The 68,346-nt window shown below is 36.9% G+C and overlaps 2 protein-coding genes across 3 annotated transcripts; one reads left to right on the top strand and one right to left on the bottom strand.

Annotated features, from left to right (window-relative positions):
* The first annotated feature begins 2,853 nt into the window (after positions 1–2,853).
* On the top strand, positions 2,854–3,336 carry LOC123550602 (complement C1q-like protein 4). Its single transcript, XM_045339033.2, has one exon. It carries the CDS (start codon positions 2,854–2,856, stop codon positions 3,334–3,336), a length of 483 nt encoding a protein of 160 aa, XP_045194968.2.
* Positions 3,337–12,389: 9,053 nt separating this feature from the next.
* LOC123549334 (protein SSXT-like) lies at positions 12,390–54,582 on the bottom strand. 2 transcript variants are annotated; one of them, XM_045337345.2, is made up of 8 exons: positions 54,424–54,582; positions 36,445–36,521; positions 32,756–32,837; positions 31,556–31,649; positions 29,385–29,543; positions 27,565–28,137; positions 24,948–25,169; positions 12,390–15,860 (listed from the first exon to the last, which is right to left on the bottom strand). In XM_045337345.2, the coding sequence occupies exons 1-8, from the start codon at positions 54,496–54,498 to the stop codon at positions 15,538–15,540; spliced, it is 1,605 nt and encodes a 534-aa protein (XP_045193280.2). In that variant the 5' UTR covers positions 54,499–54,582; the 3' UTR covers positions 12,390–15,537. The 2 variants fall into 2 exon arrangements, with proteins under 2 accessions (XP_045193280.2, XP_045193281.2); XM_045337346.2 differs by lacking the exon at positions 29,385–29,543.
* Positions 54,583–68,346: the final 13,764 nt, after the last annotated feature.

Genomic DNA, 68,346 nt, shown 5'->3' with positions numbered 1-68,346 from the left:
GGGAAAATCATAACTTTCATAACATTTTCGCAAATAGAAATGTTTCTACAATGTAGAATTTAATGAAACTTCCCACAGTTATAAATAGGCATATGGCCTATAATGTGGTGAAATAAAATGTATAGGTCCGTGTGCTTAATTTTGAGATATTTGATCATGACTAAAGTAAACCGCACTTTTCACGCTAATTTTAAGGCATTATTTTGAAGTTTTAACGTGTCAGATGTTTTAATGTCATATTTTAACTTTAGAAAAACAGTACCAGTGCCATAGTAATAAATTTACACATAGGTTGCTATTAGTTCATAAAATGATTTTCATTTCCGTACGCCGAATCCAGGCTTTATTCCACGTTTTCCGGATAAATGACGTTACGTCATCACTTCCGGTTTATTAAACGTGCAGAACTACCTTAACGTGACGTCACTCTAGCGTAAGAGTGTTTTAACACAGACAAGCATATTAGAATTAAGAAATAATAAATATGTTCCTATATTTTATCAATTAATAAAATATGGGCAGGAGTTTGGATGCGTAATAATTAAATCACGAGTGCGTAGTACGAGTGATTTAATTATTCGCATCCAAACGACTGCCCATGTTTTATTAATTGATAAAATTATTGGAACATATTTATTATTTCGATTCTAACCACGCAAATAATTCGCATTTTACAGTACTACATTTTCAGCGTAATACGTCAGTCGGGTCATACGCTGTTACAATTTACCCCCTATGGTCAGAAAGTGCTGCATAGCCAATGGAACGTATAGATATTTGTTTCTTTTTTATCAGAATTTTGAGAAGTATTTATGAATTAGTAATCTAACAGCTCGCAAACTAATTATGAAGAAAATCATCAAATTAGGCGAGTTGACCCTGTGTTACAAGTTACGAGCTTAACTTTATATGACGTCACATCATTATGACGTCATACTTTATGTCATACATTTATGACGCCACCGCTGAATCATAATTAAATAAGCTAATTGAATTCGCTCGTAGAGATCAAAACGTGCTTTACGGTCTTACACATAGGTCAATATGACTTTTTATCATATTTATGTTTTTGAAATGCTGTTTTCAACCGTTTGGCGCTGAAATAATTCGTATGTAATGGAACTGAAAAAGAATCTCTTATGCCACAATCGTAGGGGGGTGAAATGTAACAGCCAACCAGAACTGGGTTCAATTACATTTATAATTTAATTAAATATAATTAATTACAGTTTTTCAATTGATTGAAAATAATTAATAACTGAGACAAAAATCAGTTATTTTAATTGTAATTAATTAATTAAAATCCAAACAAATGCAAAATAATTGTCAATTAAATTCAATTACTCTTCAATTACATGTAGCAAATTGTCAGAAACATATGGCAATCTATAAATATTGGCAAAAAAATACAGGTTATTGTGCAGTAGCTGTTATCACCTGGGGGTATAAATTTCACACTTGCTGGTCATCTAAAGAGGTATTAATGTAATCAGGATATGTACCTGAAACTGTTGCTAGACCATTGATGAATAATCGGAACTTGACATTTATTTGTCTGATGACTGTGAAAGTTCTGAGTCAAACCCTCTTTAATATTGGTCTGCACATGCAGAGAGCCTACCCAAGATTGTCAAAGATGGCCGCAAATCACCTGGCTCTACCAGCATCATCTGCGCCAGTTGAACGGCTCTTCTCAATAGCTGGGAAAGTGTTCAGGCCTGAACGGTGTTCACTGACAGACAGTAACTTTGAAGCATTAATGTTTTTGAAATGCAGTAAGGACGTATAAACAAGCTACTGCATCATAAATCTGTGGATGGTGTTCACTGACAGACAGTTAATTTCGAAGTGTTCATGTTTTCGAAATTCAATAAGGACTTATAAATCTGCATCATTAATGTCTTTGATAGTAACATCATGATTCTATTTATGAATATATTGCCAAATAATAAAAAAAAATAATTAATTATTTTCCTTAAAATAATTGTAATTAATTAATTACTTCTGTAAAAAGCAAGTAATTATAATTGTAATTTAATTGAAGCATTTCTATTTTAATTGTAATTAATTAATTACTTTTGAAAATAATTGAACCCTGGTGTGCAGCCAACCATATTTTATCGTAGATTCATGTATAGGCGATTTCGCTATATGTTTATATAGCAATTGCTGCGGATCGTGTTAGAATTAATAGTGTAAACTACGCTATAATGCAAACATGATTAAGGGCGGTTTGGTACTTTAAGATTCTACAGTTTTAATCGAAAATCTACAGAAAACGGTAGTCCCACATCAAACTGCGCAGATATTTTTTACATTAATGGCAAAGAATTGCACTAAACAAGTGTTTGAAGCTTGAAGAGTGCATATGTTAGTTTCTGTCTCACTGAAGGTCTTGTTGTTTCCAGCCAAATGTGAAAAATAAGATAAACTCATTAGCAAACTTATCGGTGACAACGGAAATACATTCACCCGGTCATATTTATCTGCCGTTTCTGCGATGAATCCTCAATCCCGCGGCGTTGGAACCACCGCATATGCGAAAGCTGTGGCAAGTGTGGATAAAAACAATCGAAATACTGGCTAGCGATTGGTGGACGAAATACTGGCTAGCGGTTGGTGGAAAACGGTAGTAGGTGGTCTAAAAACAAGACGTTTGTCATCATAAAAGGCAGGTGATGTAGTGAGATATTTTATAAAAAATAACGATTTTTCATGTTGTTCAGTTCAAATTTTTCAAACATGAATATATTTTTACACTTTACTTTGGTCTTTTTTTCGCTGTTTGCACAAGGACTTCAGCAAACGAACCCGGAAACAGAACGTTCAAGACTCTCAAATGAATTTTTAATAATGGAGAAATTGTTAAATCTTCAAAATGAAAATGCAAGACTCTCGGAAAGGATAATGACTCTTGAAAAACGTTGGGAAAGGCAATCGAGCGTTTCAGCCCATGTAAGACTATCTAAGACAACACCCCTCAGTGGCACTGAAAGAGTCATGTACGATTTGGAAATATCAAACATTGGCGGAGCATACGATTTCCAAAATGGACAGTTTATCGCACCTGTTGCCGGTGTCTATATGTTTCGTGTGACCTTATGCCTATTCGCAAACAATCAATGGATGGATCTTAACATTGTTAAGAACGATTACGTGATTGGCAGGGTGTTTTCTGTGGACAACAAGTACCATACCTGTGGTTCGGAAGGTTTGAGCATTCATTTGGACGCAGATGATAAGGTGTGGGTACAACGAGCATTTGGGACGTCTACTAGTTTGAACCAAGACCACGGATGGAATTCGTTTACAGCTATTCTCATACATGCTGATTAAATCAACAAACAATCGATGTTTATAAGCTCCATATATAATATTGTGAAAATACTTACTCAACTGTTTTGGATTGAACTGATCAATGTGACAGACATGGTACCTATTGCCATTATGATAAAATTGTATATATATCTTTAAATTTCGTTTAAACAGAGGCGAACTTTGGGGTACATATGACATTTTAAACAAGACTACACAACGGATTATACAACAGTTTTTATAACTTTAAAATTTAATCTGTAAAGTTGAAGAATTGTATGTTCACTGCTGGAATTTTCCTTTCATATTCTCTTATCCTACAAGAAAATTAGTAAATAGTAAGTTAGTAGTAAAAAATATTAGCAGGGCTTCTGTGGCATTATATGCAACATCCGTAATTCGGAGGCATTTAGCACTAATCAGAAAAAAGAGAGAAATAATATGCACACGAAATCATTGTTTACTGTAATATTCAGCCACAGAGTACTTTGTTTGAGTTTTCGTTGACAAAGTATATTTGACTGAGATTAAATACATATGTAAATCCATATTACTAAGTAGTTTTTATATCACTTAATTTTGAAAGGCCAAACTATTGTAATTGTCCACGCAGTGACGTGTTTTTAGTAAAGCTAACTAAAACTTAACTAACTATTGCCATGCAACTGGAAGACACCTAATTTTCTCTACTGCAGTATAACATAATGAACTGATATCTTGTCATAGATGTATAAACAATTTTGTACTATATACTAGTATACAATTATATGTTATAACAAAACACTTGGTTTAAAATTTGCATATACAAAAGCCTACAGTTGTTGACAGTTATAAACAAGAGAGCCAGAATGTCACAATATACGCCCGTCATGCAAATTTCTTTACACTAGCATCTGTACTTTCGTATGGATTTTCTTGGCCAATTTTAAAAAAAGTTATAATGTAAGTTCTTTATAGAAGTTAATCCTAAAAAATCTATATAACATAAGTCAACACAAGACTCTTTACCAGGTAGAGATAGGTCAAAATACGCCTCACAATTGGATATAACATGCCTGTTGTACTACACGAAAGTGGTCTTGATTTTTCCCAATGACCAGTAATAAATAAGCTACAATATAAGCTATTTATAGTAACAACAAAGGAAAGTAGTGCTAGGTTCTTGCACACGACACTCCGTCTCATGATAGTGTACAATTGTGCCAAGTTACATCAAAATCCCTCAATGCATGAAAAAGAAATGCTCCGGACAAAGCCATTCTTGTATCTAACCTTTGACCTCTAAGTGTGACCTTGACCTAGACACTCCCTCTGATGGTGGTAAACATTAATGCCAAGTTAAATCAAAGTCCCTCCACGCATGAAGAAGAAATGCTCTCGACAAAGATGTCATTCTTGTATCCGTGGACCTCTCAGTGTGACCATGACCTTAGACCCAAGTTACAATATAAGCTATTTATAGTAAAACAAAGGGGTGTGATTCTAAAAACAAGAGTTCCCCACAATGGTGCATTTGTGCCAAGTTGCATCAAAATCCCGCCAAACATGAAGAAATGCTCCGGACAAAGTCATCCTTGAATCTGACTTTTGACTTCTAAGTGTGACATTGACCTTAGACCTGGTTCTTGCGCATGACAATCCGTCGCATGGTGGTGGACATGTGTGCTAAGTTACATCAAAATCCCTCTATGCATGAAGAAGAAATGCTCCTAACATAGTCATTGTTGTATCTGACCTTCGGTATTTATGTCTGACCTTGACCTTAGACCTAGGGATCTAGTTCTTGCGCCTGACACTCCGTCTCATGGTGGTGAACGTTTGTGCCAAGTAATATTAAATTCCCTTTAAGGATTGTTGAGTTACCGACTGGACAGGAATAAAGCCCTTTTGTCCTTTGACTTGAAGTGTGACCTTGACCTTTCAGCTAAGGACCCTGGTTTTGCGCATGGACACAATGTCTCATTTAGGGGAATATTTGTGCCAACTGATATTTAAATCCTGTTTGGCATGACAAAGTTATAGACCGGACAGGAAAAATATCCTATTGATCTTTGATCTCCAAGTGTGACGTTGACCTTTAAGATAGGGGTCTGAGTGTTGCGCACGATACGTTGTCTTATCATGGGTAACGTTTATACCAAGTAATATTGTAATCCCTTGATGGATGACAGAGTTCTGGACCGGACACGAAACAGACCCTGTTCATGCCATGTTAACATTTGACTGCCAACACGTTGTCTTATCATGGGGAACATTTGTGCCAAGTTGTATTAAAATCTCTTAATGAATGACATAGGTATGGACCGGACACGAAACAAACCCTGTTCATGCCAAGTTAACATTTGACTGCCAAGTGTGACCTTGACCTTTGAGCTAGGCGTCTGAAAAATGTGCATGACACATCGTCTTATTATGAGGTATATTTGTGCCAAGTAATATTAAAATCCCTCCATTCATGGCAGAGTTATGGACCGGACAAGAAAAAAAGTCCTGATGACCTTTGATTTCCAATTGTGACCTTGGCCTTTCAGCCAGCGGTCCTGGTTTTGCGCATACGTTGTCTCATCATGGGGAACATTTATACCAAGTGATATTAAAATTCTTTAATGAATGACAGAGTTGTGGACCGGACACGAAATTGCGGGTGGGTGGACGGACGGAATGACATAATGAGTCTCCGAAACTGGTTTTCAACCAGTAGGGGACTACTAAAATCTGTAAAAAGATCCATTGGAAGCATAGAATGCAACAAAAAAAACCCCAAAAAACATAATAGCAGGCTCGGTTTGATTGAGTCTGTTCACGACAGGTAATAAAATGTGCAACACCTCTCACGCCCCCTAGCAAGCGAAACTCTATTACACATCTATGGTACTCAATGATCCAGAAGGACCAGAAAACTGAAAACTTACTTGTGTAACTTATATCATATGTATAACCCTGTAATGATCTTATGATGATTTCAAACATGGCGGTTTTTTTTTGTCGGAAACAACGGAAATTATTTCCTTGATATATTATACAAAAATATACATTGCGCCAATGACCATCAAAGAGAGAATTCCGTCTATTTTGCATGGTAAATGCACATTTAAAATTATGTCAAGATTAAATCTCTTTGAACAACACATACAATTAGAAATATTTTAGATTTCATTTGGATTAACGTCACATGGACACAGTTGTAGGTCATATGGCGACTTGTTTTCTTCTTTTGACGGAGGAGGAATACCCCAGATACCCATGCGTGTATTATTTCAGGCACGGGCGGGCACCTTGATAAGAACCACTGACATTCTGTAGGCCAAATGAATTACTTTCTCACATGAAAGAATTGTATATGTACACCAAAAACGAACCCATAGCAGTGAATGACAATTTATTTAAAGTCAGTTTGATCACGGAGGCAATTTTCAATGGAATAATATGTTTGTTTGTTTTGGTTTTGGGTTTAACGCCGTTTTACAACAGTATTTCAGTCATGTAACGGCGGGCAGTTAACTTAACAAGTGTTCCTGGATTCTGAACCAGTACAAACCTGTTCTCCGCAAGTAACTGCCAACTTCCCCACATGAATTATTAGAGGTGGAGGACGAATGATTTCAGACACAATGTCTTTACCAAATCGTCACGGAGAACATACGCCCCGCCCGGAGATCGAACTCGCGACCCGTGATCCGTAGACCAACGCTCTCCCTGCTGAGCTAAGCGGGCTGGCTCGGAATAGTATATGTAACTCTGAAAACAGGCCTCAGGTAAGCAGGAAGACAGAGTACTTTCTGGTACTAGATACGTTTACAGGTATCTGATTATCATTTTTCAACATTCATAAAGCAAAATGTTGCTTTTAAATGACTTTAAAGTCAACAATTTAAAACTATACCAATATTCTAAAGGAGTGTATGGATTTCTATGGGCTACATATATTTTAAACAGACAAAAAAGTACAAGGGTAATGAAAGATGAACCTAAAGATACCTAAAACAATTGTTCAAAGTTTTGCGGATAACAAAACATTGACGAAACCAGAATCAAGGAAATTTATTTGTAAAGATGACACTTTGCGATAAAACTAACGAACGTTAAAAATAGATATAACATATTCACTGAAAACAATTATAATGACCGTTTGTATGTATATTACTATACCATAACAGCAGCTATATATTACGGAAGAGCATTAGTGCCAGGTGTATGTTATTTATTTACTCGAAATTTCGATTTACTAGTTAAGGTTTGTCGAAATTTCGAGTTACTAAGTCGAAAATTTCGAGTTAGGTATCTCGAAAATTCGAGTTACTTACTACAATAGTTGCCGTTGATGTATAGGTCCTGGCCAAGATTTGGTACCTGGTGTATCCATCGGGTAACCCTACAGGGTCATATGATTAAGATGACCGGACAGCGTTTGCTCATAAAATATCACTGTTTGAGTCGGGAAGGTTTGAGCCTATATGGCAAGGAAATATAGACAAACCATAATTGAACGTGTAGTAATGAGCCCGACCAAGATTGGGTACCTTGATAGAGCTAGATTTTGAGGAAAGGTCATAGAAGGTTATCGGGAAGTATTCAAACTTAGAATATTTTACTATTTTGACCATATCTGGAATGTTTTCGACCTAGTTCAAGCCCCTACCACATGAACATACTATACATGTAAATGAAGGTATATATCCTGGATACAGCTTGAATTCTGGAGTAGCTCCAGAGGCTATTTGGTAGCTCATACATTGACATATTGTAGTATATATTCAAGTCCCTACATGTTCGGTACAATATATGGATGTGTAGATAGACGAGTCAAAAGTCGTCAATTACATTTTTGGCATTTGACAGACGGACGGACTGACGTTCAAATTTTGCAGATAAAAGGGGCAAGATACGAAGTCGAAATTTCGTGTAAATCGAAATTTCGAGGTAATAAATAGCACACACCTTGCACATACGCTCTTCCGTACATATGAGTTTAGGCGATATAAAATTCAAACTTAAGAGGGCGTGGACGGTAGCATCCATTTTAACTACCGTCCATAACAGGCTCAATCAAACCGAGCCCGCAACATTTTCGTTTTTGTTGTGTTGAGCGACCTGTGGAGTTTCCACTTTTTCTATTTTAAATGATGGGGTAAATGGCCAACTCACCCTGAAAACTTGTCTGTTGCTCTGCACAGAATAATATTTTAATTTTTGACATTATAAATCCATTAAGCATTTCTTGAAAAATGGACCTGTCATATAGCACTAATGCTTTATAAAAAGGAGTCATGTAGTAACGTATGCTGTTTCTAAACGTCGAGTTACTTCGGTTTTCTGGCGTCAGAGGAATGTAATAGTCGTACCAAAGCCAATTCCCGGAAAATAGTGTAGTTTATTTAAGTTTAAAGATCAAAACGGACATTAAAGAAATCGGACATACTGTTGCAGTTGTATCCATCACCGACTGCATTGAAATCATTTTTGGCCGATTACTTTATATACCTGCTTTGACAATTCGATTTCGAGGAAATGGTTGTCGTGTTGTTTGATAGTGTCTTACTTACGCCGTAACGCAATGTGATCAGGGGTGGTTTGTTACTCCATCATCAAACTGTGCAGAAATGCTTACATAACGGCAAGGAACTGCACTGAATAAGTATTTATGGCTGGAATAGTACATATGTGGGCTCCTGTCTCACTTGTTGTTTTCCAGTCGAATGTGAAAAAAATATGATAAACTCATTAGAAAACTTACCGATCACAACGGAAAATACATTCACCCGGTCTTATTTATACATCGTTCCTGTGACGAATCCTTTGGAAGCACCGTTTCTGCGAAAGCTATCAGTATGAACTCGTGTCGTAACCATTCATTGGACACACTGTCGGGGAAGTTAACACGAGTCACATATTAGGGCTGGATTTGACTATAAAACTTTATATCCAGTTTTGGTGTTTATGATGGACATTCGAAGCTCCCCAGTCCGATATATCGTTCCACTATAATTTTCTTTAGCGGGTTACCCGATTTTCGGTGTTTGGCTGTAGATACGTTTGCTGTGCTAGATGTTTTCAGAGATTTTTCTCTTACTTTTTATGCCATCGCTCAACAAAAAAAAATGCTTATTTCGTCAAGGGTTTTCTTTCATTAAGACCACTAGAATTTTTCAGAACATTTTCATATATCAGACTTACTAAACTTTAACAAGGGCTACGTTTAATAATACAGACTTGCGCATTTCGTTTTAAGGCCATGTTTTGAATAATTCTGAAATGCACTGTATTTATTCACTGTAACCAGCTGGTTCAAGTGCTCCCATAAAATCGGTCAATAAAGTATTTTTACTCTTTTTTTCTTACATGAATAATACTACAAAAGCTAAATGCATGAACAATTTTTTGATGGCTTCGCTTGCACAGCATTTTTATCATTAAGACCACGAGGCGACACTTCTATATGCATACTGGAAATATGCATGCGTCTTACAAGTATTATGCGCTCTGCGTAGCTCTTATGGTTTTTGAGAAAATGTGGACCTAAACAAAACTTTTCACCAACGCCGAAGATCAAGTGACAATACCTCGTAGTTATTTTTTTTCAAAAATCAGACGAGCTAAAAATGGAGAAAATAAACATATTTTTTTTATGCTTTTCTACCAATATCTTACACTTATTTTTACTCACAATATCATTTTTCTAAGTTGCATAAACTTGTCACATACACTTTCTATGCCAAACTTGACGGCAACAAGAAATGTGTCCATGGGACACAGATGCCCCCACTACATGACAAAGGACACAAATTTTTTCCTAGGTCAGGGGCCGTAACTCCTACAATACTGAATGAATCCGGACGCGAAACCCCAGGTGCACAACTGCACATGCTGACCAACATTCCTGTAAACTTTGGTGACTCTAGGTCAAATACTTTTGGAGCTACGCGCAACACAACATTAAAATGACCAATTTTTAACTAAGTCAGGGGCCATAACTCCTACACGACTGAACGAATCCAGACGCGAAACCCCAGGTGCGCAACTGCACATGCTGACCAACATTCCTGTTAACTTTGGTGACTCTAGGTCAAATTTGGAGCTACGCGCCACACAACATTAAAATGACCAATTTTTAACTAAGTCAGGAGCCATAACTCCTAAATGACTGAATGAATCTGGACGCGAAACCCCAGGTGCACAACTGCACATGCTGACCAACATTCCTGTAAACTTTGGTGACTCTAGGTCAAATACTTTTGGAGCTACGCGTGACACAACATTAAAATGACCAATTTTTAACTAAGTCAGTGGCCATAACTCCTACACGACTGAAGGAATCCAGACGCGAAACCCCAGGTGCACAACTACATATGCTGACCAACAATTCTGTAAAGTTTTGTGACTCTACATCAAATACTTTTGGAGCTAGGTGCGACACAACACTAAAATGACCAATTTTTACAAAGTCAGTGGCCATAACTCCTACAGGACTGAATGAATCCGGAAGCGAAACCCTAGGTGCACAACTACACGTGCTGACCAACATTCTTGTAAAGTTTTGTGACTCTACGTCAAATACTTTTGGAGCTAGGCACGACACAACATTCTCAGACGGACGGACGGACAAGGGCAAATCTATATGCCCTCCCACAGAATGGGGGCATAATGAACATGTTGAAAATATTCAACCAAACGGAGCGATTAGCTCTAAGGCATAGGACAGAAAGCTGGCTTACAGTTGTACCTACTTCCTCTTTGCAATTTTTGGTTGAAACATGCATTATTTTTTGTACATGGAGAAGAGCTCACGTAGTGATCATGGTAAACTACTGTAGCCTGGCGCTGTCAGTTCACCCATTTGTTCAGATTTCCTTAAAATGACATCTACATCACTTGATAGAAGCTAATAAAGCCAAGCTCGAATGTTCTTTAACAGTTATTCCTGTTGCAAGTACGGGGCACTTGAGTATGGATCCTGATCAGTGGGAAACAATTTTGTGGTAGTGTCAGTCCACAGCATAAAATCCCAAATAAACAAGTAAAATTCCCATTAACTCAATGTTTTAAGTTTTGTTCTGGGTGTAGCACTTTTTTCAACAGTATTTTCAGCTATGTAACAGCGGGCAGTTAAACTAAACAGTGTTACAGAAAACTGTACTAGGACTAGCCTGTTCCCCCACAAGTAACTACCAACTTCTCTACATGAATCAGCAGTGAAGAATGAAATCACAACAATGCAAATCAAACTGTCATGGAGAACTTATGTCTCACCTGAGGAACTCATGACCCTGCAACACATAGATCTGTGCTCTCCCTAATGAGCAAAGCTGGCCTGCTACCTTTAAGGTAGTTCTGCACGTTTGGATTGGAATTTTTTCTACAATGTAGAATTTGATTAAACTAAGATTTTTTAAAACTTCAGAATATACCTAGAAAATTCAGCAAATAAAAAAGATAGGGTCGTGTGCTAAATTTTTTTGCTAAACTGATTTGAAAAATTTAGACCTCATGCAATTTTTCATAATGAGAGTCTATGGGAAAATCATAATATTTTAGTCAATAGAAATTTTTCTACAATGTTGATTTTGATGAACTTCTCACAGTTGTAAATAAACATATGACCTATAATGTGGTGAAATAAAATGTATAGGTCTGTGTGTTTATTTTTGAGATACTTGACCATGTTTGAAGACAACGGAATATTTCACGCTAATTTTGGGACATTATTTTGAATTATTTAACATGTCATATTTTGACTTTAGGAAATATAGTAACCGTGGCATTTTGATAAATTTACTTACTGGTTGTCATTAATTCATAAAATGATTTTCAGTTCCGTATGCCGAATGCATGCTTTATTCTAAGTTTTTCGGATAAATGACGTTACGCCATGACTTCCAGTTTATCAAACATGCAGAGCTACCTTAAAAGTTAAAATCAGCAAATTCATACTCCAACTAAATAGTTGTTCCGACCAAACCATGACATTTCATGCCCAGTAAATTAAATGTTTTTGCAATAATGTACAATCTGACAAGTCCAATATTTCAAGCAATTTTTTTTTACCATGCCTAAAGTATAATACAGAACTAAACCAGTTTTACTTTTCAAGTTTTTACTCTGATATTTTATACAACTTGATAGCCATTTTATAATGATCTCTAAGTAATCTCTATCTACGATACAAACACTAAACAAGACGGTTCCATAATTTTGTACTTTTCTTGCCTTTCTCATAAAACTGCTCGAAGAAGTCATTATTTGGTAATGACAAATTTTGGCAAAAATATATTTTTTCTTAAGACAAATGCAGCTACTGGAAATAGATTAATTTTGCTTTTCTTCAAAACCCTACAAAATACCAAAACCATTTTTGGAGAATAATTAATACAGCTGAAAATAATTAAATCACATGTTTGACATCGCCAAAATGAAATAAATAAAATCTGGAAAGTAGATCCCTAGGAAGCACCCAGAACAAGGCAAATAGTGAAAATTGCAGGCTCGGTTTGATGGAGTCTGTCCATGAGCAGTAATGGAAAATGCAACACTGCCAACACCCCCTAACACCGGCTTAAGCAGTATTCAATCTTCAAATCTAAATGAGTTGAAATCAATGATCCTGAAGGACCATACATACCAAGCCATTACATAAATTTGGTAATACACTTTAGTGTAATAATGCTTAGACGTTGATGCCGTTTTAAGAAGAGGAGACAATGGGCGAATTTACTTGGTCTATAACAGGTAAAGAAAGAAGAAATTTTCATGTTTCAACACGAAAAGCTAACATGTGATCAAAGAATTTTACATTTGTGTCTTTCCATGTTGAATAAAATTGATGAAATGCTCGGCAGAACCATGCATTATTATTTTATTCAACTCATTTGATAAATTTAATATGAAAAAGACACTCAAGTAATATCCCCTAAATAGAATTAATCCCTTGACAGCATTTGAAATTAAGCAACAGTAACTGAGAGGTATTAGGTAATTTGGAACCATTTATACAACAATGTCTACAATAAAATACAACAAAAATATGATACGAAAATATAGGTATAACAATGCTAACATGATTTTCAGAAAGTTTTCATTTTCATTGAGCATGGAACTGCTAAATATACCTGTCCTGTATTAAAGGTTTTCAGGTCATGATGGGTCAAAATCAATACAAATAGATTTACTGAAAAATTACAGAGCTCTGACTTTGGAGTCTTCAATTAAAACAGTGTGAGCTGCAAACAGAATAATTAAGAAAAAAATCTTCCAAAGTACTCCATTCAATGCAGAATCACAATATATTAAAAAAAATTTGTGAACAATTAAATTTCATTACAGAAAAAGTTGTTCTACTTATACATGGTCAAATAATCTTGTATTCAATACTGAAGCAGTGACCTGCAAACTTTCAAAGATTTCCATGGGAAATACCACGAAACCACATACTATTGTCCACGACACTTAAGCAAATATAAACAAGGAGCTGCGTTCAATAAACGCTTGATGCCCCTGGTGGCATCCTTGTCGAAAGATTTTCCAAAACAAGGTCAAGGTCAAGGTCAAACTGAATTCAGGTGATGTTTGAAGATGAGGAATGGTCACAGGTTACACCTGTATTAGTATCAATTCATTCTTGTAAGCGGTATTGATGCTAGACGAAACGGTCACATTTGGTTAACCAAGAGATAGCCCATACAAAGCAACCAAAGTCCAAAACAAGGTCAAGGTCAAACTGTGGTCAGGTGATGTCTGAAGATGAGGAATGGTCACAGGTTACATCTGCATTAGTATCAAGTCATTCTAGTAAGGGGTATTGATGCTAGACGAAACAGTCCCATTTGGTTAACCTCGTATGGACGGATGGACAGGACAGGACAATCACTATATGCCTCCTGCATCAGTAGATGCCGGGGGCATAAAAAAGCACAGTTAACTTCAACAGATGCGCAGACATCTATTTCCGGTTGTAAACGATGTCAAATGTTGGGCCATAAGAAACCTAGGCAGAAACAATTAAAGATTATGCGGAAAAATAAATAACACTTTGTAAACCAAAACATACATGTTACAGTCAAATAAGCTTACAGAAATATCAGAACTACTACTTGGGGTCACCTTTATTGATTGTTTACATCTGCAGATTTTTTAACATATGGGAAAAACGAAAATACTATACTTTCAATTTCACATTCTAAAAAATGATGGGTTTCGGTATTCCACGAAAAATCAGTGATTACAAAGTTGCAAAATGGAATTTAAATATAGCAATTGCTATTTGCATAGTCTGAAATCGTAAATTAAAGATATGAAGGCTTGCAATTCTATGGAAGGTAACTTCAAAAGTAAACACCTGATTTCTTAACTTTTAGCCTGCTAAATTTCTAAAATGGACTGGTCCATCATTCAATTTGGGTAGTACAACTTATAATTCAAAGGGGTGTTCACTGAAAATTTACTGACTGAATAGCAAACCGTGCAGACAATGATCAGCCTGCACGCAAAGGCAGAATAACTTGCCACCAGCAGGCTATAGGTTAATATTTAAATATCAAGAACTTCCGTCTCTCGTCATTCTGCAGGGTTTAAATTCTTCCAATAAACTGAAGACATAAAGTACATTTAATAAGAGCAGAAATATGTTTGATATAAAAATGACCAATTTAGTAGCATGTAAGGCTAATGGGTGAATGATAATCTACTGCTTTTAAGCATGATTCTTGTTCACTAAGTCTATGTCCTATATACATGACAAATACATAATTTATATACAAGGTGCTCATAGCATAACAAATATTACATTTATGTTAAACTAGTATCTATATATGAGCCGCACCATGAGAAAACCAACATAGTGGGTTTGCGACCAGCATGGATCCAGACCAGCCTGCGCATCCGCGCAGTCTGGTCAGGATCCATGCTGTTCGCTAATGGTTTCTCTAATAACAACAGTCTTTGAAAGCGAACAGCATGGATCCTGACCAGACTGCGCGGATGCGCAGGCTGGTCTGGATCCATGCTGGTCGCAAACCCACTATGTTGGTTTTCTCATGGCACGGCTCATATGAATATAACATATGGCTTTTAAACTAAAAGCACTGAAATGGTTGTCTCAAAAGATTACTTTCACTTGATAACTTTAAGCAACAAAAGCTAGATTTCAGAATTAAACATGTCGACTCATAAATCATGATCTCTAACCAACATAAAAGATTTTTTGTAGCTTCTTTTCCATGTTGCTTTCTACTAATTGCCTGATGTCGGCTGACTGGACATCTGACCTCCAGACGGCTGACCTTGCATCTGTCCTCCCATTGGCTGACCCTGCATGTGACCTCCCATAGACTGATTTGGCATCTGACCTCCCATTGACCCCTGGTTTGGCATAGGTCCGCCCATGGTTCCCATCTGACCTTGCATCTGGTTTCCCATCATACCAGATCCCTGCATCTGTGGCATCATCTGACCTTGACCTGACATCTGACCTCCCATCTGTCCCTGACCTTGTGACCCTTGCATTGGACCACCCATCTGACCCATTTGACCACCACCACCTTGCATTGGACCAGCTGAAAATACACCAGCACGTTACTGTAATATGTCTAGTTATATTTTTTTGTGGAGGTGTGAGAGCTGCAGTTGGGGATCAGTATCTTATTTAGTTAACAAGAGCTGTCACAGGAGACAGTGCGCTCGACTATTTCGATGCTGCATGGCGAAACTGGGCACATCTGAGGAAGCTGGAGCTGTCACTGGAGTGTTTAATTACTCCAATGAAGATATTGGACAATAGTTTATGTCTGTGTCAAATGTATTTAGTAATAACAGAGGTAGAGAAGTGTATCAAAACATTAAATAAGTATAAAAGGGACACAATTCATGGAAAATTTCTGCAAAAGATATGCACCATGACATTGTTTCATATCATGTGGCTAATATTGTGGAGCAACTATTTGAAGTTTGAATCAAATAAGTGAGATAGAGAAGTGCTTCACAACTTGAACCTGAAATTCTAGTAAAAAGGGGGCATAACTTAGCATTTTGGTGCCAGCATTATGAACATTGTGTCATATGATATGGGTGACCATTTGAAACAACTGTTTAAAATTTGAATAAATTCCATTAAGTAACATGAGAGATATCACGAAAAAGCATCAAAATTGAACTGAAATTCTAAGTAAAAAGGGGACTTAAGTCACTAAATATTTGTGCCAGAATTATGGACCTTTTGTCATATGATGATGACGATGATGTGGAAGAAATGTTTTAAGTTTGAATCAAATTCATTAAGTAATAACAAAGATGAAGTGAAAGTGCATAATTCATGAACAAGAGGGTCATGATGACCCTGAATAATATGAGCCACATGTTTCAAATGGCAAACTGATGCTAAAATATTAGAAAGTAGGTCAGTAGGTCACATTCATGGTCACTGAAAGTCAGTTTTAAGATTGGTGTGCAAAACTGTACATGTCATCCAAATTTCATGGCTGTATCTTAAACAAGAGAGATGACTAGATATGACCTAGTTTTTGACCCTAGATGACCCATGTTCAAACTCGACCTAGATTTTATCAAGGCAATCATTCTGACCAAATTCATGAAGATCAACTGAAAAATACAGCCTCTATCACATACAGAAGTTTTTTCTTTGATTTGACCAAGTGACCTAGTTTTTGACCTCAGATGACCCATATTCAAATTCGACCTAGATTTCATTAAGGCAATCAACCTGACCAAATTTCATAAATATCAACTGAAAAAAACAGTCTCTATCGCATACACAAGATTTTTCTTTAATTTGACCTAGTGACCTAGTTTTTGACCTCAGATAACCCATATTCAAAACGGACCTAGTTTTCATCAAGGCAATCACTCTGACCAAATTTCATGAAGATCAATTGAAAAATACATCCTCTATTGCATACACAATGTTTTTCTTCGATTTGACCTAGTGACCTAGTTTTTGACCCCAGATGACCCATTTTCGAAATCAGCCTAGATTTTATCAAGGTAATCATTCTGGCTAAATTTCATGAAGATCAGTTGAAAAATACAGCCTCTATTGCATACACAAGGTTTTTCTTTGATTTGACCTAGTGACCTAGTTTTTGACCCCAGATGACCCATTTTCGAACTTGGTCTAAATTTCATCAAGGCAATCATTCTGACCTAAATTCAAGAAGATCAATTGAAAAATACAGCCTCTATCGCATACACAAGGTTTTTACGTGATATGACCTAGTGACCTAGTTTTTGACCCCAGATGACCCATTTTCGAACTCGGCCTAGATTTCATCAAGGTTATCATTCTGACCAAAATTCATGAAGATCAATTGAAAAATACCACCTCTATCGCATACACAAGGTTTTTCTTTGATTTGACCTAGTGACCTAGTTTTTGACCCCAGATGACCCATTTTCGAACTCGGCCTAGATTTTATCAAGGCAATCATTCTGACCAAAATTCATGAAGATCAATTGAAAAATACAGCCTCTATCGCATACACAAGGTTTTTCTTTGATTTGACCTAGTGACCTAGTTTTTGACCCCAGATGACCCATTTTCGAACTCGGCCTAGATTTCATCAAGGTTATCATTCTGACCAATATTCATGAAGAAGAATTGAACAAGAGGACCATGATGGTCCTGAATCGCTCACCTATCTCCACATGACCCAGTGTTCAACTGAGTATGACATCGTTATTTCTATTATTTGACATACTGACCTAGCTTTTGAGCACATGTGACCTAGATATCATCAAGATAAAAAATTCTGACCAATTTTCATGAAGATCCATTGAAAAATATGGCCTCTAGAGAGGTCACAAGGTTCTTCTATTATTTGACCTAATGACCTAGTTTTTGAAGGCACGTGACCCACTTTTAAACTTGACCTAGATATCATCAAGGTGAACATTCTCACCAATTTTCATGAAGATCTCGTGAAAAATATGGCTTCTAGAGAGGTCACAAGGTTTTTCTATTTTTCGACCTACTGACCTAGTTTTTGACCGCACATGACCCAGTTATGAACCTGACCTAGATATCATCAAGCTGAACATTCTCACCATTTTCATGAAGATCCATTGAGAAATATGGCCTCTAGAGAGGTCACAAGGTTTTTTCTATTTTTAGACCTACTGACCTAGTTTTTGACCCCACGTGACCCAGTTTCGAATCTGACCTAGATATCATCAGATGAACATTCTGACCAATATTCATGAAGATCTCATGAAAAATATGGCCTCTAGAGAGGTCACAAGGTTTTTCTATTTTTAGATCTACTGACCTAGTTTTTAACCCCACGTGACCCAGTTTCGAACTTGACCTAGATATATTCAAGGTAAACATTCTGACCAATTTTCATGAAGATCCATTGAAAAATATCGCCTCTAGAGAGGTCACAAGGTTTTCCTATTTTTAGACCTACTGACCTAGTTTTTGACCGCACATGACCCAGTTTCGAACTTGACCTAGATATCATCAAGATGAACATTCTGATCAATTTTCATGAAGATCCATTGAGAAATATGGCCACTAGAGAGGTCACAAGGTTTTTCTATTTTTAGATCTACTGACCTAGTTTTTGATCCCACATGACCCAGTTTCGAACTTGACCTAGATATCATCAAGGTGAACATTCTGACCAATATTCATGAAGATCTCATGAAAAATATGGCCTCTAGAGAGGTCACAAGGTTTTTCTATTTTTAGATCTACTGACCTAGTTTTAACCCCACGTGACCCAGTTTCGAACTTGACCTAGATATCATCAAGCTGAACATTCTCACCAATTTTCATGAAGATGCATTGAGAAATATGGCCTCTAGAGAGGTCACAAGGTTTTTCTATTTTTAGACCTAATGACCTAGTTTTTGACCCTACGTGACCCAGTTTCGAACTTGACCTAGATATCATCAAGATAAACATTCTGACCAATATTCATGAAGATCTCATGAAAAATATGGCCTCTAGAGAGGTCACAAGGTTTTTCTATTTTTAGACCTACTGACCTAGTTTTTAACCCCACGTGACCCAGTTTCGAACTTGACCTAGATATCATCAAGATGAACATTCTGACCAATTTTCATGAAGATGCATTGAAAATATGGCCTCTAGAGAGGTCACAAGGTTTTTCTATTTTTAGACCTAATGACCTAGTTTTTGACCCTACGTGACCCAGTTTCGAACTTGACCTAGATATCATCAAGATAAACATTCTGACCAATACTCATGAAGATCTCATGAAAAATATGGCCTCTAGAGAGGTCACAAGGTTTTTCTATTTTTAGACCTACTGACCTAGTTTTTGACCCCACGTGACCCAGTTTCGAACTTGACCTAGATATCATCAAGGTGAACATTCTGAGCAATTTTCATGAAGATCTTGTGAAATATATGGCCTCTAGAGAGGTCACAAGGTTTTTCTATTTTTAGACCTACTGACCTAGTTTTTGATGGCACGTGACCCAGTTTCGAACTTGACCTAGATATCATCAAGATGAACATTCTGACCAATTTTCATAAAGATCCCATGAAAAATGTGACCTCTAGAGTGGTCACAAGCAAAAGTTTACGGACGCACGGACGCACGGACGCACGGACGGACGACGGACGACGGACACCGCGCGATCACAAAAGCTCACCTTGTCACTTTGTGACAGGTGAGCTAAAAATACAGCCTCTATCGCATACACAATGTTTTTCTTCGATTTGACCTAGTGACCTAGTTTTTGACCCCAGATGACCCATTTTCGAACTCGGCTTAGATTTCATCAAGGTTATCATTCTGACCAATATTCATGAAGATTAATTGAAAAATTCCACCTCTATCGCATACACAAGGTTTTTCTTTGATTTGACCTAGTGACCTAGTTTTTGACCCGAGATGACCCATTTTCGAACTCGGCCTAGATTTCATCAAAGTTATCATTCTAACCAATATTCATGAAGATTAAATGAAAAATACAGCCTCTATCGCATACACAAGGTTTTTCTTTGATTTGACCTAGTGACCTAGTTTTTGACCCGAGATGATCCATTTTCGAACTCGGCTTAGATTTCATCAAGGTTATCATTCTGACCAATATTCATGAAGATTAATTGAAAAATACAGCCTCTATCGCATACACAAGCTAAATGTTGACAGACGACGGACGACAGACGACAGACGCCAGACGACGGACATCGAGCGATCAGAAAAACTCACCTGAGCTCAGGTGAGCTAAAAACAAGTAGGTCAGTAGGTCAAGATCACAGTCAAGTGACTCCTAATTGCTTGAGGTCATCAGATAATTATAATTAAACAGTCTAGGAAATATGATCTGATAATTTTTGAAGTATTTATTCCTATATAACTCAGCATTCCCATTCACGCAAAAATCCACGTAATTCACGCATAAAAAGTCACTTGCATGCAAGTTTTAAAATTCCTCGGGCACAATGCAGGCGTAAAAAATCTGACAGAAAATACACTGTTCGTCCATAAAGAGCTAAAATTCAAGCAACCAGACTATATTTTTGATCCGCACACGCAAATTATAGCAATTTACACTGTTGACAATTTGCTACGTGTCAAGACGAGTTGACTTCACATGCCGATGGCATAATTTAAGCTCCGCCTACTTCAGGTACTTGTGAGATTTCGCGAGAACTGTGACAGCGAATCAAATTATTCGTTAAACTTGACACAACAGTATTCAGCCAATCAACGACGTGGTTACATCTTTGATACTTTCTGACAATTGTCAACATGTGCGAGTGCAAAAACAACGTTTTTGAATGTTTTTTCAACAAGTTGTTGAATAATTAAGCGGTCAGCTGGCATTTACTACACAATTATTTGGTCTCAATTTGTAAAAGAAAGACTCGTAAGCTGCTTGTTTATAAATATTTACAAAATGACCGGTTGCAGACTGACTTTCATCAAGCAATTTTCTACAAATTACTTTTCATTTTTATTGTGTGCTAAATACGTATTACCTGCCGAGTTTTTATAACTTTTTTTTGTTGCTATGTGTTGCAGCAAGATATAGCAGCAAAAAATGTTATAAAAACTCGGCGGGTGATACTTACCAGCGTCTGCTTGAATTTTTGAAAACAGCTTTTTTCCAGAATTATGGAATGAAGTAAAACTCATTGCATGGAAAATGATTTTTATCCATAAACAAGAAAATTATAGCCATCTTTTCAAATTGCTTCACAAGCTTTCTTTTGGGGGTGTGGGGGGGGGGGGGGGGGGGGTATATAGAGTCAGAAATGATAAATTTAATTTGAAGGAAACACTCTATTTTTCACCTAGAAGTCGTTCCACTTTTCTATAAGGAGAAGTGACTTCTAGCTGTATCCGTGTGGTGAATGTGTAAAACAAACCACTGTCATTAACACAGGCTGAATAAAAGTGTCACTTCAATGTCACACCCATAATACTTCTTTATAATTTTGTTTCAGTTGGAACATTTTTCAATTTGTATGGTTTGTACCCAACTTTTTTTATCATGTACCCACATTTCTTGAAGTATGTGGGTACATGTACCCACTTTTCAAAAAAGGCCTCTTTTCACCCCAGGGGCATAATTTAAATAATCTTGTTAGAGATCCACTAGGCAATGCTACATACCAAATATCAAAGGCCTAGCCCTTGAACTTTCAGACAAGAAGATTTTTAAGTTTTTTCCTATATAACTATATAAGTCTATGTATAACTTGAGAGCCCCCAGGATGGGGCCTCTTTTCGCCCCAGGGGCATAATTTAAAAAATCTTGGTAGATGACCGCAAGGCAATGCTTCATACCAAATATCAAAGGCCTAGGTCTTGCGGTTTCAGACAAAAAGATTTTCAAAGTCTTTTCCTATATGTCTACGTTAAACTTGGGACCCCCCGGGGCGGGGCCTCTTTTCACCCCAGGGGAATAATTTTAACAATCTTGGTAGAGGACCACAAGGCAATGCTTCATACCAAATATCAAAGGTCTAGTTCTTGCGGTTTCAGACAAGATTTTCCTATACAAGTCTATGTAAAACTTTGGACTCCCCGGGGCAGGGCCTCTTTTCACCCCAGGGGCACAATTTGAACAATCTTCATAGAGAACCATTAGATAATGTCACATGCCAAATATCAAGGCTCTACGCCTTGCAGTTTTGGACAAGAAGATTTTTAAAGTTTTTCTTCTTTTTTTTGTTTTTGTTTGGTTTAACGTCGCACTGACACAATTTTAGGTCATATGGTGGTTTTTCCTTTCGGTTGCCATGGCAACCAGAGTTCTCCAAGGAATTCAGTTCTTTGAACGATTTTGAAAGGGGCCACCCAAGGATCATTCCTGTGAAGTTTGGTGTAATTCTGCCCAGTGGTTTTCAAGATGAAGATTTTTTTAAAAGATGTTGACGGACACACGACGCACGTCTCACGACGGACATTGAGCCTTTGGCTCAGGTGAGCTAAAAATTAGTGCCAGAGTTATGGACCTTGTGTCATATGGTGTGGGTTATGATGTGGAACAACTATAAGTTTGAATCAAAACCATTTAGTAATAACTGAGAGATAGAGTGAAAGTGCTCCAAAATTCAAGCTAACAAGAGTGCCAGACTGTCACAAAATACGCACGTCATCGAACTTGGTCTAATTCAAGGGGCATAATCCGAGAGTGTCTGGGGCAATTTGGGTGGTTATCATACTTGCCGAGATATTATGCCCACAAACATTGTCAGCAAGTTTGGTGAAGATCGGATGAAAACTGTTCGACTTGAGAGCGGAAAAAGCTAAATGCGCAGTTTTTTGAGTAATTCAAGGGCCATAATTCAAGAGTGCCACGGGCGATTTCGCTGGTTATCGAACTTGGCCGAGATATTATGCCCACAAACAAAGTCATGAAGTTTGGGGAAGAACAGATGAAAACTGTTCAACTTTGAGAGCGGACAAGGCTAAATTCGCAGTTTTTTTGAGTAATTCAAGGGCCATAATCCAAGTGCCTGGGGCGATTTGGCTGGTTATCGAACTTGGCCAAGATATTATGCCCACAAACATTGTCACCAAGTTTGGTGAAGATTCGATGAAAACTGTTCGACTTAGAGAGCGGACATGCTTTGGACGCTGACTGCCCGCCAGCCGCCGCCAAGGATGTTCACATAATACGCCCTGCTCTTTCAGAGACGGGCGTATAAAAAGGGGGATAATTCATAAAATATTGGTGTGAGAGTTATGACCCTTGTGCCAGATAATGTGGGTGATGATGAGGAATTAACTATTTTAAGTTAGAAGCAAATCCATCACGTAATTACAGAGATAAAGAGAACAAGAGGGTATGATGACCCTGAATCGCTCACCTGAGAGGCCTAGGTCTTGTGGTTTTAGACAAGAAGATTTTTAAAGTTTTTTCCTATACAAGTCTATGTAAAACTTGTGACCCCCGGGGCGGGGCCTCTTTTCACCCCAGGGGCATAATTTGACCATTAGATGATGTCACATGCCAAATATCAAAGCTCTACGCCTTGCGGTTTCAGACAAAAAGATTTTTAAAGTTTTTCCTTTCGGTTGCCATTGCATGGAATTAAATTCTTTGAACAATTCTGAAAGGGGGCCACCCAAGGATCATTCCTGTGAAGTTTGGTGTAATTCTGCCAAGTGGTTTTCAAGAAGAAGATTTTTTTAGAAATTGTTGACGGACACACAACACATGTCACACAATGGACTTCAAGCGGTCACAAAAGCTCACCATGAGCCTTTGGCTCATGTGAGCTAAAAAGTGCATCAAAGCTTTAACCAAGGTGTGGACGCAGAAAGACGCCGACGCGGATGCCAGGGCGAGTAGGATAGCTCTCCATGTACTTCGTATGGTCGAGCTAAAAATCACTATTACTCAAGGTCTATAACAGTAACACAAAGAGGATATGTCTCATTTTTACAAAGTTTTTACTTATAAAGCACAATTCTGCTATTGTTTCTTTATTTTTTGCGGCTATAGTAACAGTATTGTAAGTGTAACTCATATTATAAATTTGTGTTAAAATACTTTTTACATATGCATATGAGCCGTGCCATGAGAAAACCAACATAGTGGGTGTGCGACCAGCATGGATCCAGACCAGCCTGCGCATCCGCGCAGTCTGGTCAGGATCCATGCTGTTCGCTAACAGTTTCTCCAATTCCAATAGGCTTCAAAAGCGAACAGCATGGAGCCTGACCAGACTGCTGGTCGCAAACCCACTATGTTGGTTTTCCCCTGGCACGGCTCATATATGATATTCCAAAGCAGAAAATGGGCATGGCCAGTCTATTTAAGATCAAAATTAGAAACCTTTGTAAAATGAATGATAATCTTAGTTACATATATTTTACTAGCATGGTAAAAGATTATACTCTACAGTAAGCACAATATGAACACATACCAATTCAACAAAAGGTAGATATCAATCGTAGTTTCTAAAACAAGCTGACTGATTGGATCTACAATTTTTTAGCTTAGTCAAGTTTGATTCTATAATTAACTTTTAAATTAACAGATGTTTGCTTTGTGTTATCAAATTGCAGAATCCCTCAGGGTATACTGGCAACCCTGACCTCACATGCTTCCAACTCAACAAACTCCTCAGGATACCCTGGCTATTACAAGCACCTAAAAGCATTCATTTTCTGTAAAATCATATATTTTATTACCTTGCATAGGCCCTTGATTCACATTTCCAGGTGGACGATTGTAAGCGAATCTTTGCTGACCTGGATACTGCCCGTACTGTTGCTGACCCATGTTCTGATTATATCCTTGACCTTGAGGAAACCCTCCCTGACCTTGACCTCCTGGACCATAGTTACCCTGTCCACCATATTGACCTTGGTTAGGATAGTTACCGACTGGTCCTCCACTATAAGGTTGTTGACCTAAAATAAATATTTTTTTTTTAATCTATCATACTCGAAGTACAGTTGAATCTCTGTATCTCGATTCCAAGGGATCAAATGTTTACTCCAAGATGAACGAAATCTGACTTAAAGTGGTATTTTGTGCATCATGTGATTTCAGGATGAGACTTGAAAATGTCTTCGAGATAACAGAATTTTGCGAGTTGGAGATACCGAGTTTCAACTGTACTTATGTATACCTTAGGTATCCTATCATTACAAATACAGCAGAGCAACTCCATGGTGTCTACACATTTTGGCATTGGTGTAACACACGTTACCTTCAGACTCTGTTGTAACACAAATGTTACCTGTCTGACTAAAAAAAAGAAGAAAGGTAACAGTTTCCTAGAAGTTGATGCCCAAGAACTAAAAGGTTGCAAGTAAAGAAAGAGTACCCTTGAAAAGTTTAGAAAACTGTAAAAACAAACTCTGTATTTTGTTTTAAAGATTTCTCACTGGAACTTTTCCTATCCATATTGAAACCTCATAGCTGAAGCTTTTACATACCGACAGTACAAATGTCACATGATTATAGAGTCGAAGTTCTGTAAGAAATTCTTTATACCCCTTATTTCAATTTTCTATAATGAAGGGTGGAATCAGCTACATACAACCTATTAACTATAAAATTACTTACCTTAAAACATATAATTTGCAATCTTAAAAGATTGTTAGTGGCAGATACAACCTTTTTCATCAATAGATATTTCTAAAACTGGACAAAAAATGGGTTTTAAATAAAGATATGACCATATAATTTATTATTAACGAAATGTCATTTTTTGTTCCATAAACAGGGTTACACAATGATGATTTTATTTTCAAGTTATGACCCTTTTAATGCAGTTTCAAACAAGAGCTGTCACTAATGGTGACAAATGCCCCCGTAGCACCTTGACCTTTGACCTGGTGACCTTGACCTGGTGACCCCAAAGTCAATAGGTGTCCTGTACTCAATAAGTACTACTATTAGCATGTGAAGTCTGAAGGTCCTGGGTGCAGTGGTTCGTGAGTAAAGTGCCTTCATGCAAAAAGTTAACGTGACTAAGAACCAACGGACGGACAGTTGAAAAATAATATGCCTCCCTTCGGGAGCATAACAAGAGCTGTCTGATGACAGCGCGCTCGACTATTCGAAGAATTGATTGAAGAATGGGGTCAAAATATTTTTACGGATATTCAGACAAAAGAAATAAATAGATTAGACAAACAATGTTCCTGTATTACTATGATTTCGATAAGTCTTGCACTAAATGGCAATATATGAGGCAATTTCAAAGTCCAAAAAGGGCCATAATTCAGTCAAAATAGTTATGTACTCTTGCCTACAGATAGAAATCATAATGATAAACAAGTGTTCAAAGTTTAAAAGCCATATGTCAAATAGTTTTGACAAAACATGGACTTGTATGAAAACAGAACCAATTTCAAAGTCCAAAAAGGGCCATAATTCAGCCAAAATAGATGACAGAGTTACTTTCTCTTTCCTACAGATAGAGACTATTATACTAAACAAGTGATAAAAGTTTCAAAGCCATATGTCAAACACTTTACAAAAAATATAAACTGGTACGAAAAACTTAACCAAGATTTCTAAGTCAAAAGGGGCCATAATTCAGCCAAAATCCTTGATGGAGTTATGTGCTCTTGCCTAAACTGGACATGGTGATGGTAAACAGGTGTTGAAAGATTTCAAAGCTTTATCTCAAAAGACTTTGTCAAAATATGAACTGGTACGAAATATTAACCCAGATTTCTAAGTCGAAAGGGGCCATAATTCAGCCAAAATCCCTGATTGAGTTATGTACTCTTGCCTATAACTGGCTATGGTGATGGTAAACAAGTGTTGAAAGTTTCAAAGCTTTATCTTAAAAGACTTTGTCAAAATATGAACTGGTACGAAAAACTTAACCATGATTTCTAAGTCAAAAGGGGCCATAATTCAGCCAAAATCCTTGATGGAGTTATGTGCTCTTGCCTATAACTGGCCATGATGATGGTAAACAAGTGTTGAAAGTTTTAAAGCTTTATCTTAAAAGACTTTGTCAAAATATGAACTGGTACGAAAAACTTAACCATGATTTCTAAGTCAAAAGGGGTCATAATTCTGCCAAAATCCTTGATGAAGTTATGTGCTCTTGCCTATAACTGGCCATGATGATGGTTAACAAGTGTTGAAAGTTTCAAAGCTTTATCTCAAAAGACTTTGTCAAAATGTGGACTGGTACGAAAAACTTAACCAAGGTGTGACGCCGACGCCGTGGTGAGTAGGATAGCTCTACTTATTCTTCGAATAGTCGAGCTAAAAATGTTTAGGTCATATAAGGCATAAGTAAGTGTACTGCCTTATATTTCTAGGATGTCAAAGTACCTTGCATCTGGGGCCTCTTAAACATTCCTTGACCCGGCTGTCTCATCTGCCCAGATCCCATCATCTGACTGCCACCTTGAGAACCTGACATCATGGATGGGTTCTGCGGCATCATTTGCTGATTCTGTGAAATCATTGGCTGATTTTGTGACATCATAGGCTGATTTTGTGACATCATTGGTTGATTTTGTGACATCATAGGCTGATTTTGTGACATCATTGGTTGATTTTGTGACATCATTGGTTGACTTTGCGTCATCATTGGTTGCCCTGATGACATTGGCTGACTCTGAGCCATAGATGTCTGACTCTGTGATATTGCAGCATTACTTTGTGACATCATTGGCTGATTGGGCTGTGATGCTGTTTGATTTTGTGACATCATAGGTTGGCCTTGCGGTACTGGTGGCGGGTTTGCCTGTTGTGACATCATTTGCTGATTCTGTTGTGGCATCATACCTTGAGCTGGCTGATTTTGTGACATTGGGGTCTGCTGATTTGGGAAATTCTGATTTCCTTGTTGTTGAGTGTATGATGGATTATTCATCTGTCCTTGGTTACCCATTGGCTGGCCTGAAAAATAAGAAGAATCAAAGCCTTAGTGAATATATATAGATAATTGTGTTTTGAAAGTCTTAGCTCAAGACAACTTAACAGCTGATTATAAAATCCAGTACCTTCATTCAACAAGACAATGATTCTATTACGAAAGACAGGATATAAGACAGTGTTTTTTTTTATTTACAAACCAATAAATACTTGTAGCTGCAACATTTGATACAATCTAGAAAAAAAATCCAGCCATTTCAGCTTCAGTTTAACACTTTTTGTCAAAAGATTTAATGCCATAATTCCTATGTGCTAAATGCGAAGAGGCTTTTACTTAAAACATGTTGCCAAAAAGTACATGAACATATTTGTGATACTTTGTAACATCAGAACTAATACTGGATTAGTTATGGTCAAATTCAAACTCACTTTTAAGCCTCAGAAGTAACATATTAATGAATGCTTAAGTACTGTAAATAATTAATGTAAGATGGAAACCAGCTTGATATTTGTTCAGAAACAGACAATAAGAGTCTGTCTTAAATGTTATTTTCATTTTCATCTAAATACATAAGTAAATAGAAAAATTTTAGTAAAGGATTCATGAAGACTGCTTAGTCATTGAGAAAATGTGGAAGAATTCCTACAATACAAGAAGTATTCCACAGAACATAAGTAAGACGTAGAGTACTGACTACAGTGTAACCTCTGTTATGTGAACACCACTCGAACCACAGAAATGTGTTTGTTATAATATGAGCCACACCATGAGAAAATTAACATAGTGCGTTTGCGACCAGCATGGATCCAGACCAGACTGCGCAGGATCAATGCTGTTCGCTAACATTTTCTCTAATTGCAATATGTTTTGAAAGCGAACAGCATGGATCCTGACCAGACTGTGCGGATGCGCAGGCTGGTCTGGATCCATGCTGGTCGCAAACGCACTATGTTGGTTTTCTCATGGCGTGGCTCACATTATATATTATAATCATTCCTACTGTGAAATTTAAGTAAATGTAAGCAGTAAAGCTTGTTTCTAAAGAAAAACTGCTAGAATATATATCCTCTTTAGCATGACACATTTCTGTTGTTCCAACATCTTTCTTTTGTTTTCTATCACAATATAAACTGTTAATAATATTATGACAATTTTCACAATATCTGCTTTGGATGATCGCATCAGATTCTAAGATGTCCTAAACAGAGGTTACACTGTATCACCAAAGACAAACAAGCCAGCTACATGTATGAGACACACTGTAACTCACTGTAAGACGTTTGGTTCATTCCAGTCTCGTGACCCGAGGACTCCCCGTATTGTTGCTGTGACCCCTGTGAGTAGCCCCCACCAGCCATTGTTTGTTGGTGTGGGGCTCCCATTGGGGAATACTGCTGAGACGTGGGTGCACTCATTGGATTCATGCGACCTTTATTAAATATGAAACAGATAGAAAGACTGCTAGGAAATAGTCAAGGCATTAGATACCTTATAGAACCTGCTACCTTAGTCATTCCATGCCAAACATTCAGACTGAATTTTACGTCCTTAAGTTACTGTTTTTCACTATCACCTGTTCTCACTTTAAAAGTAAATTAAACAAAAGATCTATTGTGGCCCTAGTCACTCACCTGACCTTTCATGTTTCACTTTGAATCATGAATAGCAACAACCGTGTTTAGTATAAACAAGTGGCTCCTAAAAGGACCAAGTATCCCCATCCGAATAAATTTGAGAGATGACTTCAAAAATGATACTTTATTACAAGTCTGATGAAGATTCATCAAACAGTTCATGAGAAGAAGTTGTTCTAAAGGTATTTGCATTTTTAGCTCTAGTGGCCCCTTATAGGGGCCAAGTGTTCACATTTGAACAAATTTAAAGGTGGTTAATCAGGTTTTTGTCAACTAGTGGATTTGTTCGAAACTTAACCAACTGATTATTTACACTTATTTTTGTTCACCGAGTTCTTAATACACATAAGATTTTCACCCGAAGTATTTTTAAACTTTGATTTTCCAATCCCGGTTGCCCAACCAAGATAGCATTATTTTAGCATTTATATAAGCATAAATTTAATAAACATATTTCGCCTAAGGAATCATATGAATATAAGTACTATTGTGATAAAATTGTCAAAGATTTGCATTGAAAAGTACACATTTTGCCAAAATTCATTAGAAACTTAATATTACCTCCCTTTGTCTATCTCAGTTGCGCAACCAAGACAGACTGAAAACAAATTATTTCCGAAGTTACACGTTGTTTTAAAACTTGCCTTTTGTTTCAGGTAGTCGAAATATTCCAATATTTATCAAATTTTATGCAAATGTAAAACTAGAAATTATACTGAAATTACAAGAAATAATCCACTTAAATTTTTAAACACTTTTGTATTAAAGGGAGATAATTACAAAATTTCATTAAAAGCAGTAAACTATGTAATGGGTCATTTTGTTCCTTAAATAAATCTCTATCAGAATATATGAAAACTGAAAAATGTCAGAAGATGTTGCTCAAATGTGACTGACCACCTTTAAGACATGCTACGCACCAAGTTGAATGAAGATTCACCAAGCAGTTCAAGAGAGGAAGTCATTTAAAGGTATTTCTATTTTTAGTTCTAGTTGCCCAAAAAAGAGGCACAAGTGGCCCATCTGAACAAAGTTGGAATGGGACCTATAACAATACTACAGACCAAGTTTGATGAAGATCCATCAAACTCAAAGGTCCATGAGGAGGCTTTAAAGGTGTATTCTATTTTCAGCAGTAGCAACCCCTCAAACTAGTCAAGTGATATCTTTTGAACAAACTTGACAGTGGACTTTGCCAGGATGTTACAGGCCAAGTTTGGGATAGTTCTGACATAAACTGTGGACGAACGATGGCAGAAGCCAGACCATCCACCTATACTTATATCTCACCATGAACCTTTTGTTCAGGTGAGCCAACATTTTGTAATATTCTATTAGAACATGCATATGAATGTTTGAAAAGTATTCCCGTAATGTACAAAACAATATTCTAAAATGAGAGAAGAATCTGAAACACTTAGGAAATTATATAAAAAATCAGACATTTCAAATTTTCCTTTACAAATACTTATATATGCCTTTCTCTTCTGCTCTCAATTTCACATACGGTAATATAATTATGTGTGAAAACAGATACATGTTCAGATTTTTAACTTTTCCAAAAAAATGGGATTTAGTTATTTTAACCACTGGTTATCTGTTAAAAGTATCTGTTAAGACCTAAGAGTAAGATGAAGAACATGTAAATATTTTTATGACACCACATCATTTGCCATTACCAGATATTGGGGACTTAAAGGAAATCTTTTCCTATCACCAACTATTCTTTAAGCACGATAAGTTTCAGGAGATAAGTTTTCCAATTAACCCAGGATATCAGAAATTATCAAAATCTGTCTCAATTTACCTTGGTTCATCTGATTCGGAGGCATGTTTGATGGTGATCGCATCTGGCTCATCTGGGGGTTTGATGAAGACCCCTGGGGGCCCTGATTTGGGGCCTGAAATGCAAATAATTCAGCTGATTGTCAGTTTAAATGACCTGACTAGGATACTTAATATCTACCAATATTCCACTTAATTCAGTTTTAGAAATGACAAATGTATTGCTCACACTCATTAGCCTAGATAAATTATATTACATGTAATGGATTACATACGAAACAAGAGCTGTCGGATGACAGCAACGCTTGAATATTCAACAGCCTTGTCAGTTGAATGAAAATAAGTTGAAAAAGGGGAATAATTTTGTAAAGTTGCAAAACAGGGTTATGGAACCTGTAAAATGCATATCAGTTCATGACAATGGACAATTGTGTGAAGTTTCAATCCATTCCCATTAGCGGGTACTGAGATACCAGCTTACATACAAAAACTTAACCAGATACAAGCTTACATATGAAAACTTAACCAAAAACTGCTAATGGATTACATACGAAACAAGAGCTGTCGGATGACAGCAACGCTTGAATATTCAACAGCCTTGTCAGTTGAATGAAAATAAGTCGAAAAAGGGGCATAATTTTGTAAAAATGCAAAGCAGAGTTATGTAACCTATGCACTGCATGTCAGATCATGACAGTGAACAAGTGTGTGATGTTTCAATCCATTCCCATTAGTGGGTACTGAGATACCAGCTTACATATAAAACCTTAACCAAAAATTTCTAAGTCGAAAAAGGGGCATTATTTTGTAAAATTGCAAAATAGAGTTATGGAACTTGTGCAATGTAAGTCAGTTTATCACATTGAATAAGTGTGTGAAGTTTCAATCCATTCCCATAAGTGGTTACTGAGATACCAGCTTACATACAAAAACTTAACCAAATCGGGACCCAACGCAGGAGTGAGTCCAACAGCTCTACCTATTCTTTGAATAGCTGAGCTAAAAAGTAAAATAGAATAAAAATACATGTACTGTCCAACACAAGCCGTATACATGTGTAGCCATTTTAAGTTAACTTTTGACTGAAAACACTAAGAATTGCCAGAAAACACTATCATATTTCGACTTAAACCAACAATGTGAGATGCAAATATATTTTAACCTTGTTCTCAAAAAAATGTAAAAAAAAAAAAGGAAAACTGAGAGTGACTGTTTTACTCACAGGTAAGAGAGACTGGACATTTTGGTTAGCATCTGCTAGAGTTGCCAGATATACAAGGTTCCTGTGTAACATTTGTTGATACCTGAAAGAGAGAGGTACACTGTACACATCCTGATTTATACAATGACAATAGTTTTTGCGCATGTGTTTACATGTAGGTTTAGTGTCTTTTTCAAAAAAAAATATCCAGTCATAGTATGGCAAAGTCCTTGATGTGAAGATGAGCATGTCATATATAGCTTGGTGTGAGGGTGATGATGTGAAGCATCTGTATAACATTTGAATTAAATTCATCTTCCGGTACCAGGGATAGACTAAATTCATCTTCCAGTACCAGGGATAGACTAAATTCATCTTCCAGTACCAGGGATAGACTAAATTCATCTTCCAGCACCAGGGATAGACTAAATTCATCTTCCAGTACCAGGGATAGACTAAATTCATCTTCCAGTACCAGGGATAGACTAAATTCATCTTCCAGCACCAGGGATAGACTAAATTCATCTTCCAGTACCAGGGATAGACTAAATTCATCTTCCAGTACCAGGGATAGACTAAATTCATCTTCCAGTACCAGGGATAGACTAAATTCATCTTCCGGTACCAGGGACAGACTAAATTCATCTTCCGGTACCAGGGATAGACTAAATTCATATTCCAGTACCAGGGATAGACTAAATTCATATTCCAGTACCAGGGATAGACAAAATTCATATTCCAGTACCAGGGATAGACAGAGAATGCATCAGAACCTTTATCAGAAAATTTAAGCGTAAAAGAAACATAATCCATGTATCGGTATCACTGGTGCTACAGTTATGGCTCTTGTGTCACTAACATGTATGATACTGTGTAACTTCAGAGATAAAGTGAAAAGCGCATGAAACCTTTGCGAGTATGCAGTTCAGGATACCTGGGCATGTAGCATAGCTCTTCATGTCCATTGTAGTTATGCTTAAAATCAGAATTTTTAAGCATGTTGATTTACCTGTAGCGAGCAACTTTAATTTATCATCGCACAATCTGACAAGTGTTTTTTTAAGATGAAGGAGAAAAAAATCTCAATATCAAACAGAATAACAAGAGCTACCAGAGAACAGCAATGCTTGACTATTCAACAGCCTTATCACTAAAGAAAGTTAAAGCAATGACTACAGAGTCCAGCAAGAGCTGTCCGTAAGACAGCCAATACCTAGAAAAAGAAACAAGAGGGTCATGACGTGACAGGTGAGCTAAACATAAGTTTCGAAGCTATATGCCTTTAAATAATAGCTATAATGTACTTGCATGCAAAACTTTAACCAGGACTTTCTTAGTATAAAAGGGGGCATAATTTGGCCAAAATACATGTCAGATTTATGGGACCCAGTGAGGTTGGTAATTGACCTAGAAAAAGAAAAAAATAAGTTTCAAAGCTACATGCCTCTAAATGATAGCTGTACGTACTTGCATGCTTAACTTTAACCAAGGTATGACACTGACACCAGGGTGAGTGGAATAGCTCTTACTATTTTTTGAATAGTCGAGCTAAACAGGGGCATAGTTTGGTATCAATGCAGAACAGAGTTATGGAACCTGAACAATGCATGTCAGATCATCACAGTGAACAAGTGTGTTAAGTTTCAATCCATTCCAATTAGTAACTAGAAATTGCTTTTGTAAAAAAGCACATGTCTCCCCCAATGCAAAGTCCTATAGGCAAGAAGTCAATAGGGGTCAGGAGCGAAAGTCAAAGAGACACTGATGGTTGGCTGCAATAGGGATCATCTACTTCGCATGTCCAGTCATCCCGCTAAATTTCAACACTCTTGGCCTAGTGGTTCTCAAGTCACTGTTCAGGCTCCTGTAACCTTGACCTTTGATCAAGTGACCTCAAAATAAATAGAGGTCATCTACTCTGCATGTCCAATCATGCTATTAAGTTTCAACATTCTAGGTCAAGTGGTTCTCAAGTTATTTTAATGATTTTACATGACCAGGCCCGTGACCTTGACCTTTAATAGACTGACCCCAAAATCAATAGGAGTCATCTACTCTGCATGTTCAATCATCCTATGAAGTTTCAACATTCTGGGTCAAGTGGTTCTCAAGTTATTGATTGGAAATTGTTTTCCAGGTTCAGGCTCCTGTGACCTTGACCTTTAACAGAGTGACCCCAAAATTGATAGGGATCATCTACTCTGCATGTTCAATCATCCTATGAAGTTCAACATTCTGGATCAAGAGGTTCTGAAGTTACTGATCGGAAATGGTTATCAATGTTCAGGCCCCTGTGACCTAGACCTTGAACGGAGTGACCCCAAAAACAATACAGGTCATTTATTCTGCATAAACAATCATTCTATGAAGTTTCAACATTCTGGGTCGAGTGGTTCTCAAGTTACTGACTGGAAATGGTTTTCAATGTTCAGGCCCCTGTGACCTTGACCTTTTAAGGAGTGACTCCAAAATCAATCAGGGTCATCTACTTTGCATGTACAATCATCCTATGAAGTTTTAACATTCTGGGTCAAGTGGTACTAAAGTTATTGATCGGAAATGGTTTTCAATGTTCAGGCCCCTGTGACCTTGACCTTTGACAGAGTTACCCCAAAAACAATAGGGTCATCTACTCTACATGATCAATCATCCTATGAAGTTTCAACATTCTGGGTCAAGTGGTTCTCTAGTTATTGATCGGAAATGGTTTTCAATGTTCAGGCCCCTGTGACCTTGACCTTTGACGGAGTGATCCCAAAAACAATACGGGTCATCTACTCTTCATGACCAATCATCCTATGAAGTTTCAACATTCTGGGTTGAGTGGTTCTCTAGTTATTGATCGAAAAAGGTTTTCAATGTTCAGGCCCCTGTGACCTTGACCTTTGACGGAGTGACCCCAAAATCAATAGGGGTCATCTACTCTTCATGATCAATCACCCTATTAAGTTTCAACATTCTGGGTCAAGTGGTTCTCTAGTTATTGATTGGAAATGGTTTTCAAAGTTCAGGCCCCTGTGACCTTGACCTTAGACGGAGTGACCCCAAAATCAATAGGGGTCATCTACTCTTCATGACCAATCATCCTATTAAGTTTCAACATTCTGGGTCAAGTGGTTCTCTAGTTATTGATCTGAAATGGTTTTCAATGTTCAGGCCCCTGTGACCTTTGACAGAGTGACCCCAAAAACAATAGGGGTCGTCTACTCCAGCAGCCCTACAACCCTATGAAGTTTAAATGGTTCTAGGTCAAATGGTTCTCCAGTTATTGCTCGGAAATGAAGTGTGACGTACGGATGGACGGACGACCGGACAGGGAAAAAACAATATGTCTCCCCCAGAGGTGGGGAGACATAATTACTGCGATACCAGCTAATTGGAGTACATACAAAAACCTAGCCAAAACTTGCCATGTTGAAAAAGGAGCATACTTTTGCAAAAAGAAAGAAAAAGCAAAGCAGATTTATGGAACCTGCGCAAGAATTAAAGTTATATTTAAATGTGTATAATATAATAAATTATAATATGTTTATGTTTTTTTTTTAAACTTTAAATACATTCCCACAAGTGGTTACAGAGATATCAGCTAACATACAAAAACTGAATCAAATTGGGATGCTGACAGATGGGTGGGTGCAACAGCTCTACATGTACCTATTCTAAACAGTCTAGATAAAAATCAAAATGTTCAGGAAACATATTGCACTTACTGAACACATTCTGATGCTTTTCCTCTACTCTGGTATTCTGAAATTGTCTGGATCAGCTGGCTGTTTTCATCCAGCATCTGAAATGTAGAACATTAACATCAATATTAGATGCTCACAGGCAACATGTCGAGCCCGCCAGCTGTCAAAAGGACTGGGAGTTGCACGCGACACTCGGTCTCATGGAGGCAAACATTTATTCCAAATAAAATAAAACTAGAAATGTGTCCATGGGACACAGATGCCCCCACTACATGACATTAAAATGACAATTTTTCCCAGGTCAGGGGCCATAACTCCTACAATACTGAATGAATCCAGACGTGAAACCCCAGATGCACAACTGCACATGCTGACCAACATTCCTGTAAACTTTGGTGACTCTAGGTCAAATACTTTTGGAGCTACGCGCAACACAACATTAAAATGACCAATTTTTAACTAAGTCAGGGGCCATAACTCTTACATAACTGAATGAATCTGGACGCGAAACTCCAGGTGCACAACTACACATGCTGATCAACATTCCTGTAAACTTTGGTGACTCTAAGTCAAATACTTTTGGAGCTACGCACGACACAACATTAAAATGACAAATTTTTAACTAAGTCAGGGCTATAACTCCTACATGACTGAATGAATCCGGACGCGAAACCCCAGGTGCACAACTGCACATGCTGATCAACATTCCTGTAAACTTTGGCGACTCTAGGTCAAATACTTTTGGAGCTATGCGCGACACAACATTAAAAATTTAAATGACCAATTTTTAAAAAGTCAGGGGCCATAACTTCTACACGACTGAATGAATCCGAACGCGAAACCCCAGGTGCACAACTACACATGCTGACCAACATTCCTGTAAAATTTTGTGACTCTACGTCAAATACAGTTGGAGCTAGGCGCGACACAACATTCTCGGAAGGACGGACGGACAAGGGCAAATCTATATGCCCCCACCCCCCCACAAAACTGCTTTATGCATGGCAAAGTTACAGCCCGGACAAGTTCTTAAATGACCTTTGACCCCCAAGTGTGACCTTGACCTTTGAGATAGGGACTCGGGGTTTGAACATGGATTCCGTCTCATAAGTGTGAACGTTTACGCCAAAGAAAAAAAAGATAACTCCATATTTATCAAAGTCATGGCCTGGACAAGCTCTAAAATGACCGTTGACCTCTAATTGTGACCTTGACTTTCGAGATAGGAACCTGGGGTTTGCACATGACACTCTGTCGCATTGAGTTAATTCATGCTAAATATAAACAAGATTCCTCAATGCATGTCAAAGTTATGGGCCGGACAAGATCTGACATGACCTTTGACCTCCAACTATGACCTTGACCTTTGAGACAGGATCCTGAGGTTTGCGCATGACATTCTTTCTCACTGAGGTTAACATTCATACCAAATATAAGCAAGATTGCTCCATGCATGTCAAAGTTATTGTCCTGACAAACAAAACCAGACAGACGCACAACGCACATACTCCGAACAGCCATTTGGACAACTATGTCTTCGCTTCCGCAAGCGGGCTCGACAATAAAACCATGGTACACTGTACTGTTAAACAAAATGATATTGACACTGTAACATGCCCATGGAAATGCTTTGAAATGAATTGTTTCTTGCAAATTTTCACTTCTTTTGAGTAGTAAATAGTTTCGTTGTAAAGTCTGAAACAAGAGCTGTCTGATGACAGCGCGCTCGACTATTCGAAGCATTGATTGAAGAATGGGGTCAAAATATTTCCACGGATATTCAGACAAAAGAAATAAATAGATTAGACAAACAATGTTCCTGTATTACTTTGATTTCGATAAGTCTTCCACTAAATGGCAATGTATGAGCCAATTTCAAAGTCCAAAAAGGGCCATAATTCAGTCAAAATAGTTATGTACTCTTGCCTACAGATGGAAATCATAATGATAAACAAGTGTTCAAAGTTTAAAAGCCATATGTCAAATAGTTTTGACAAAACATGGACTTGTATGAAAACAGAACAAATTTCAAAGTCCAAAAAGGGCCATAATTCAGCCAAAATAGATGACAGAGTTATGTTCTCTTTCCTATAGATAGAGACTATTATACTAAACAAGTGATAAAAGTTTCAAAGCCATATGTCAAACACTTTACAAAAAATATGAACTGGTACGAAAAACTTAACCAAGATTTCTAAGTCAAAAGGGGCATAATTCAGCCAAAATCCTTGATGGAGTTATGTACTCTTGCCTATAACTGGACATGGTGATGGTAAACAGGTGTTGAAAGTTTCAAAGCTTTATCTCAAAAGACTTTGTCAAAATATGAACTGGTACGGAATATTAACCCAGATTTCTAAGTCAAAAAGGGCCATAATTCAGCCAAAATCCTTGATGGAGTTATGTGCTCTTGCCTATAACTGGACATGGTGATGGTAAACAAGTGTTGAAAGTTTCAAAGCTTTATCTCAAAAGACTTTGTCTAAATATGAACTGGTACGAAAAACTTAACCAAGATTTCTAAGTCAAAAGGGGCCATAATTCAGCCAAAATCCCTGATGGAGTTATGTACTCTTGCCTATAACTGGCCAAGGTGATTGTAAACAAGTGTTGAAAGTTTCAAAGCTTTATCTTAAAAGACTTTGTCAAAATATGAACTGGTACGAAAAACTTAACCATGATTTCTAAGTCAAAAGGGGTCATAATTCAGCCAAAATCCTTGATGGAGTTATGTGCTCTTGCCTATAACTGGCCATGATCATGGTAAACAAGTGTTGAAAGTTTCAAAGCTTTATCTCAAAAGACTTTGTCAAAATGTGGACTGGTACGAAAAACTTAACCAAGGTGTGACGCCGACTCTGACGCCGTGGTGAGTAGGATAGCTCTACTTATTCTTTGAATAGTCGAGCTAAAAATGTGAAATCTGACTTTCTCAAGCTTGCTTTGAGGCTATGCCTTATATTAACATATTTTTACTGCTTTTCTGCAGCAGATCAGCTTGTGATGTAACAGCAAAATGGTACAATTTAGTATAATAAAATCAAAAATAGCACTGTACACAGCCTGCTTACATGGTATAGTTCTGTCCTGATAACAAAATTTATCCCTTATCAATTAAGTGCCCAAAAATGGTGGCTTATTGTTTACCAAAAAAAAAAAAAAAGAGCTTAATATATCGTTACCAGCCAAGAAAGCACTTATTTTGTCAGTTTTATGAGCTGAGAAAGACTTTGATTGTAGGAAAAAAGCCTGCTTCATTTAAGAAGGTACAAATTTTGTAAATGTTTTACTGTCAAACACAACACAGACATGTTTAAATGTATAAACGTGGGCGCCTTAGTAAAGATGTCAAGAGGCAACGCATCTAGGCCTTGAAGTAGTATCAATTTTGTCATTGACCCCTCAAGTAAATTAAAGAGCTAGTCAAGCCAGCCTGAAACTAGGTTTTCTTAAACGTAATATACATTCTGCAAAATGTTCCACCAAGACTGCAGCTAATAATTCAATACAATAGTAAGATCAAAATTAGAATATGGATCAAGTATTTGGGACCCTTAGTCCCTTACCATCAGAAAGATATCGAGAGTTTAGAAAATATTTAGAGGCAAGCTGCAAGATTTGTCACTAATAACTATTGTAAGACCCCGGGCACAGTTACAAATATCCTTACTGATCTCAAATGACATACATGTACTTTACAAGATAGAAGAAAATATTATAGATTAGCATTCTTTCACAAAATGGTTTATAATCATGTTGATATCTATCTAAGTCAGTACCTTACACTACACACCAGACAATCTAGGCATTGCCATCACCTAGCATATCACATACCAGCTACCAGAGTAGATTATTACAAATTTTCATTTTTTCACAGTTGTGCAATGGAACACACTTCCATCGTATGTAGTCAGCATTGAATCCATCTGCGGATTCCAGTCAGCGCTGGCTGCATACATGCTCCAACCATAAATGTATTCAGGGTTGTCAATAAGAACCAGCCGCCGGCTGAAATGGATGGTTCAAATGACATTTGGGCCGGTTCAAAATGGCAAAAAAAAAAAAAAAAAAAAAAAATCGGGAGTTTTTTTTGCAATAAATGCTCTTTTCCGCTAAAAATGGCTCTTTTCGGCAATAAAATCTACTTCCGCTAATTAGCGCATCTACCTAGACTGGTTAAAAAATTTCCAATAATTGTTACCATACAATTCAGCGAAAGGGGGGGTCCCAGTTAGGTGTCTGCGCAAAATGTTTTTGATTTTATTTATACTTTGTGGTAATATACCTACATGTATTAAGTTTCATTAACAAGTGTTACTGTTACCAGTTTTGACCTACTTTTATATATATTCACATTTAAAGTGGGTGGGGTAATCTGACATGTGACCAGCCGGGAACACAATTTCTGTTATTTTTTTAAAAATGGTTCAAACCTTTTACCTGAAACTTTCATGATAAAATAACTATGCAATTGGCATTCACACAATATGTCGCATTTTAAATTGTACTGAATACTTTTTTCATCACAGAGCCACAAAGTGGTCTAATCAAATTTACTGATTTTCAATGGACGAACTTTACCAAAAAGCTAAAACATTTTTCATTAGTTGAGATATTAAGGTGTTATTTTCAGCAGATATTATAATCTAAATAAACATTAAAATGACAGTATATCAGTATACTCTGATTAATATTGGAAGAGTGGTACACTCTCAAACTGGGAAAAAGTGGGTGGGGTAAATAAATATTCGAAGCAACACTACAAAAATTGTGGAGTTGTTAAGCAATGGCCTCATATTGTCTATTACTATCTTAATTTTATTAAATACAGCATTGACTGATAAATTTTAACAAAAAAATGCCCACTTTATACATGTGTGTCATGGAAAAAGCATGGACCTTGAACATGACATTTAGACAAACCAAATTAACCCTGAAAGCTCAAAGTATTTAACAAAAGGTTTTGCCTGAGGCAGTATATTTTGAGGAAAGCTATTGTTCAAATTAACATTAAATTTTCTACATTGATTTTTCCATGGCACACATGTATAAAGTCTTATTAAAGAGAAAAACGTTTTGTTAAAATTTATCGACCAAGTCTGTATTTAATAAAACTAGAATGTGTCTGTAGGACACAGGGTGTGAATAATTTTACTATTTCAGGGGCCATAACTCTGGAAATAGGGGGCAGACCCTGATAAAAAATAGTAGGTGCGCAAGTTCATATCATGATAAACACTCATCAATTTATATCAAATACTTTTTGAGCTAGGCGTGTCACAAGGTGAAAATGTGCATTTTTGACTATTTCAGGGGCCATTACTCTAGAAATAGGGCGCGGGCCCAGATTAAAAATAGGAGATGCGCAAATTCATATCATGATTAAGACTAAGGCAAGGTTTCATGAATCTATATCAAGTACTTTTTGAGCTAGGCGTGTCACAAGGTGAAAATGTGCATTTTTTACTATTTCAGGGGCCATAACTCTAGAAATAGGGGGCGGAGCCAAACGAAAAATAGGAGGTTTGAAAGTTCATATCATTATAAAGACTCATGCAAGATTTCATCAATTTATATCGAATACTTTTTGGGCTAGGCGTGTCACAAGGTGAAAATGTGCATTTTTTACTATTTCAGGGGCAGTAACTCTAAAATTAGGGGGCTGAGTCAGACGAAAAATAGAAAGTGCGCAAGTTCATATCATGATAAAAACTCTTGCAAGGTTTCATCAATTTATATCAAATACTTTTTGAGCTATGCGCGTCACGAACTTCGGACGGATGGACGGACGCACGCACGGACAAGAGCAAATCTATATGCCCCCACCACTCATGGGGGCACAATTAAGATAGCAATAGACAGTCTGAGGTCATTTCGTAACAACTGCACAATTTTTGTAGTGTTGCTTCGAATATTTATTTACCCCACCCACTTTTTCCCAGTTTGAGAGTGTACCACTCTTCCAATATTAATCAGAGTATACTGATATACTGTCATTTTAATGTTTATTTAGTTTACAATATCTGCTGAAAATAACACCTTAATATCTCAACTAATAAAAAATGTTTTAGCTTTTTGGTAAAGTTCGTCCATTGAAAATCAGTAAATTTGATTAGACCACTTTGTGGCTCTGTGATGAAAAAAGTATTCAGTACAATTTAAAATGCAACATATTGTGTGAATGTCCATTGCATAGTTATTTTATCATGAAAGTTTCAGGTAAAAGGTTAGAACCAATTTTAAAAAAATAACAGAAATTGTGTTCCCGGCTGGTCACATGTCAGATTACCCCACCCACTTTAAATGTGAATATCTATAAAAGTAAGTCAAAACTGGTAACAGTAATACTTGTTAATGAAACTTAATACATGTAGGTATATTACCACAAAGTATAAATAAAATCAAAAAACATTTTGCGCAGACACCTAACTGGGACCCCCCCTTTGTAGACGCAGTCGGTGTTATTTTTAGCATGTAAACATACGCGAAAACATTATCCAATAAAATAGACAGCTATTTTAGCGTTGTCAGTGAGTGTCATCATTAGTATTGCTGGCGAGTTGCAAGCCTGTTACATGTGTTATCCAGCTGTTACGAACTTATCACTATAACATCAGTCGATTATAAATTTACTGTAAATTAATGGTACCCCTCCCATTTGGCCATCGTTTTGTATCCAGGTTCAGGATGTTTTGTGACCTTTATATGAAATTGCAATCAATTTCGTATTTAATTTTTACCATCCAAGAGTGATTTACCATTCATGTAATGTATCCCTTGAACAATTTTCACTACCATTTTTAGGTGCCTTCATGACACTACCACACACTACCCCAACACCACACACTTTCGCAGGACTATCTAACACTTCAACACACTACCCCAATATTACCCCACCCCCCTCTCCCCTAATGCTACCACACTCTTCCCCCATCACTGCAGGACCCTGTTACTTTGTATTTATATTCTTAGAAAATTTTAGTTGTGCATCATGACTGCACACATTTCATGTTGTTTTATTCAAATGGATGCATTTTCAAATGTTCTTAATGACTGTTTACTTTCAGATCATTTTGTTTGCTTGTTTCTTCGTTTGTTTTCTCGGACAATAGCTTTAAGTGTGTTACCGTATCATTGATGTAAACCAAGTATAAATAAAGATTATCATTGTATCTGGAGTAGATTCAATGTTCATGTTGCAAAGCACCATATCTATACAGGTAGTATATAAAATATATAAAACTAGTTAAACAAGAGGGCCAAGATGGCCCTAGGTCGCTCACCTAAGAAACACTCCATAACAGTGTAAAACATGTTTGACCTAGTGATTTCATGGAAACAAATATTCTGACCAATTTTCATTAAGACTGGACCAAAAAATTGGTCTCTTGCAATAAAACAAGTATTTTCTTAGATATGACCTAGTTTTTGACTCTAGATGACCCATGTTCAAACTCGACCTAGATTTATCAAGGCAATCATTCTGACCAAAATTAATGAAGATCAACTGAAAATACAGCCTCTATCACATACAGAAGTTTTTCTTTGATTTGACCAAGTGACCTAGTTTTTGACCTCAGATGACCCATATTCAAATTCGACCTAGATTTCATTAAGGCAATCAACCTGACCAAATTTCATAAATATCAACTGAAAAAAACAGTCTCTATCGCATACACAAGATTTTTCTTTAATTTGACCTAGTGACCTAGTTTTTGACCTCAGATAACCCATATTCAAAACCGACCTAGTTTTCATCAAGGCAATCACTCTGACCAAATTTCATGAAGACCAATTGAAAAATACATCCTCTATTGCATACACAATGTTTTTCTTCGATTTGACCTAGTGACCTAGTTTTGGACCCCAGATGACCCATTTTCGAAATCAGCCTAGATTTTATCAAGGTAATCATTCTGGCTAAATTTCATGAAGATCAGTTAAAAAATACAGCCTCTATTGCATACACAAGGTTTTTCTTGGATTTGACCTAGTGACCTAGTTTTTGACCTCAGATGACCCATTTTCAAACTTGGTCTAAATTTCATCAAGGCAATCATTCTGACCAAAATTCATGAAGATCAATTGAAAAATACAGCCTCTATCGCATACACAAGGTTTTTACGTGATATGACCTAGTGACCTAGTTTTTGACCCCAGATGACCCATTTTCGAACTTGGCCTAGATTTCATCAAAGTAATCATTCTGACCAAAATTCATGAAGATCAATTGAAAAATACCGCCTCTATCGCATACACAAGGTTTTTTTCTTGATTTGACCTAGTGACCTAGTTTTTGACCCGAGATGACCCATTTTCGAACTCGGCCTAGATTTCATCAAGGCAATCATTCTGACCAAAATTCATGAAGATCAATTGAAAAATACAGCCTCTATCGCATACACAAGGTTTTTCTTTGATTTGACCTAGTGACCTAGTTTTGACCCGAGATGACCCATTTTCGAACTCGGCCTAGATTTCATCAAGGTTATCATTCTGACCAATATTCATGAAGAAGAATTGAAAAATACAGCCTCTATCGCATACACAAGGTTTTCTTTGATTTGACCTAGTGACCTAGTTTTTGACCCGAGATGACCCATTTTCGAACTCGGCCTAGATTTCATCAAGGCTATCATTCTGACCAATATTCATGAAGAAGAATTGAAAAATACAGCCTCTATCGCATACAACAGGTTTTTCTTTGATTTGACCTAGTGACCTAGTTTTTGACCCCAGATGACCCATTTTCGAACTCGGCCTAGATTTCATCAAGGTTATCATTCTGACCAATATTCATGAAGATTAATTGAAAAATACCACCTCTATCGCATACACAAGGTTTTTCTTTGATTTGACCTAGTGACCTAGTTTTTGACCCCAGATGACCCATTTTCGAACTCGGCCTAGATTTCATCAAAGTTATCATTCTGACCAATATTCATGAAGATTAAATGAAAAATACAGCCTCTATCGCATACACAAGGTTTTTCTTTGATTTGACCTAGTGACCTAGTTTTTGACCCGAGATGACCCATTTTCGAACTGGGCCTAGATTTCATCAAGGTTATCATTCTGACCAATATTCATGAAGAAGAATTGAAAAATACAGCCTCTATCGCATACACAAGGTTTTTCTTTGATTTGACCTAGTGACCTAGTTTTTGATCCGAGATGACCCATTTTCGAACTCGGCTTAAATTTCATCAAGGTTATCATTCTGACCAATATTCATGAAGATTAATTGAAAAATACCACCTCTATCGCATACACAAGGTTTTTCTTTGATTTGACCTAGTGACCTAGTTTTTGACCCGAGATGACCCATTTTCGAACTCGGCCTAGATTTCATCAAAGTTATCATTCTGACCAATATTCATGAAGATTAAATGTAAAATACAGCCTCTATCGCATACACAAGGTTTTTCTTTGATTTGACCTAGTGACCTAGTTTTTGACCCGAGATGACCCATTTTCGAACTCGGCCTAGATTTCATCAAGGTTATCATTGTGACCATTATTCATGACGATTAATTGAAAAATACAGCCTCTATCGCATACACAAGCTAAATGTTGACAGACGACGGACGACAGACGACAGACGACGGACGACAGACGACGGACGACGGACATCGAGCGATCAGAAAAACTCACCTGAGCATTGCTCAGGTGAGCTAAAAACAAATGTTCTATTTAATTTTAACTATTTAACAATTTTTATTGTGATTAATTTTCAATCTAGATCTACTGGTAATTTGAGAGTAAATGTGTAAGCGACCTGGTAGCATTTGCAAAATTATTTCTTGTAATTAAAAATTTCTATTATAAATTATATCACTAATCGTAGTCAAAGTTTGAGACAGATTAATCTGTAAGTCATTCAAATCAAACGCAGTAAATATGTCTGCTGCTAATATTTAATTTGTGTTTGTGAACATTTATTTCAGGTAGTCAACCGTCTAGAGAGACAGATGTATCTTCTCTGACTCAAACACAGACTGATGTAACATCTCAAAATGAGAGAGGCTGTGTCAGCAGCCCAGCTGATACACTAAATTCTGAGACTGCTTGTAGCAGTCATGACCAGTCTCATAAGATAGTGCCTGATAGTGACCAGTCTGAGTCATCTGGTAAATATGAAACAAAACAAAAACACAATCAATTCAATTAAAATATCTCATGATGTAATGTCTGATAATAAATGTACAAAACTGATTGTAATAATTATATGTAGACTCTTTATTAAAAAGTTTAAATTAATATCTTTTGTATTGGCTGAGAAATAAACTAAAAGCAGTGCTTCTTGCATGACCAGGGGCATATTGTTTTTGGTCTGTTTGTCTGTCTGTCTGTCTGTCACAAAACTTGACCATTGCTTATTAAATGATTAATCAGTCATTTGTTGATGAATCTCTTTGAAACTCACACACATTACTCCTTTCTTACAAGTCCACGTGGATTCACCTGCTTTTCAAGGTCAAATACTCACCTTTTTTTAATCAGTTAAAATGATGTTGACTTTTCTTCGGCCTGGAGTTATTGTGTTTCAAAAACACATCTATTTTTTTTCTTTCAGCACCCTGTTCGTCAATTGCCACACCGAGTCCTTGGACAGCAGATGCAAGCAAACAGCTTATAGAGGAACTGTTTGGATCCAGAATTGTGCATTCTATATATACCTGCTCATTGATGTGTGACAAGTTAAGCAAGGTAGAAACTGAGAGGCTTGAGAAAAAGAAGTTTAATCACAGTACTTTCATAAACAGAACTAACTGGTGGTTGGTGTATGTTGGAGGAGAAGGCATTTACTGCTTAGTGTGCAAAAAGCATATGAGCCGTGCCATGGGAAAACCAACATAGTGGGTATGCGACCAGCATCGATCCAGACCAGCCTGCGCATCCGCACAGTCTGGTCAGGATCCATGCTGTTCGCTAGTAGTTTCTCCAATTCCAATAGGCTTTAAAAGCGAACAGCATGGAGCCTGACCAGACTGTGCGGATGCGCAGGCTGGTCTGGATCCATGCTGGTCGCATACCCACTATGTTGGTTTTCTCATGGCACGGCTCAATTATGATGAAACACCCTCAGAATAACATAATATTCACTGTGTGTGTCATCGCCTAGCTCTTTCATGCAATGATTCAAATGAAGCACTGACATACATCAAAACTGTTGAGACACTCCTCTGTCAGTTATGGCAGCTCTTTGAGAACTCACCAAAAAAATGGCGTCATACTTGAAGGTACCATTAGTCCTGAAGTCTATCAACCTAGAAGGAGATAAGTTAGCAAAAGTTACAAGGCGTCTGAAAAAAGCTTGTCGGACAAGGTGGTTGAGTATGGATGCTGCAGTGAGTGGTGTTCGGCAGGACTATGAAGCCTTACTACAAACTCTATCTCTGTTGGAAGAAAAGGATGCTGCTGCACATGGTCTGTTGATGAAAATGAAACCTTTGAAGTTCTTGGGTGCCATCTATATTCTCAGTGACATACTGCCTGTACTTTCAGAACTGTCCAGACACTTCCAGCATGATTCCTTGAATTTCTCCAGCAATTAATCAGTGCAAGGACAAGCTGAAACAAATTAGGGAAAATGAAGAGCCCTTGCAAAAGTTATATGAAGACATTGATACACAATGTAGCTTTACTGACATGTGTGCAGAGATCAAATCCAATGCAAAATCCTCCAATGAGCTTCATGCTCTTCTGAGGAACTATATTGACAGTTTAATAAAGAACATAGACAGAAGATTTTCAGACACATCAGCAGTTGTTGCAGCATTTGCTATATTTGACCCCACCACATTACCCAGGTCTGATGAAGTACACTTTAAGACATATGGGGATAGCCAGATAGCTTTCTTGGCAGACCATTTTTTCTCAGATGATGTTGAGAAAGAAAAGCTGAAAATACAGTGGAATGGATTCAAGTACCATACACATGACATTCGCCTTTCAAACATGCCAAAGGAAGTAAGAGATGGCAAGGCTCGCATGACACCAACAGAATGGTTGCTGCTCCAGCTACTGAGAAGTGCAGGGCTCAGGCACTTCAATCCAGAGTTAGTGTTTGTTGCAGAGGCTGCAGCCTCTCTGCCTGTGTCAAATGCTTGGCCTGAGAGGGGAGCCAGCATATTGAAAGTTATTAAAACCAAACTTAGGAACAGACTGAGCAGTGGGTTGCTGGAAGGTCTGCTGCATGTTGACATCAATGGTCCCGATGTGGACCACAGTCAACCAGTAATCAAGAAAGCTGTGAACACCTGGCTTGCAGCAAAACCAAGGAGAAAACTAGAAACTCCAAAGGGTGTCACTCAGTGTGAGTCCAGGAATGCCAGTGTGCAGACGGTAGAGTCCTCCTCATTCACGCCTTGCAGGGAAGACATTCAGGGCTGTCTTGAAAGAGATTCTCCTGGAGGAGGAGTTTGACAGTCACTCTGATGAAGATGCCGATAATGATTCAGACTTTGATCCTTTCTGATTTCTGACACTGCTGTCCCTCTGATCAAGATGTTTACTGATACTAGTTTATGTTTTTATTTTTTTCTCTCCCAAATTTAACAGGGATCAGCCTACAAGGCGATTTGAGCGATATCGTCGCTTTAAAGTCGGCCACTTCGCTTAATTATCGCCTCCGGGCGAAATCCAAATCGCCGAGTTTTTCAGCGAGTTATTATCTGTTTACTTAAGTTGCAAAACTTGATGCATATTCTAGATTAAATTATCGATAAATCCATAGTCAACCCCGCCTACTCGCCTGTCAAACTTCAGCCAATCGTAGCGTTAATATCTAACAGTGTCAATCAATAATATTGTAAGCCGCCGCCATTTTGAAAATTTTCAATCGGCGTGTAAAAAGCCGATAAACTTAACGAGAGCATGATTTTATGCAACAATTGTATATTATTCTTTCATTTTATTAAAGATTACTTCAAAAATTATTTCAATTACCATAATTACGGTCAATTTCTGTAAATGAACGGCTCGGGTACTGTGGATAAAAAATGATTTCGCGGACGTCAGAACTGCCGTACAAAATATTGTAAAAAGATCGCCATTAACTACGAGTTTGGTATTATTTTCGAAAAGAATAATAAATGAATAAATTAAATGTATAAATCTGAACAAATTGGTGCAAAAATCGGGCATTATAAAAGTACGAGAATCGAAACATTAATGAAAATTTTCACGCCGTTTTGATCGTGCACCTGTTAAATTTACGAATTTCGGACATGTAAATTTCGGATAAAAATTTAAAGGCGACTTTTTCATAGCTAAGTTTATACTTTATTTAGAAATTCATGAAAATGATAATGCAAGAATCAATTTCCTTAAATATTTACTGTTTATAAGTTACAGCTAGACCCACAGAAAGTGGATATATATGGGCAAGAAACTGAATGCTATGCCGATTCTTCTCCTTAAATTTCTCAACTTCTCCCTAAATTCTGTGGAGGGAGAAGTCACTTCTCCCTAAAATTTTGACCTAGGCTGATCCCTGTTTAACAGGTGAGCTCATAATATGTGAAAATAAGGGTTATACTATATATAAAATTGCAGTGAAAAAGGTGTTCTTAAATGCTCCCAAAATGCCCCAGAATGCAGGAAATGAAGCGCTGAATTTCGAAATTTTTCGGGGGGAGGGGGGGCGATAAACGGCACTATGAGTCAGAATGTGATGCACTTCACTGGCAAGGGATAAGCTATTATCAAAACAAGTAAAAATAAAGTTTGAAATGTCAAAACACCCTACTTTTGAAGTTTCACCCCCCAGTTTGATGACCCAGTGGGGGGGGGGGGGGGGGGGGGGGAATAAAAAAAAAACACACAAAAAATTTGGTGGGAACCCTGCTTGAACCTTAATTCATAGTGTGTTTGGGTACAAAATGTTAATTCATAGTGCGATTAGGCACGAATCATTTAAATGGTTTTGTTCCACAGTTGTTTCGTACACCCTATTGAATAACAAAGTATTTAAAAAATCACAGTTAAGCGGGGGGTGGGGGGTGAATTCACAATTATGAGGAAAAAAAACGCTGATTTTCACAATTTTTCTGGTACCGGGCCCATTCTCAATTTAAAAAAAACTCACTGACAGAAAGGAAGATGTTGGTAGGATAAAAGCAAGTGTTATACACAGGGTTGTCAATAAGTTTTGGTTTAACAGGCTGAAATAAGAAAGTAACCGACCAGCTAGGGCCCTGAATTACGTACAGGAGCAATTTTCTGTATGTTTCAGGTCACTATTTATACATGAAAAACGTACATATTTATGTGAATGGGAACCTAGTCCAAATGATAGGATGTTTCAGGACAGCGTGATAACTTTTGATAACTGTTGTTTTAAATGTGCTATATTTATTAAATTCAATGTCATCAATGTAACTGATGCTTAATAGACAATGCTTGTGTTGTGTATGTTTGTATGTACTTGTTTAAAATAATGAAACTTATTATACATTTGTAGTTGCATTTAAAGGTCAAATGTGTTGAAAAAAAGAACAATATAGTCATTGTTATAACTGCATTTCAATGTGTAAGTGTATTATGATATACTGTTGATGTACTTGTTTTAAATAATAAAGTTGTTAACAATTACAGATTTCATTTCTTTCTATTATAATAGATATACCGGTAGTATATATTAAGCAGCTGCGGCTCCCACAATGTATTTTGTAAGGTCTCGGATTCTTTGGCTACTCAATCTGCAATATTGGCTATAATTTTTGGCTAAAGGTAATTGTAAGATTTGGCTAAAAGATTTATCAATTGGCTAAAAGCTTGGCTACAAAAATATTTATCCCAGCGCGAGCCCTGTTTGACGGTCCCTGTCCCGTTCAAACTTATTCTGCATAATTCTGTCAGGAAATCCCCAACAGAAATCCGTTGGGAACATTTTCTGGTACATGTACAAAGTATTTGCAATGATTACATCTCTGATAATGAATTTTTGCAGGGATCGAATTTTAACTTTTTTTCCCACTAGCAAATTTTTGCTGGTGCCATTTTTTTTCTAGTAGCAGAATGATGGGTTCCACTAGCAATTATTTAAAAGCTGTTTTCATGCTAAATTTATGAAGTTGTTTTGTTGTTGTTTGGTTTCATATAAAAGTTCACGGTCCGGACAGGCAGGGGACTTTCTGGTTTTGAAAGTACAATACGAACCAAAGTACTCAATGATTCTTTGGACTTTTGGCTGGACGTTGAAGTTTTAAGTTTTTCTCAGGTCACTGCCCCTAGTGTTGCTAGCATGTCTTCACGGGCCTTTTTGGACCAAGAAACATGTAATTTTCCTCTCCATTTCTGCAGAACTTTGCAAATTACAGACTGAAATGAAAACAAATATTGCCTAGATGCTTACTTAGATATCCAATAATTACTTTTGTATAAAGCGACAAGCGTCTACAAGCAGTCACGTGATTATCGGTAAATTAACTGCCCCAAAGGAGTTTTTAAAGAGAAAAGGACAGTTTGAGCAAATTCCCAAATTTTCGATTGTGATCGCAAAAATATTCGAGTGCCAAGATTTTCTACTCGCATTTTTTTTTATTCTTACTCGAATTTTGCGAGTTAGCGACCGCTAAATTCGATCCCTGTTCTGTTGACATTAAAGCATAAACTTACCTTGCTGACATTTTATAAATGTATATTTTGTGTTTTGTTTCTGCAATTTAGTGTTAATCGGCAGACTGATGTGTACTGAAACCGGTGTCAGGGTAGATATCTCCTCACACCTGTCACTTCATATTTTCGAAGATTTAAGTCTCTTATTTCAAATTATGAGTTATATTCAACTCATTTGAATTTTCTACATGAATTTTAATGTCAAATTTATGAGAGCAAGTAAGTCTGACCAGTATATTATGACTTTTTGGGATTTTTTAATGTCTTCGTTCTCCTAACAGTAAAATGCAGATACGGGTAAGGCTTAGAGGGATGACAACTAAAAAATATCAGATCATAAAATAAGTCATCCTGATAAGCCAAATGAGTAAGGCTAATGGGAACCCTGTCAAGGGTCAATAATATACTACAGGGTGACTAACGAAACAAATCTTGATCAAACAGACGCTTTTCCTTGCAAAAATCGGTAACAAACTTCTTTTAAATTTTTCAAACCTTTTTTTCAAAAATGTTTTTCTACTATTTTTAGAGATGTTCACACCAATTGTGAATAGGGCTGTCATCGATAGAAACGATATCGATGTATCAACGATATTTTTTTGTCGATTGATTATCGATTCCCATTTTCAAAAATCGATATTTTACAGACAGAACAAAACTATCCAGATAAACACTCAGACCCTCAAAAACAATAAAGTTCACAAAGTTGTAAATTTAGATAAACGTAAAAGAGAAGTGAAGGCAAAATAAAAATGAAAGATTTTATCTGGTTTTATTTATTTCTTTTATTTCATAGATACAAATACAACACAATCAAACGGTAATATGAAAAGTAGGCAATAAAACTATAAAACTAAAAATAGCATTTACAGGAAGGTATATAGTATGCATATGAACAAATAGGTTGTTAATCCAACTTAATAATCGATATATCGATGTATGGTCGATATTTGTCTTCTGATATATCGGTATTGTCGATATGCCTAAGACCTAATCAATGACAGCCCTAAATGGGTCCGGCCAACCCAATTTGAAAAGGCAGTGGCTAGGTAGCCGGTTCCGGCTACCTAGACCTTTAGTCTACGTAGCCGGTTCCGGCTACCTAGATTAAAGGTCTAGGTAGCCGGCTCTATATATACATATCATATATGAACATGTAAGTAAAGGTAGCCGGCTTTAATAAACTGTATCTATAAAGAATTATAAGGATCATTAAATTAGTTAAATAAAATACATTTCTTCCGATTTACTATTAATTGTTTGTGGTTTACCTGTTTATTTTGCCGTATTTACGCACTCATATCGGCGAACATTTTGTTATGTTAGAATGTACTCGATACATATTCGAGATACAGTGATTCATTCCTAAAAGAAAACAAAACAAACAGTTTTAAAAAGGCAAAACAAAGAGCATCATCATATATTAAATGATGCGACTCTACTGAACATAACGACGTTGGATCATTTCGTGTGCCTTTTTTAAGTGAAAATTTTAAGTGATCATTTCTTTCGCACTTTCTATGTGCGTCTTTAATTAATTATCTAATTACTTACTAATTTCTTCTCCGATTTGTCTACAATTCAATGATCTTTATTGGTTCTAATTGTTTGTTTGAACATATGAGCTCTTTATTCTAAGGTAGCGTGATAAATGTGAAATGTAAAATTACATAATTACATGTATACATCAAAAGACCTAATTCTAAAGGATCGCCGACAATTGAAATCATCGATCAAAACTGGTGTATTTTTTTACATTTATAACAAACTACAAAAATTCATTTAAAATTTTACTTTTAATTATAAACATGCCATTTAAACACGCCGATGACGATAACGACACTTTGATCATTTGTTGATAACATAACAAAATATCGGCCGATATGATACGAGTGCATAAATACGGCGAAATAAACAGGTAAATCACAAATAGTAAATAAGTCACAAAAAATGTAACTGATTTAACTAATATAATGATCCTTTATAACAAAATTTATTAAAGCCGGCTACCCTGACTTACGTGTTAATATATGATATGTATATATATATAGAGCCGGCTACCTAGACCTTTAGTCTAGGTAGCCGGAACCGGCTACGTAGACCTTTGGTCTAGCTAGCCGGAACCGGCTACCTAGCCACTGCCATTTGAAAAATGTGAAAGACTGTTTGCAACTATGAATAGGTCCAATATTCGGAACCATTTACCACGGAAAAACCTGTGAATTCTTAACAAATCCGAAACATGGCTAGAAACAACTTTGGTTCGAAACTAAGTCAAACTCGTGCCAACAAATGCAAAAAGTACGAAACATGGGTCGAAACAATTTTGGTTCGAAACTAAGTTAAACTCGTGCCAACAATTGCAAAAGTGACTACCTTCTGAATACTAGCTTGGTTCGGAGGAGGACCCTTAGGTCCTTTCTGTTGCGGGGGAACAAAAGCCAGCGACATCTAGGTAATTTAAATTGATCAAACAAAGAAATCCTGATTTTCTTTCTATTTCCGGTGTCAGCGATTAAAACACGTCGTAGGAAATCGATTTAGGTGTAAAACCCTGATTCCAAAGGCTACACAACACTAAATTTACACTCTCCGCAGAATGATATTTTCGGAAAATATTTAAGGTTAATTAAAGATCTATAAAAATAATAAAAGTATTATATACTTCTTTGGGTTACTGGTACTGATGATAAACCCGAACAGAAAATGAGTTTTTTTTTACCTGTAACTTTTTTATTTCTGCAAACTGTAAGCAATGGTCGGTATCACAATAAAGCTTAACATTTGCTGCAAACATACATAATTCAAATTTATATTTAGTAAGCAAACTCACACGAAGTGAGGCCCAAAAAGGGGTTTGTAAAATGTGGACTGTTTGAACGTTGACTTATGATAAATTCGAACACTTTATCATTTACAAAATTTTCTTCGTATTTTTATATTGAAACTTTCCCCAAAAAGCTGCAGCAGTCATTCCTGATCAAGTAATGAAAAGTTACCAGATGTCAGGCCTTAATGTTTCGACAGTGAGCATAAGCAAAAAACACCCACTTCCCCAGTAATTTTGGATAAATATTTTTTATACAAATAAATGTAAGTTATTTATTTATACAGAATATTTACCAATTTTGTTTTTGTTTACACCAGTTGGTGTTGTAAGTTGAAACTATTAGATGGTGTGTTCAGTTTTATAAATAACCGATTGCAATCGAATATTTCCAAGGTGGTCGACTTTATCATCTGTTCGGGTTCATCATCAGTACCAGTAATGCAACATTAAAATGTAATCAGAGATAGCTATTGGGTTAATCCCAACAAAAGAGTCAGTTATTTATATCCGTATTCTGTAAAAAAGACTTCTGTACACTGTTTTAAACAACTGCGGCTTTCCCAGATAGTAGACAGGCGTTGGCCCAACGTTGGGCCAACTGCATATTCTTCGTTGGCCAAACGAAGAATGCCAACGTTGGCCCAACACCATTTTGCTAATTGGCGCAACGTTGGCCCAACGGCTGGTACACCGTTGGCCCAACGACTGGTATCCTACACTCATCGTTGGCCCTCCATTGGGCCAACAGAATTTTTTCGTCTATCATGGATGGTCCAACGTTGGGCCAACTCCATGTCTTTGTTGGCCAAACGAAGGATGCCAACGATATCCCAACGATTACGAATTTGAAAAAATAAAATAAACAGAGTTAAGTAAAACTAATATTATTTAATCATTTCATTTTCAAATAATTGTGACTTTATTTAACATGTATCAGTAAGAAATCTAACATTTATTTAAATTTTGTTTGCAAGTTTTTCTGAAGAAATAATTATTTTGCAAGATCCCTGTCTCTGAGGCTGATAGATTGCTAGGATCGTTTTGAATTTTCAAGTTAAAAAGATCTTGATTAATATTAGTTTTATGGCCAAAATATATTTTCGGTTGTAAAGAAAAACAAAACAATTTTCTTTATAATTTGTGAGTATTTATTTATTTTCAACATCATCGATGTGTAGCGTGCACGGTCTAGCTCAGTATATTCAATATCATATAATTTTCCTATGGGCTTCATTGCCGAATGATTGGAAAACAAATGATTCTTAAAATGATTGGTGAAATATAAAATAATTAATGCTAATCAATCTATCTCAATTTAACTGATGATGAGTACTCAAAATTAGTGGATGGGATCTTGTAGTATGGAGATTCACAACAAACAATGCCTGAGGTGAATACCATACATTAAGAGTTTACCAAAATACTACTAGATGTCAAGTTCCTGTCGTCGTGGCCCTTAAACGAAACGCAATGTTTTGAGTAAGAACTCAGACTATGACAGGAGGTCAAGAACCCAATAGTATATGGTAATTATTTCTTATTTATTATCGCTCGGCAGCTTGGCAGATTCATATAATATATTTACTTTGACGTTGTTGACTCCTCGGTAGCCAGGCAGGTTCTGATCTGTTCGTGGCGCTGTCCCGGTGTTTATAAGCTTTTATCCAATTGTAATTAATGAGCGCTCAATGATTATGACAAAATCAAGCTCCTTAGTACATTGATAATGGAAGTGCTTAGTTTGTCCTTAATTTGTGTATTTTCCGTTATTAGAGCCTGAAACTATCGTAATTAACGTGTCAGTAGATAGAACTTTCTTTTCTAGGAATTCATGAAAGATTAGTGCTTATTTCATTCAGTCTATCATCTAAAATATTGAATTATGACGGATCATCGGCGGTTCGAATATGATTGGGTCTAACTATTCTAGGTACGAATCATAAGGTATGCGGTGACTAAATTATATCAAACATCCTGATAGAGGCATCTCGCCACAGATGAAGAGAATCTGAAATTTATTTTTGCTTGGTTTCATTCTATGCTTCCTAAAGTTTTTCTTATAGGTTTTGTACAGTATATGCAGTCATGGCAACACGTTATACATAAAATTCGTTTACGGACACAAGGGAATAACGAGCTGTATACACAACAGATCAATAATGGACTTGTATTGCTTACCAGAGCTGTTTGCAGGCTGAGTGTGTCTTGAACGACCAGGTAGCATTTATGTATATAACAGACTGAGAAATCGGCCTATTTTGATTCTGTGTAAAATATTAATATTAATAATAATAATAATAATAATAATAATAAAAAAAAAAAAAAAAAAGAATTGATACTCTAAGCACACTTAAATGACGTTGAGTTATAGTTAAAGAACAATGTCAGTACTGAAAACAAGATATATTTTTGTAGACGCACCGTCTGCTTAGATATAATTGTTTTTGTGGTATATTACCTACGTTCCCACTTTTCCGCGCAAAAAAAACTAAGATTTACTCATATCTACCATTAGGTAATGGTTTTAGCTGTGATTTATCTCACAGCTGCTTGCTTGCCCAGTCTTGGTGCCCATATGCCAGAATAAGATTGTTTACTATTTTCTAAATGCCCGATGTGTAAACAGCAGCAAGGTAGCCTGAATTGTTACTGGTCCGGACATTTTGGTTGTTCCACAGCGTGTGCTAGGAAATCTCCATAGTGTTACAGCAACATAGGGACCTTTTCAATGTATCAGTATACTGAGTATAGGAATTTATATTTTTAATTTTGTTTTCGTTTTAGGGTAAAAACAATGGTTTTTCACTTTTTTATTGGGGGCACACGTATGGGCACCAGGACTGGACGAGCACCTGTGATTTAACTAGGGACAAAATAAAAAGAATGAAATAACAAACGATGAATATATAATTTAACATTGCTGTAACCAGTCTTGACATACCGAGGTTAGATTTTTCTTGGGCGTTTGAGGGACAAATGAATATGGATTAACAAGTCAGCATTGATTTTGAGCATATTTTGAACTACAAAGTGACATTCGTGATCCTAATTTAAGTAAATCTTGTGTGTGATAAACTGTATCGTTAACTAAGTATTATGAAAGAAGTTTAACTGTTCTTCGTAAAAGTGTATATGCTGTAAGGGTGTATATAGCATTCTAACTTGGTGAAGGGAATTAACGTAGACGGTTCTCCTATACTGGAAGTGAAGACTTGGATACAGATACAGATATATGAGCCGTGCCATGAGAAAACCAACATAGTGGCTTTGCGACCAGCATGGATCCAGACCAGCCTGCGCATCCGCGCAGTCTGGTCAGGATCCATGCTGTTCGCTAACAGTTTCTCCAATTCCAATAGGCTTTAAAAGCGAACAGCATGGAGCCTGACCAGACTGCGCGGATGCGCAGGCTGGTCTGGATCCATGCTGGTCGCAAACCCACTATGTTGGTTTTCTCATGGCACGGCTCATATGGCACAGATCTTGAAACATGGAAAATGATGGTAGTATATGTCCAGGTTAAGGTTCTTAGGTCTTCCTCGAGAAAGTATGTAATTTTGTGAGACAAAATGCTGCGTGCTGAAACAATTTCAGAAAAAATATTTAAACAAATCAGGTTGAAAAGTACACAGTATTAGCCTGAATAATTAGAGTAAATCTAAGAAAGGGGATCAAGAGTCTTCCCCGTGAAATTTTTTAAAAGATAAAATGTACATTGTAAAAGCCATTTAGACACAGAATTCTGAGGTTATCAGTTTGAAAACTATACTTTGCTAGCCTGGATAAGTGGCGTACAGAGATGAAGGTTTGGGGTCCTCTCCCCACTCCCGACAAATGTTTAAATTCTACGAGAAAATCTGGTGTTTTTAAAAGCCATGTACACAAAAGAACTCTGAGCAAATTAGCTTGAAAAGAAAAAAAGAATACACTACTAACGTTAAGTGGAGGTTCGGGAATGGGGGAAAAAGTGCTGTCTCGTAATTCATTAATGTTTTTTTTTTATAAAAGGCATAATATTATTGAAAAAAAAAACATAGCAGGACCATGTATTGATATATCTAAACGCTTCGAATTGGTTATATGCCGAGTGTAATAATTCACCCGGGCTTCGCCCTCGTGCGAATAACATCTTCTTATTGTTTAGATATATTATAATGGTTCTATCATTATATTATAGCTAAATCAAGCACATTAAAATCCTTAAATATGTATTTGAAGAAGCGCTCGTGGATGCCCTTAAATATGTAAACTAAAGATATTTTTGTGTATTAATTAAAATTTTGCACATGAAATATATTATGCATTATTGATCAGTAAGTTGAGGTAGATAAGTCATGCTCTATCAATAGCCAGGCAAAATTTAATTCAAAAGATCTCTGTGACGATATGTAAGATGAAATTACCTTTGAAATCTCTTATTTGTCTATGACAATGTAGGGAAACTCTAAATAGCTATGAGGCACAAGTTAATACCAGTACGGGTTTTCTTAATGATTTTATTCAATATACGGGCATCGGTGTCTAAGAGGTTACCTGATTAGTGTATACTTTCACTGCATTTGTATTCGTAAAGAAAAATATGTATAACCTGCGTGTTCACAATTTTAATTATCACAGCACTTAAAAAAAGTAAGGGTAAACATTCCGGAGGTCAAGGTAATGGTAAAACCTCCGGAGGTCAGTGTAAGGGTAAACATTCCGGAGGTCAAGGTAATGGTAAACATTCCGGAGGTCAATGTAAGGGTAAACATTCCGGAGGTCAAGGTAATAGTAAACATTCTGGAGGTCAAGGTAATGGTAAACATTCCGGAGGTCAATGGGAGGGTAAACATTCCGGAGGTCAAGGTAATAGTAAACATTCTGGAGGTCAAGGTAATGGTAAACATTCTGGAGGTCAAGGTAATGGTAAATATTCCGGAGGTCAAGGTAATGGTAATCATTCCGGAGGTCAAGGTAATGGTAAACATTCTGGAGGTCAATGTAAGGGTAAACATTCCGGAGGTCAAGGTAATAGTAAACATTCTGGAGGTCAAGGTAATGGTAAACATTCCGGAGGTCAAGGTAATGGTAAAACTTCCGGAGGTCAATGTAAGGGTAAACATTCCGGAGGTCAAGGTAATGGTAAACATTCCGGAGGTCAAGGTAATGGTAAAACTTCCGGAGGTCAATGTAAGGGTAAACATTCCGGAGGTCAAGGTAATGGTAAACATTCCGGAGGTCAATGTAAGGGTAAACATTCCGGAGGTCAAGGTAATAGTAAACATTCTGGAGGTCAAGGTAATGGTAAACATTCCGGAGGTCAATGTAAGGGTAAACATTCCGTAGGTCAAGGTAATAGTAAACATTCTGGAGGTCAAGGTAATGGTAAACATTCTGGAGGTCAAGGTAATGGTAAACATTCCGGAGGTCAAGGTAATGGTAATCATTCCGGAGGTCAAGGTAATGGTAAACATTCTGGAGGTCAATGTAAGGGTAAACATTCCGGAGGTCAAGGTAATAGTAAATATTCTGGAGTTCAAGGTAATGGTAAACATTCCGGAGGTCAAGGTAAGGGTATCATTCCAGAGGTCAAGGTAATGGTAAACATTCCGGAGGTCAAGGTAATGGTAAACATTCCGGAGGTCAATGTAAGGGTAAACATTCCGGAGGTCAAGGTAATGGTAGACATTCCGGAGGTCAATGTAAGGGTAAACATTCCGGAGGTCAAGGTAATGGTAAACATTCTGGAGGTCAATGTAAGGGTAAACATTCCGGAGGTCAAGGTAATAGTAAACATTCTGGAGGTCAAGGTAATGGTAAACATTCCGGAGGTCAAGGTAAGGGTATCATTCCAGAGGTCAAGGTAATGGTAAACATTCCGGAGGTCAAGGTAATGGTAAACATTCCGGAGGTCAAGGTAATGGTAGACATTCCGGAGGTCAAGGCAATGGTAAACATTCTGGAGGTCAAGGTAATGGTAAACATTCCAGAGGTCAAGGTAATGGTAAACATTCCGGAGGTCAAGGTAATGGTAAACAATGCGGGGGTCAAAGTAATGGTAAACATTCCAGAAGTCAAGGTACTAATGGTAAACAATGCGGAGGTCAAAGGAATGGTAAACATTCCAGAAGTCAAGGTAATGGTAAACGATTTGGAGGTCAAGGTAATGGTAAACATTTCAGAGATCAAGGTAATGGTAAACATTCCAGAGGTCAAGGTAATGGTAAACAATTCGAAGGTCAAGGTAATGGTAAACATTCCAGAGATCAAGGTAATGGTAAACATTCCCGAGGTCAAGGTAATGGTAAACATTCCAGAGATCAAGGTAATGGTAAACATTCCGGAGGTCAAGGTTAAGATAAACATTCCAGAGATCAAGGTAAGGGTATCACTCCGGAGGTCAAGGTAATGGTAAACATTCCAGATGTCAAGGTTATGGTAAACATTCCGGAGGTCAAGGTAATGGTAAAAATTCCAGAGGTCAAGGTTATGGTAAACAATGCGGAGGTCAAAGGAATGGTAAACATTCCAGTGGTCAAGGTAATGGTAAACATTCCAGTGGTCAAGGTAATGGTAAACATTCCAGAGGTCAAGGTAATGGTAAACAATGCAGAGGTCAAGGTAATGGTAAACATTCCAGTGGTCAAGGTAATGGTAAACATTCCAGAGGTCAAGTTAATGGTAAACAATGCGGAGGTCAAAGTAATCGTAAACAATGCGGAGGTCAAAGAAATGGTAAACATTCCAGTGGTCAAGGTAAGGGTAAACATTCCGGAGGTCAAGGTAATGGTAAACAATTCGGAGGTCAAAGTAATCGTAAACAATGCGGAGGTCAAAGAAATGGTAAACATTCCAGTGGTCAAGGTTATGGTTAACATTCCAGAGGTCAAGGTAATGGTAAACATTCCAGAGGTCAAGGTAATGGCAAACAATGCAGAGATCAAAGGAATGGTAAACATTCCAGAGGTCAAGATAATGGTAAACAATTCGGAGGTCAAAGTAATCGTAAACACTTTGGAGGTTACAATCATTTTGTTTGGCTACTAGAAATCCAAATAACAGGACGTTTTCGAGACAGCGTGATAACTTTTGACTGCCGCTGTCCCGCCACCGCTGTCGCTGTCATCTCTGCCGGGTTAGTTTATACATAATTTATTTTAGGTCGATTGTGAAGGAAGTTCTACAACTTATATTAATCACTCTCGACACCTCATTCCTGATGGAATCCATCGCCACGAGGGTATGAGAGAAGAGGCCAGTTTCCCTTTTAATGATGAGCGCCAAGCAAGGGAGATACTGGTACCATTTTTCACGTCTTTGGTATGACGCGGCCAGGGATTGGATTGACGCTCTACCTCTAGGCTATCGAGGCGGGTTGGCGGCTATAAAATATCAGATCATAAAATAAGCCATCCCGACAAGCCAAACGGGTAAGGTTGGGCTACAAGCTGTTACATACATGAGAAAAGTGCATGTAACCGGACGTTATCCGTGGAATGTGTGCGTTATACCTTTTACTATTCCAGTAGATGCCGCATGTTAACGATTCTATTATTTTAGAGACCTGTTATTGGCAAAGCATATGTAACATTGGATCAATTTAAACAGTTGCATTTTGGTATGAAATATATGATTGTATTTTAAGTTCGCGTGAAGGCATTCAGCCTCCACATACTAAACACGCCCGTACATTTGATACCCAAAGGCACTGTATATTTTTTTTTACTCAAAATGAATGTAGGGCGGACAGAAACATTTACTACGTGTTGTTTTACACTGAAACGATAGCATTAGATAAAGATGATTAAATAGTTTGTCTGTAACACCCGCTTTTAACTCGTTGTTTCTTCACCACGGAATATTTCACGGGTCACAACGCTCTGCTGACTACAGTTTTTCATACAGATTATGTCGTCATATTAGAAGTTTGTATTTTTCAGGACGTTAAAACGCTCTGCTGACTACAGTTTTTCATATAGATTATGTCGTCATATTAGAAGTTTGTATTTTTCAGGACGTTACAACGCTCTGCTGACTACAGTTTTTCAGATAGATTATGTCGTCATATAAGAAGTGTGTATTTTTCAGGACGTTACAACGCTCTGCTGACTACAGTTTTTCATATAGATTATGTCGTCATATAAGAAGTTTGTATTTTTCAGGACGTTACTCACAGAAAGCGTGCACTGTGATTGTGCGCTAGATTGTTTGCTGTTCCGACATCTGCAACACGTTGAAGTTTTTACCGTACGAGAACTATGATTTAAAAATATGCAATATGCAATATTGGATGAATTAATACAACACTGAACAAAGACAAAACAAAACTGTAATTTTAAATATGCGATATTAATTTTCAAATTTTGTATGGAATACACCGGCGTGCTTAAAGTAGGCCTACGCATGTGGCGGCCGCCAATTGCGTAACTACCGGAATGCACAATACGCTTGTGCGAATAATAGTTTGCCAATTCTAGCTATTGTCTAGCTATTTTATTAAAAAATATAATGTCTGGCACTGCTTTGTTACAATAACTTGTTTTCAGCTTTCAAACAGGTAATGTATGCATGTATGCCCGTAACACGACACCTGTTAAACTTCATTTTAAAAAGTCCTTCAAGAACCAAGCCATAACTTATACATGTGAAATAAATATATAATTAACTCTTATAGTGTATAAACATAATTCACAGACAGATGTTTTTTTTTATGTACGAATTATTGGACATTTTTTGTACAAAAATATAGACCTCATTGGATATCGAGTTAGATAACATCACAAAAAAAAAAAAAAGAGAACAAAAACCTTGATGTTAAAGACACCTAATGCATTAACACATTTCTTTGTAACAGTTAGAACGACAATCAGGCAAAAAGATATGATTATTAGAAATATTATCCACTGTGATTTTGCTAAAATTTCAGATGTTATACTGGTCAGCGAATCGTTACCACGGCAACAGTGCACTTGCAAAAAGTAACATTTTTGTCAACTTCTTCGAAACAATTTGAATATTTAAAGTTTTTTGCATGTATTTACATCAACAGCTGTCTGCTTTCATATTTAAAAGTAAGAGACATCATTTCTTGCAAATTAATGATATACCTGATTTTCTGATACACCTGTCTCAGTTACAGCTCTTGCCATTTTACTGCAGATTTGTGTTGTAACATAACGTTTTGTTGATGCAAATATTACATATAAAATATATTGACTTACATAATACAGTTTGACAAATGCAACATATAAACAAGAAAGTTGTTGTTTACAAAAGCAAAATCATATGGTTGAATTAGACCCATCGGTTTTTCGCACGAGTGGATAGCGCAAAGAAGGAGTCCTTTACTTATTTAAATACGGGAAAAATATCGTAGGTATTTTAGCTTTGCTAACGATGTGATAATATTCAATGTATTATCTTTCTTATGAATATTTTATTTTTAAAATGAATTGAAAAGAAAATGGCCTTTCTTGCGTATACTTTATGTCCGTCTATCCTCAATTAGATACATAGTAAAATATTGATAATTTGCTGAAATTTCTTCTGTTTGACAAAGAATAAATAGATTCATATATATTTGCCGTTAAAGGGAATTCCTATAGTTTTTTTATGCGCATCTTTCTGCGCAGCCAACACTATAAATGGAAAATTGAAGTGAAGTCAACATTTGTTGGAATATGTGACAGACAATCTTAAATATGAGGAATCTTGAATAATATAACATTTTTAATAAGTTTTATCAGTAATCAAATGTTGATATTGGTCATGTTGTATTGACATGTAACATGCCTGACATGTATCTTGCCATTTTTGTGGCTGTCTTTTGACAGCGCATTTTAGTACAAAGACAGTGTTGTTCATATAATGTTAGACAATTGACTTTGTATATAAGACAATATCTCCGTTCAGATTATTTAATATTCAATTATAGAGAGATTTAAGAATTTTTAAACTTTTTTTTAAACTTCTAGCAGATATACATGTAATCAATTTGGTCAGGTTCGAGCCATTTTTCGTCCGAACAGGTGTTGTATTCAAGCGGTCTTAACATAAAATTTAGCCTGGTGACCCATATATCTTTAGCGCCAAAAAAAAAAAAAAAAAAGGAAAAAAAACCTATGGAACAGTTTTTTTCAAAATTAAAAAAAAAATCTTCACTATGGGTATAAAACAAGATTTTTTTTTTCATTTGTACCCATTTTTGTAAGAATATTGTATTACAAATATGACTATGATATCAAATAAGTATATGATAAAATCTGTAAAAAGAATAAACCTTATTGTGCTGTCTTGATGCATATTTTGGTTGGTATTTATAAAAATAAAGCAGAAAATTATGAAAATGTTGAAAAATTGCTAGCAGTTTCAGCAACAGTGGGTGTGTTCAAAACAATTTTTCAGAAAAACAAGCCTGGACCAATTGTTTTTATTTGTTCATTGCTTTCTTAAAGACGAGCAAGCTCATTAAGTGCAAAGTTAAAAAGAACTACAATTATTAAGATTAAAAACATGGATATAAATAAGAAGGTTACAGTTGCCCGCCTCTCAGTGAATAGAATCAAACTGGGGCTGGACTGTATGTGTAGGGGAAGACCATTCCAGGAACGAATTGCTCTTGGAAAAAAGGAGTTAAAGTGTATTGCGTATGAGATTGTGGGATCAAGTAAATCAGGTTTCTTCTAGGTGTGAGGTGGTTATAGTCGACTGCAATAAGACTGTACTTTATCTTAAAAAATATGATAAGGGACTTTTTGATGCGGCGTTGTTCAACGGATTGCCAGTTGAGATCTGACACTGCTTGTTTGACCATAATTGTTACATAGTATACATACCTATCGAGCTGCAGATCGTTGTACTCTTTCAATTTTGTATGTGAGGGATTTTTGCCAAGGGTGCCATATAGAGGAACAGTATTCAAGCTGTGGGCGGACATAGGTGTTGTAAGCTGTTTCTTTTACTTTTCTGTTGTTTGTTTTGACATTTCTTTTGATGAATCTGAGTGAGTTATTTGCTTTCGATGTGATGTTATCAATGTGTTGTGACCAACAGATCTTTACTTAGTGTGACGCTCAGGTATTAAGCAGCTTCTGTAGCTTTTAGTGCTATATTATGGCGTATATAATTGTAGATAGGTTTTTTTTTCAAGTAATCCTCAATACCTCACACTTATCCGGACTGAACTCCGTTGACCAGTCCTTTTCCCAGGCTTCTAGAGAATGGAGATCATTTTGTAGGGATTCGGAAACAAGGGTGGATTTAACCGTCAGATAGACAATAGTGTCATCTGCAAAAAGTCGTGTCTTACTTTTGATGGATTCTGGGAGGTCATTTGTGTAGGCTAGGAAGAGACAAGGGCCAATGACGGATCATCGTGGAACCCCAGGAAGAACAGGAAGTTCATCTGAGGTGAAGCCATCCACAACTACTCTTTGGGAACGGTCCTTGAGAAATGACTTGATCCACTGGGATGCTAATGGTTGGACTCCCAGGGTATCGAGCTTATGAATTAATTACCAAAATGGGTTTTGAAAAAAAGTTGGATTGAAAAGGATGTTTGTGTGGGAAGGTGGGGTGTTTGAGATTGATTTTTGTGCGGGAAAAGAAGAAAAAATGACTGGAAAAAGACCCCCCCCCCTTTAAATCGGGGGTGTTTTATGGAGGTAAAGGTTCGTTTTGCTGCAGACATGCGTTGGTAAATTTTCATGAAGCTGTGCTATGTGTCTGTCGACTACTGTTGTTGTTTGAACTTGATGCGCAGAGTCAGAGACAGAGTTCCTGCCACAAGAAATGACAATGAAGCATGTGTCAAAAGCTGGTTTAGTGAACATAATTTTGTTGCTACGATGAAACTTTTTTGCAAGGGGGGTGCCCCACTGTGTTGAAAGGGAAAAAATGGCATCCCGCAGGGCGATGTTTTTGAGAGCAATTTATAATTTTATAAACTTTTTTTGCACTATAAAAATGTGTGAAAGGATGGCTTTCTTACATAGATAAACAAGATGGAAAATAGCTCGGCGGTATTCAACACAATGTCGATTCCTTTAGTACTGTACTGAGCGAGGCGTGTCCGACACTCACAAGGTGTCGATTAACGAAGCAAATATTAGTAGATACATCTTGGAATTTCGGTAGAAACTTGGATGGAATTATTCAGCCTACATCAAGAACAGGACAAGTTTAAATGTGGACTTCTCAAACATTACCAGACAGTGAATTTTGATTGATGTGAGTGGCGCGTTACGTGATTTTCTGACTGAAAGAAGTGTCTGTACGTGAAGTACGGGGAAACTAAACAAAAAAAAGGACAGACTTGGATTTGAGGTTATCTACCTGGATGTACATGTTAAGGAAATACATGAGTAATTATATTCTGGATTGCTTGGAGGGGTTTGTGAGCACAGTCTGGCCCCAAATTCGGACTGTACTTGAAAAAATCAGGACGGAACCCCAAATGATGGATGGAGCAGAAAAGGTCTACGTGAACATTTTAACATTTATTAGACCACCACGTTGTAAGAAATTGGAGATAGAATAAAGTTTTTTTCTAAATGACTTAACTATGAAACATGTAACACAGTTTAGTAAATAAAGTTCTCATTGTTCATTAACATTGTTTTTTTTTTTTTTTCAATGAAAGTTAGATCTGAGCAATAACCAGGAATTCTGGTTATAAGTTCTCATATAACAGTGGGAGCGGTGCCGTTTCGATGTACAACTGTGGGACTGTATAAACAGTGAATCTTCCTTTACCTCAATGATCATTATGTTTTGAACATTTAATTCAGATAGAGAAATGTTGTATCTGTATTTGTAAAACACAAAGCAAAGCCAGAACTGCTTCTTTTTATTTATTTACAAGCAAATCCTAGAGTTACAAAGATATTACACACTGTGCACATTTTGCCTCAAAACAGCCCAGTTCAATGAATGTACAGCTTCAAAAACCCTATCAGTGCATGCTATTTCTTTGATTTGAAATGTACAAGGCATAAACAACGTACTTGTAACACTTTACAGTCGATAAAACAGACTATTTTCTGAAAACATGACCCATTTTTTTTTGCTGCCAAACACGGTTGTATTCTGATCTAAAGCGTTGTGCACATTTGTGATACAAAACAGCTTATTTCAATAACTGCACCGGTTCAAACATTCTGTAAAATACAAAAGTCTTCGTTGATAAAATGTATACAAGACCTTTAGCACCATAAAAAACAGTAAAACAGAGAAGTCTGCGAAATAACTATGACGGTCAAAGATGGTGATACTTGGAAACATGACGGTGGCAAGCCCGTTAAATGCAGAGCCATAGAAATTTGGTACTGTACATTTTTCTAAAGGTGATATTGCGATGCTGAACGAATACGTCGGCTCGTACCTCAGGCCGATGTCCGATTAGCTTAATGTTGAAAAACGAAATGTCAGTTCATACTAGAGAATCGGACACGATATTTTCACATGCCGAAGACCCTTGATGCCTAGTTTAG

This window comes from Mercenaria mercenaria, chromosome 6 (assembly GCF_021730395.1).
Source record: "Mercenaria mercenaria strain notata chromosome 6, MADL_Memer_1, whole genome shotgun sequence".
In the NCBI taxonomy this organism is placed as follows: domain Eukaryota; kingdom Metazoa; phylum Mollusca; class Bivalvia; order Venerida; family Veneridae; genus Mercenaria; species Mercenaria mercenaria.
The sequence above is the reverse complement of the archived record's forward strand: the minus strand, read 5'-3'. Positions and strand labels throughout refer to the sequence as shown.

What these genes read in the sequence shown, in the direction of transcription:
- LOC123550602 (XM_045339033.2), top strand. Translation starts at nt 2,854, where the DNA reads ATGGAGAAATTGTTAAATCTTCAAAATGAAAATGCAAGACTCTCGGAA.
- LOC123549334 (XM_045337345.2), bottom strand. Translation starts at nt 54,498, where the DNA reads ATGTCGCTGGCTTTTGTTCCCCCGCAACAGAAAGGACCTAAGGGTCCT. An exon ending in AAAGCATCAGAATGTGTTCA is followed by an intron (nt 32,838 to 36,444) that starts GTAAGTGCAATA and finishes TCTCTCTTTCAG; the next exon opens with GTATCAACAAATGTTACACA. An exon ending in TCCGAATCAGATGAACCAAG is followed by an intron (nt 29,544 to 31,555) that starts GTAAATTGAGAC and finishes TATTTAATAAAG; the next exon opens with GTCGCATGAATCCAATGAGT.